Source organism: Hevea brasiliensis, chromosome 3 (genome assembly GCF_030052815.1).
Source record: "Hevea brasiliensis isolate MT/VB/25A 57/8 chromosome 3, ASM3005281v1, whole genome shotgun sequence".
NCBI classification, from domain to species: Eukaryota; Viridiplantae; Streptophyta; class Magnoliopsida; order Malpighiales; family Euphorbiaceae; genus Hevea; species Hevea brasiliensis.
This window is the reverse complement of record NC_079495.1, coordinates 98,733,907-98,805,995: the sequence shown is the minus strand read 5'-3', so window position 1 is coordinate 98,805,995 and position 72,089 is coordinate 98,733,907. Positions and strand designations below refer to the sequence as shown.

Below are 72,089 nucleotides of genomic sequence, written 5' to 3'. Positions count from 1 at the left end.
ATTTTTGTGATAAAGGTTAGTTGAGTTGAGTTTTAATTAGATTTTTCTTTATTACTGTTTAATAGTATTAGAGTCATTTTCAAGTTTCCAAGGTCTCGAATTTGAATCCCATTTAAATTAAGCTAATTATTTAAAAAAAAAAAAAACATTGTTGTTGCAGTTTATATTTTTATAATAAAATTTTATTTAAAAAATAATTACAGTAAATACATAAATTAATTCTTAAACAACTTAATAAATTTTTACCAATTATTTTGACATTTGATTATTATTTTTTTTTATTTTGTTGTACACTTCAATTTTTTGCAATATGATTACATAAAAAGAATGTTTTTCTTTTCATTTCCTTTTTTATAATAAAATTGTATTTAAAAAATTAGACTAAATTCTTAAATTAGTCCTCAAGTTATTTAATAAAATATAATCATTTTTTTTAGTTCATTGTACACTTCAATATAATTTTGTTTTTTAACTAATAAATCTAATTTTCTTAAAATTATAAAAAAATAATTAAATATATCATTCCATATATTATTTTTCACACTTCGTAATGAATTAAACGTGACGGCTTCTATCATTTTTTTATTGAACTGGATAAATTATTCTTATTAATAATAAAAGTAAAATTAAACATTAAAATAAATAAAAATAAAATTAATGTTATAATAAATAAAATAAAAGCTCACGTTGTACCGAATTTTTTTCCTAATAATTAAAGGGTTAACTTATACATTAACCCAAAATACTATTAATACGATACTAATGATCATTTATTCATTTAAGCTCTGTTTGTTTAATGGAAAATATTTTTTAAAAGAGATTTTTCATATTTTTTAATATTTAGATATTTAAAAAAATTAGTTAACAAAATATGTTTTTTAAATTAAAAGAAAAATTAAATAATTTTTTTAATTTTTAAATTTTAATAATTTTATTAAAACATAAAATATTTATACATATATGATATATAAACACATATTATTAGTTTAATATTATAATTAAATAATAAAAAATATTTTAATAAAAAATATATTTTAATTTTTTAAAAAAATATTTTTATATATAAATTATTTTCTACGAAACAAATGTAACCTAAATTTATTAATTTAATTTAATTTTCATTTTATAACAACTAGCTAGGCTAATAAGACGATTATATTAAAGTGATGATAATTTTAAAATTCAGGAAACAGAAATCAGAAAAAAAATCCTTTAATTCATAAGAAAATTTGTAATTTATTTTGTAATAAATTAATGTTATTAGGTGCAAAGAATAATAAAATCATAAACATTCACATTTTTCTAAAATTTTATAAAATTCATTTAATTTAATTAACTAATTAATTAAAATATTTTTTTTTTATAATTTGAATCACCATGTAACTTTTTATCTAAATCAAGAATTTATTAATTGATATATAAATTTCCCAAGACAGTAAAATTTTAAATCTAAAGTTTAGTTAGAATTTAATAAATAAAAAAAATAAAGCAATATAACCTTTAATCATTAAAATAACTTTTTGTTAAATTATAAGTTTATATTTAATATTATACTAAGGCTTTAATTATTTTACAAAAAATAATTTGCATATGAAAAGTATTTTTCATGAAAAATATTTTTTTAAAAAATATTTTCTATGAAAATATTTTTCGTTATTTAGTTACAATATTAAATTAATGATATGTATTTATTTCATGTATGTATAAGTGTGTTCACATTTTAATAAGATTAAAAATATTAAAAATAAAAAATGACTTTTTCTTTAAAAAAAAAGAAGTTATTTTCTTTAAAAATGACTTAATTTTTTCTTTGATCAAAAAAATATTTTCTATTGATCAATTTTTCTGAGTACTTCAAACGCCAAAAAAAGTGAAAAATGTTTTCTAGAAAATATTTTTAATAAAACAAATAAAGTCTAAATATGTAAATTAAAAATATACTGATATGTAATTCCAAAATCATTAACAAATTGAATAAAATGAAAATGAAATGATTGAGCAGAAAAGGGAAGCATTTTTACTGAATGAGAAAGGTGGGACAAAAGAAAAATATGGTGATTTATTTTCTAAGCTTATTAAGCTTTAGGATCCCGTACTAAGATACTAAATTTAGAATAGGGCAATTTGAAAAGAGCTAGAGGGATGTCACCAGCGAGGAATTATTAGGTGCACCCGGTGTATATACATCTTTTCTTACAATCATATGGGACCCACTTCATATATAATAGAAAATACCCATTTTCTGTGAAAGATGGAGCACTATTTTTTAGTGCACCAGGTGCACCTAATAATTAGCCGTCACCAGCTTATCTACCCATAATTACAGTATTATCTTGCTCTCTTTGCAAATCGGCTCAAGGGTTACTGTCTGTCTTTATTTGGCTTGTAGTGCAAGAAAATTTTATTAAAATTAATGAGATAAGATATGATAAATTTAGAATAAATCGCCTAAATAAGTCTCCAAAAAAATAATCTATAGTGGCCATGCTAAATAAGTTAAAAAAAAAAAAACGAGGAAAACATAACGACAAGAAGAGTTGTACACCAAGAGACCATAATCCAGCAACAATTAAAAACAATATACAAAACGAGAAATAAAGATCACAAAGGACCAAGATAAAAGTAGATATTCAAAAAATGAAAAAGCGGTTGCCAAATGGGATGCAATAACAAACAACCAATGGAGTAAAGGGCAGCAAAATAAAGATATTCCATATGAACGGATTTTTCATAGATTTATGTTGTTTATTTCTTCATCTAGTTAGAGATGACAACGGATCAGATTTTTACGGGTATTCGATCAGATTGAATCCTAATAGGACCGGTTTTGATATTATATAATCGAATTTAGGTCGGATTCGAGTTTGAAAAAAAATATCCATCACAAGTTTGAATTTTACATATTAGGTATTCATTATCCGAACTCATTTATATAAATATTTAATTAAATATAATATACATATATATTTTTTATAATAATATTTATAAATTTTTATATATTTTATTTTATATAAAATAAAATTTAAATATTTTATGAAATTATTAAAATTTTAAAATATAAATTATTAATCAAAATAATTTTTAATGCAGAATATTAATTAAAATATGTAAAATTGAACATGTTTAGGTTTGGAACGGGTTCGGATAGTTGAGAATAAATTTTAATCGGATTTGGGACATATTTAAATTTTAATAATATTAATCGAATTCAAATTTGGATATGGTGAATTTCTCAAGTATCCTATCCGTTGTCATTCCTACCTCTGGTAGGTCAAAAATTTTTGTTTCTGTCCTCTTAATGAAATTTATAAATATGAAAGAAGAGATATCTGCACATGTTTTGGAAGATCATTGCCTTAGTTTTACTTGATGGACAAGATGATTCAATAAATAAAAATTTGAATTAACAATTAAATCAATAGATTTATTCTATTGCTAATTAATAATGAATTAAAAATGAAAATATAACAAATTTATTCTATTACTAATTAACAATGAATTAAAAATGAAAATATGCTTATAAGGGCAATTAGCAATAGAAAAAATTTCGTTATAAATTTTTGTGCCAAAAAAATTGGTGCACAATTTAACAACAAAATATTAATGAAATAGCAATGGAATAAAGCAACGGATTTCAAATCCATTTTTAATTTCAGTAATAAAAAAATTAGCTCACAATTTAGCAATTGATTATTCTTTCCATTGCCAAATTTAGCAACGATTTTCAAATCCGTTGTTAAACTGTAGAGCTTATTTTTAACCCCCACATTTAGTAGTGGCATTGAAATCCATTATTAAATTTTAAAATCTTTTTTAAAAGCACTACTTTTAGTAGTGGAATGCAAAATCCATTGCTAAATTGTAGATTTTTTTTTAAAAAAAATAAAAAAACGCAACAATTTAACAACAAAATGAAAATCCATTGCTAAACTGTAGAGTTTATTTTTATTTTCTAAAGATATTACAATTTAACAATAGAATGAAAATATGTTGCTAAAATCAGATGCAAAAGAAACTAAATTTTTAAAAAACTGAAAGGATATCAGGTCTGTGAAATTAACAAGCTACTTTTAATTCTGTCTGAAAATGATTTTGAACAAAATTAAAATTAGCGAGTTACTTTCACAATTTATTGAATAAATTTTATTTACCTAATTCAGATCCTACTATGCATCATATATTTTGGGTCTATGATAGATCTGATCTAGGTAAGAAAAATCGTAACTTATATCCAATCTTGCAAAATTGCACTCGGAGCTTAAACCTGAAACCAGTAAGCTAATTTTAGAATGAGTAAAGCTATTTTCTCTTCTGCTAACAAAGGCATGAATTTTTAAAAAACTTTGTCAAAATTCTTTTTGACTCTTCAAAAACATAAAAATCATGACCCAGAAACATTCTAATTTTTTTGGAAAAGAGATAGGAATTGAATTCTTTTTTCTTTTAAAAGCAATTGCTTTCTATTTTTGTACATTAACCTTATAACTTAAGAAACATGCTTGAGACTTGAACTTCTTTAAGCATCTTCAAGCCTATCAATCTCAATTGAGTTATGGGACCAATAGTCCTCTTTTATAAAAGATTGTTTTTTTTTTTAAAGAAAAATTCATTGAAAAATATTGTTTATTTAAATTCTATAATTTAATATGATTTAAATTCTACTCAAAGAAACTATACTCACTTTTTATCTCATCAATACTCTTACTTATTAAGGTTAACTGTTAACTGTGAGTTTACCTCTTTAAAAGTTAAAAGATAACTTTTAATTTTTGATTTTTTTTAAAAATTTTTTATCAAACACACCCTTAAGTGTGTAAATTAAGAAAAAAAAATTTAGTGATTTATATGATTTGCAATTGATTGTATGCGTTTAAGGTTTTTTACAGTGCAATCTTGTATTAAATAACAAGGAATCCAGAGGCCAATTAAGTGTGTAAATGATTTGTCTTCAATTCTTCATGAATTGACCAGTAGTAATCTAGGCGTATAAATTACATCCATCAAGTTCACAGAATATAAGGTGTCCGTGTGTATAAGAGAGAGAGAAGCAATGAATGAGGATTGATTGATGTGTGTGTGTATATATATACATATATATGGGAGTGTGATGAGACCAGCCGCTGAGTCACGAGTATACTCAGCAGAGAAGTAAATAAGAAAAGTGCCGAGTACAATGAAGCAAAGATAGGTGATGATGTGTATGTCCACGTCATCATCCTCTTTCGGTTGGACATCACGGGGTCCCATATGAACAATCTCTTCCAAACTCACATGGGTTTTTAATCAAATGTGGTGGTGATGGTGGGATCATGGGAGGTTATAAAATTGAAGCCAAATGTGTACAACGAGACGTAAAGTCAACCTCTGTCTTGTATCTTTACTTCTTTATCTTTCTTTTCTCAAAATAATATATATATATATATATATATATATATATATAAAGGGTTTGAGAGTTTGTCTTTCTAGGGTTTTGGTTTTGTTTTCTTCATATATAATTATTATATATTTTTTTTGTATGCTAAAGTTTAAGTGGGGAAAGGAAAAAGATTTGGGACAAATATTCTTTCATTCCAAGTGGTGTGTGGCCCCATCACACACATTGGCTATTGAAAAATGATGTGTATTTGTGTTTTTCTTGCATAGTTGATGTTGATCCTATTATAGTCCAACATATATTTAGTCCCCACTAAAGTTATGTCCATCAAACAACATTACCGTAAATTATATTGTATGTCAATTATTCTATATAAGATAGCCTATATGAAATAATAAATCAATGATAAATATATATATATATATATAATGAGTCTCAAAATATTATAATCATCAAGTAGTTATTTATTTTTTAAATTTTAATAATGACGTTTTGTATATTTATTCATCTTTTATTATTCTGTCATTTCATATAAAGTATTAACGTGGTATCACTGCAACGTGATATTACTGTTTTATTATATAATTGATTATGACCATCACCCTCTCTCTCTCTCTCCAATCAACTTGACCACCTAAGTTATGCAATAACAATATGCATTGGCTGGCGTGTGTATATTGGATGATTGATGTATATGTGAAAGAAAGCATTAGTTTTAGGTTATTTTTTGCTGTATATATGTACGTATTGTGATATGTATAATTTCTGAAAGCTTGGGATGACATGGAAGGGAGCTGATTAGTACCGTTGAAGCATGCAAAGCAAAAGATTAGGATATCAACAATATAGATTTGAGGAGGCAATTTTTTTAAGCTTGTTTTCTGCTCTTTTGTGAACAACTGAGTAGTCAGATTACTAGTTTTGTCCCTCTTAAGCTTTATGCAGTGAGAATAAGCTTTCCTTCCTTTCTTTATTATTTTGTCATTTCTCCAAGAAAACAACAGGAGAAAATTTTAGCCTTTCAGTATTCAAATTAAACCTACCATTATATATTAAGTACAAAACCTTAATTAGTTTACACATTTTGTTAACAATAACACTGTGGGCCAATGCAACAACCTTCTTATCATGTTAATTATATATGTTAATCAAGCTTATTACTACTGTTATATCATTAAATAATTCATTATGGGCTGCTTTTGCTATTTATATATAATAATAATAATAAGAAAAAAGAATTTCTTGCAGAACTACATGAAGTCTTTAAAATCTTTGAGTTCATTTTGGAACAATAATTAATAAGATTATTTTATTGAGAGATGAACATGATGAATTTGAATTGTAGAAATTAATTATAGCCAATAAAGATATAAAAAAAAATAATTTTAGTTATCAAATTAATAATTCCTTTTAGAATCCACAAACGAAACATTCATATATTAAATCATTTTTTTAGTAAATTACATAGAAATGAAAGATTTTGAAGTAGTGAATAAGCTGACCTTTCATGAAGAAGAGAAGATGGAAATCAATTATAGTTTAGGCAGAGAGGATTACCAAATCTGTTGTGCTAAACAAATAATAATGGAAAGATAAACATGCTGCTCCCATAGATTCCACAAATTTGGCACAAGCCATTATATCCAATAATGTTGTCTTATTATAAGCCTAAACCATTATAGTCCATAATTGCATCAAACATATTGACAGCTAAAGTTATTCTTCTTCTTCTTCATTTTTGATATTAATACAGAAACATTTTCAGCTGTAAATATAAAAAAAGAGGGAAAATAAAAATCAAAGTAAACCCCCATGATTACAAAAGATTTATGAGTGCTAAAGGACAATCCAATTGAGAGTCCTTTACCCCACACAGACATACAGCACATATTACATAATCAGAGGCTTTTTATTTTTCCAATTCAAAAACGATGCATAAAATGATAGTCCACTTCAAACAAAGCCTCCATTTTGGACCCAGCATCAGCATGCCAATGCCATACTTCTTTCACATTTTGCCCCCAAGTTATTGTCAATCTTATATTAGTATTATAATTATTGTTATTATATTACTGTTTATTATCTTAATTATTTATTCAGGGGAAAGTCTAGGTGCATCAGTGGTCACTAAGGTAAATCTTTTTACAGAATGATAGAGATGCCTATACTCTTTCCTCATAGTAGCCAATATAGCTGTTTTGATAAATCTTTTTTGTGCTTTTGATCTTGAGGTGGTTTATCTACATATAATTTTTTTTACAGCAGTTTCTATCAGATGGGTTCTTGGTGAAACCTGAAAATAGTCATCATTAGTCTAATTTACTAGTGTATGAATTGGGTTGCATATGAGGTAGGTTTAGGTATAATGGGTCAGTTCTATTCCTTAAAATTTCCATGTTGTGATGGCTATAATAGCTTCCAAAAATCTATTGTAATTATTCTTGTAGCGTGAAGGAATCCCAAGAAAGGAGAATTTAGAGTTTGGCATGTTATTAAAGCAAAGACAAAGGCGTCGATCCATAGATGCATACATACAATACCAGAATTTTCAGGCATACCTTCTTAGAGATTTACAAAGATTCCAGCATATCTCTGTTATGTTTATCATAAGATTAAGCGCTAAGAGAGCTTCATCATTCACTGACATGCCTTGAAAATTACAGTAAAAAAGAAGCTTAGCTCTTAGGTTTGTAGTTTTTATATTAAAATTGCACGAAAAATCATAAGTAGGATTTGGATTTCAAAGGTGAAGAGGATGGGAAAAAGAAAAGACGGTCTCTCTGCTTTTTCCCTCTTTTTCTTTTTTATGTTAAAAGCAGATAGATAGATGAGGTCCATTTGTTATACTGAGAAAAAGATAGCGTGGAACATGAAATTACACTAGGAAAAGCCCAAAAATTTTCTCCTCCCTTTCTCGGAGTTTTCCTTTTAGATGGAGCCCGGCCTGTTGATTTCAGTGCTACAAAGTACAAGATAATGGCTGCTACTCATCTCATTTCCTCATAAAGAGATGAGCATTGCATTTCCGACTATCAATGGGCCGTAGAAGGCATTCACGAACTGGGCATCTCTTCAGCATGGACTTGGGTGATGTTTCTCTACTTTAGCCCATTTTCCCATTTGCTTCTTTTGGGCCAAACCTCACTTGGCAGTTGGCGCAATGTGGAAAGAAAATAGTAAAACAGATGTGGAGTGAGGGGGTTAGTGAACAATCAGCTAAGTTGAACTTTGCAGGAATATGGTTGGTTTTAAATCCATTTTGCATATGCTGACAAACCACATGATAATCAATGTCTTAGTGTTTCATCCTTTCATGGAAGACAGGATTCTCAGAAATGGATTGCAGCTTTATCATAACATTGCAAAGGAATAGGCAAAGAAATTGGAATGTGAAAATGAGCAAGTACGAAATCCACTGCGACTCCATTGTTGAAGCCATACTCCTATATTCTGCCTCTGCAGAGGAATGACTAATTATAGTTTTTTTTTTTTTTCAATTAAATGAGCGAGTCCCCATGAAATACACAGTAGCTTGTCAAGGACTTCCGTGCCATAGGGCAGGTTGTCCAATATGCATCACAAAAGGATCTAAGCTGCAGAACAATGTTAGATGGAAAAAATAATCCTTTACGAGGACACCCTTTAAGATAACGTAGGAGATGTAGGGCAGCATCCCAATGAGATTTGAGTGGTGTCCGAAGAAATTGGCTCCAGGTTGAACTACGTAGGTGATATCAAGCCGTGTCAAGTTGAGATAAAGGAGCCTACCAACAAGCCTGGGAAACTGATATGGTTCTGGAAGGCAAATCTCCAGTATTAGCTCTTCAATCCCTTGGACATAGGATATTCTGCTTGTTTGGCCTCAAGTAGACCTCCATCCTCAAGGATATCGAGTATGTATTTCCTTTGGTTTATAAATAAGCTAGCTTCTGAACTGGCAAGTTCCACACCTAGGAAGTAACAATTGCTTCTTCATTGCCCCCTATAATCCACAAGTCATCCGCATACACGAGCATTGCCAGAAAAGAATGATCAGCTCCTTTAGTAAATAAGCAGTCATCATGAATAGATTGTTGAAACCCATACTCCTGTAATTTTGAAGTGAGTTCCTTGTTCCGCTGGCGCCCAGCCTGCTTAAGTCCATAAGCAGACTTTATTAATTTAGTCACTTGATTAGGTCCTGCCTTGGTATACCACTCTGTAGGCTTCATATTCAACTCCTCATCTATATGCCCATGCAAATAGGCATTCTTGATGTCTATTTGATGAATAGACCAAGCCTTGGCAACTGCAATGGCAAGCAATAATCTCACAGTAACAGTTTTACCACAGGAGAAAAGCTAGCTGTGTAATTGTTAGAACTTAATTCAAACAGGATTGATTTAGTCTTCATAATATCCTTCAAGATTTTATGAATAATAGCTTTTAAGGTTGTTGCATTTCAATTTTTAAAATAATGATATAATCTTGACTAAGTGTTGAGATTTATGTGGGATTTTATTTTATTTAGTTAAACTTTTGCTATATAAATAGCACATTTAATAGTCTTTGAATCAAGAGAGTTGTATAGATTATTTCTTCCTATTCAATAAAAATGTTCTTTTATTTTTCTACATTTATTTTTGTTCTAAAAGTGGTATCAGAGTCTCAGTTATCCTATGGGCAAACCTCATTGATTTACCAATGGCCTCAACCAATTTCTCTTTGTCTTCACCTCCTATTTTTTCAGGAGAAAATTATCAAATATGGGCTATCAAAATGAAGTCCTATTTACAAGCTTTTGATTTATGGGATTCAGTAGAAAATAATACTAATCCTACCCCACTACCAGAAAATCCAACTCTTGCTCAAATAAAAATTCACAATGAGGAGAGAGCTAAGAAATACAAGGCAAAAACTTGTATAGAATCTTCAGTTTCTGAAACCATTTTCATAAAGATTATGGCTTGTGAAAATGCAAAAGAAGCTTGGGATTTGCTCAAGGAGGAGTATGAAGGCAATGATCAAACAAGGTTCATGCAAATTTTAAATCTCAAAAGAGAATTTGAGATTCAAAAAATGAAAGAGTCTGAAAATGTCAAAGACTATTGAACTAGGCTCGTGTCCCTAGCCAACAAAATTAGACTGCTTGGTGAAGAATTTCTTGACAAAAGAATTGTAGAAAAAATATTTGTTAGCCTCCCTGAGAAGTTTGAGCCAAAAATTTCTTCACTTGAGGTTCATGCAAATTTTTCACAAATAAGCTATTCTGAGTGTCGATGCTTTGCAGGCTATGGAGCAAAGAAGAGCAATCAGACAAGAAGGAACAATTGAGGGAGCCTTTCTAGCAGCAAAGTCATTCACAAAGAAAAAATTTCTACAATGTGGTATTTGCAAAAGGTTTAACCATGAGGAAAAGAATTGTTGGCATAAAGGCAAACCACAATGTTTTAATTGCAAAAAATTTGGGCATTTGTTAAAAGATTGCAGGTTTAAAAATGAAGAAGCAAATCTCTTTTTTGAAGTTTGGAGAGAAGTGCTCCAAGAAAATCAAAAGCAAAGGTTAGTGAGAAGTGCATCAACAAATGGTGAGAAGTGCACCAAAATTGACAATTGGAGAGAAGTGCTCCAACACACAAATTTGTCGACTGGAGAGAAGTGCTCCAAGACTCAAATTGCCAGATGGAGAGAAGTGCTTCATTCAAAAAAAAAAAATTGTTTTAAGTCCATGTTTGAATTAAGGGAGAGAATGTTAGAACTTAATTCAAATAGGATTGATTTAGTTTTCATAATATCCTTCAAGATTTTAGGAATAATAGCTTTTAAGGTTGTTGCATTTCAATTTTTAAAATAATGATCTAATCTTGACTAAGTGTTGAGATTTATGTGGGATTTTATTTTATTTAGTTAGACTTTTGCTATATAAATAGCACATTTAATAGTCTTTGAATCAAGAGAGTTGTATAGATTATTTCTTCCTATTCAATAAAAATGTTCTTTTATTTTTCTACATTTATTTTTGTTCTAACAGAAATCAAGTCCAAGGAGCTGATTGTACCTTTAGCCACTAACCGAGCTTTCTACCTCTCAACTGTTCCATCTGGTTTATATTTAACCTTGTAAACCTATTTTTAAATAATGGCCTTCTTGTGGGCAGAAAAAGTAGTAAGTTGCCAAGTACCATTTGCTTCTAGTGCCTCCAACTCCTTATTCATGGCCTCAATCCATTTTGGGTCATTCTTAGCATGATAATAAGATGTAGGCTTATGGATATTTGAAACATTTGCCAAAAATTGCAAGTAAGCTGTCATACAGGGTTATCAATAGTGTGGTGAGTAAGAGACATATCTGGTAAGGGGGCAGGACCTGTTGTATCTGCAGAAGTAGTTACAGCAGAAGAAACAAGAGTTCTGTTAGGTTGGACAGTGGCTTCAAAATCATCAAGCCAGTTAGATTTAGTGGTAGCTCTAGTACTTCTTCTTACTAGTGGTTGGTTTTGAACTAATGTAAGTCTAGGTGGCATAGGATGTGGAATTGGTATGGAGGGAGAAATATTTGTGGGAAGTTCAGAGTCATGAAGTTGTGCTGCTGGTAAAGTAGGGACAGAAGATGGTGAAACAATGTGTTGGTCATGAATGGGTTTTGGTAGTGACAAGGATGAAATATCATCATTAATGTCATGATCGTAAGGGAAAATATGCTCTTTGAACACGACATCTCTAGATATACACATTGATTTGGTATCTAAATTGTACAATTCGTATGCTTTATGCCCTATGGGATATCCTAAGAAGATACATCTATGGGACCTTTGATCAAATTTTGTCTTCTTAGGTGAAATATTTGTTGCTTAACACAAGCACCCAAACACTCTCATCTGTTCATGATCTACTGCTTTGCCATTCAATTTTTAATATCGTGTTTTCCATCCAAGAACTCTGGTTGGTAGTCTATTTATACTGTATATGGCAGTAAGCAATGCCTCTCCCCAAAATCTCTTCAGTAACCTGGAATGAAACATAAGTGCCCTAACAATCTGCAATAAGTGATTGTGTTTTATCTCAACTTCTCCATTTTGTTGGGGTGAATATGCACAAGATTTTTGGTGTTCAATTCCTTTGCTACTGAATAACTGTTGACATGCATCATTTATGAATTCTATACAATGATCACTTCTAATTGCCTGCACATTTGCACTATACTGTGTACTGATCATACTGATGAAATTAGCTATGACTGAAGAAGGTCGTGTCTTATCATTCAACAAATAAGTCCAAGTTGTTCTGCTGCAATCATCTCCTATAGTCAGCATGTAATTTGTTCCAGTAATTGAATCTTCCTTATAGGGTCCCCATAGATGAACATGTAACAATTGAAACAAATTTTCTGAATACTCACTGATTGGAAATGACAATCTCTGCTGTATTGACAACTGATATACATCACAATCCTCAATTTTTGACTTCAAATCAATTTGAAGGTATATGACCTATAGCTTCATGTGAAGCAAGTCCTAGTCTATAATGCCACATGTACAGCTTAGTAATGACATTATCATAGCTATTATTTATGACAAGAATTTGGGTTGAACAAGAAGAATAACAAGAAAAGGTGCTGTCCAACCTATACAAGCCCCCTTGCATCTTTCCCACTGCAACTATATCCTTAGTCAATAGGTCCTGCATGACACAGTGATCAGGGAAAAAGTTAATACTAATGTTTGAGGATGAGGTTAACTTGCTTACTGGCAAAAGGTTGTGTTGAAATAAAGGTATGTGTAAAACATTCGTTAATTTGAGAGTTGGACTGAGTGTTATGTCTCCTAAGGTCTTCACACAGGTATGATATGTTTTGATTTCCTTTGGTTTTCAAGCAAATTCAGGTCACAGGTCATATGGGAGGTTGCATTCTAGATTTCATCCCTGGTAGACTCTGTCTGTCCATTATCCTCCATTGCTCTGTTCATTCTTCGGTTTTCAATTTCTGCCATTCCAGATCTGGATCATGATGTAACTACAGAAAAATAGAAAATTGTAGAAGAAGATAAAATGATCTCATGCTATTGAACAGGTTCTGTTCTATTTATATACAACTGATGATCCTTTCTATCCTCTACAATTCTACCCGTGCCTATCAAATGATGCCAGCTAAGCTAAAGAATCTTGCCAGCTACAGCAAAACTAACTGCTCTTTCCCGCCAACAAATTAAACCATATTCCACAGCAATGCATAGAGAAGCGATTCTCTTTGATAATCCACTTATTATCCATTCTTTTTTATTAGCAGATATTGGAGACTATAGAAAGCCAGATGCAAGCTTTTGAAGAACCTGCAGAATTAAACGGAATGGAAATTGAGGAGAATGATAATAAGTTAGCAGATTTTGAAGGTTAAATACTGAAAGACAGGAATGAAGGAATGTTCTTTAAGAACTAGGCCAGAAAACACCTATGATAAAGCCAAAGCTAAGGTGGAAACACGGAGGATTAATGATATTACTAAAGCAAAAACTGGGTCCAACGCCAGAAAGAACATATACCTTGCTCCAATGGCAGTGGTAGTTATCGCTATTGCTGATTCTTTCATTTCTACTTCCCTTGAGTGGTGGAAAGTTGTGGTTCTTGGAGCAATTTTAGTGGGTTTGATCACTCAGTTCAGCTACGAGCAGAAACTGTCATCAGTGTTAGAAAGTATAGAGAAAGCAGACAAGGAAAAAGTATAGTTCTTTCTCCTCTAGTCTAATGAAGTTACTCTGCAAAATATTTAGCCATAACCCTTTTCAATGAATATAGCATAATACAATAGCCTCAAATTACCTCCTATATTTGATTTATCAAGCTATTTTCTTTTTGCATCATTCACTACATCGACCAATAACGTGTAACTGAGTTATCATATGCTTTATTAACTATTCCCTTCCGCTCTACTCAGTAACAAAAAAAGGCCGTAGGAATCTAGAATTCCTAATTTTTATAATTACAATTTAAATAAAAATATTTTCTAAATTGAATTATCCTTGATTTACTTGATTGCATCAATACCTCGGGATATTTACACTTCCTTCCGTAGGAGTGTGAGGAGGTAGGGTAAGGTTTTTTTTAAGTAATATAAGTTAAGTAATGGAAAGTAAAGTAAGGTTTTTTAATATTACGTTGTTTGGGAAAAAAGTAAGGTAAATGATAATTTATTAATCTTATGTTGTTTGAATCAAAAGTATGGGACGTAAGAAATGGTAATAACTAATATTTAATTTATAAAAAAACATTCTCAACACCTCTCACTTGATGAGTTGAAAAAATTAGGGTTTTGAAGGTTTTAAAACCTCCAAAATTCCTTAAAAATCTTATCTTCTCCACAAAACCTCTTTATCAAATAAGTCCACATGTCTTAATTATATTAAGGGCCCGTTTGGTTCGTACATTAGAATTAGAATTAGTATTGAAATCGGAATCAATATTGAAATCAAAATCGAGCGAAGTTGAAAACCAAATGGTAAACTTTCATTTATATTTGGTTCACTATGGAATCATAGTCAGATTCCTTTTCAAGATATTTGATTTGCATATACAAACCATGGAATTGAAATCAAACTTATTTTGTGCTTAACGAAAATCAACTTAAAATTATTTTTTTATATTTTTATATTTTTACTTTTTACTTTTAATTATTATAAGAGAATATAAAATGGTGTTTTTTATATTTTTAATTTGAATTAATTATAACTATAATAATAATTTTTAAATTTTATTTAATTATAAGTAAAAATAAAAATAATATATTTCATCCTTTTATTTTAAATAAATAAATTTAATTATGTTCAAAATTTTTATTTTAATCAGATTTTTAAAAAATACAAAAAATTATAGTTTTATGTTTTTAATAATTATTATAATTATTTTATTTTTATTTTAATTATTATTATAATTATTATAATTATAATTGAATATACTGTTTCATTCTAATTAGGTATAATTAATTATAATTATAATTATAATTTTAATTATTTATATGAAAATATAAAAATAATAGTTTTATATTTTAATTATTATTATAATTATTTTATTTTTATTTTAATTAATTAATTTAATAATTAAGATTATTTTAATTATTATAATTGTAATGATCATTTCCATTTTGGTGTTTTGATTCTCATGTTGAGAAGAGGAATAATGATTTCCTTAATTGTGAGAATCGGAATTCCTAGTTTGTGGGAATGAGAATGGAAATGAAATAAAAAGTATTCAAACACCCATAACAGGAATTATTCTCATTCTTGGATCAATTTTTGGTGAACCAAACTGCCCTAAAATACAGTAAGTTATCTCCAAAAACTGCTCCTAAACAAAATTTTAGAGCCAAACTTTGCATTTTCAATAAAACATCAATGGATTTTTATGGCAGAGAATAATAATCCATCTAATGTGGGAGGTCTATATATGCAATCGGTTGCATACTAGTTCACTAGTTTTCCAAGTAAATATTCCAAATACCTATATATCTATCATTCCAAATCTAAGAATCTTCCTATTTTTCATCCTAGACAAAATTTTAATATAAGCCTTTGGTGCAAGTAACCCTATATATCTTGCTACAACATTAGAAAATAAATTTTGCAATTGGAGGTTGCTTTGGTAACAAAAATAAATAGAATACTTTTGGGAAAACTCTTCTCAAATTAACATGTTTTTATTATCCATGACACTTTTATCACACTAGTGACATTTTCTTTTACCTAAATCCAGTTTCCTCATAAACCTTAGCATCTCCTTAAATTAGTAAAAAAAATACTAAATTCAAGATTAGAGAAATATTGTCAGAATAAAATTGCAAATGCTAAATATCCATCAGAACCAAAAGGTGTATCATAAAAAATTAGCTTATTTCTCAAAAAAACTTTACAAGTGAAGAAAAGAGATATATAATTCAACAAATAATATACTTAATTCCAACAGTGACACGCGCAACATCTAGTGTGACCAATTACGTATATAACATTTATAATTAAGTGTATTCTAAAAAAGACTATTCATTTTTTAATTAAGTTGGATCAATAAAAAAAATTAAAGATCTTTTAATTATTAGAATATTAGCCCATTAAAATTTTTGTTTAATTAAGTCAATAAAAAAATCAAAGACAAAAATAGCACATAGATATGGAAGGTCAATAATGAAGCTAACATTTACAACTAATGATGCGTTTGGTAGAAGGTTAATAAGAGTTAATAATTAACCTTGTAATTTTTAATGTTGTTTAGATGCTTTAAAGTGAATAGGTTAATTTTTAATCTCATTAACATTTAACCTCTTTCTAAGGGTTAAATGTTAACCTTAGGGTGGATAGATTAATAGAAGATAAACACACTATTTATATATCCCTTTCCTATTTCTTCTCAACTTGTTTTATTTTTTTGTTCCTTCATTTTCAAAAACTCTTCTTCTCCTACAACAACAAGAAAGTATGATTTTTTTTTTCAATCACATAAGCAAGACTATAAATTTTCTGGGTATGAAAAATATAGATTTATATCTTGTTTATTCCATTATGAGTTGCAAAAAGATTATATATATATATATATATATATATATATATAGAGAGAGAGAGATATATATTCAATTTTCTATTGCTTGCTACGACCTAATAAAATCTGTATATATAATCTACAAATTGATAGAATTTTTTAAATTAAATTATTTACAAATAAAAAATAACATTACCAAAAATAAAAATAAAAAAATAATTTTGTTATTAAAATATAAAAATAGATGTTTATATATTTTCATGTGAGTTCAAATTTTTAACCTTATATCAAACATCATTGATTGTTATACCATTAATTATCTTTTATCCCTTTAATAATTACTCCCTTAAAATTTACAAGATTAACACTTAACTCTCAATTTTTTAACCTTATACTAAACGCACCCTAAGTATTTTGTATAGTCATATACAATTTGATTGTTTTTCAAAAAAAATTTTTATCACTTAAAAGGAAATTTAAAAAATATGAGCATTAATTTTTCAATTTAGTTGGGCCAATAAATGAAAGCTTTTAAATTATTACAAAATGATCTCATTAATTTTTTTTTATTTAATTGAATCAATAAAGAAATTACCCTTTTAAAATTCTGTTATAAATTTTATAAGTGTAAATGTGAGAGTTTATGAAGGACATCCCCATATTTAAATTACTCTAAATTAAAATTTTAAATTTTAAAGGGGAGGCAGGCCTTTTTCAGTCCTGGATTTAATATTGGACGGATATAACATTTAAAATTAGATATTTTGCATATTTTACTTATAATTTTAAAAATTCTTTGTTTTATTACTTAAAAAGAATTTCAAAATATATGGACCACTAATTTTTTAGTTTAATTAGGCAAATAATTTTTTTTTAAATTTATGAGAATATGGGCTAATTATTTTTTTTAATTGGGTTGATAAAAAAAATTCAACCTTTTAAACTTTGTTAGAAATTTTTGGGACTAAATGTGAGAATCTATTAAATATATGTTCATATTTAAACTTTTTCAAATTAAAGCATAAAATTTTAAGGGGATGGTGGCTCTTGCCAACCCCTTGGGTCCATCTTTGGAAGGGTACATAAAGTTATTCAACCTTAATATATTTATCAATACCTATAGTTAAAAGAAAATTTCATTTTTGAAATTAATATAAAATGACTTCATTTTCCTCTTTATATAAAAATCAAGGTGCCATATGTACAAAATCAATAGGCTCCCATTAAGAAATAATGAGTTTTGTCTTTCTGCAATTTCTTTAGCAATGGTGAAATTAACACTAAAAGTTTACGTAAATCTTGAAAACATGACTTATTTACAACCTGCCGCTGGTATGATAATGGACTGCCATACCATTTTAAGGTTAATAAGTAAACTTTAACATGTTTTCTTCTCATTAATTCTAAGGTGGCTTTTTATTTATTTATTTATTTGTGTTTCACATTGTAACTTAATTGTATAAAATGTTGAAAGGCAAGCATTAAACATATTTGCTTACATGCGGATGGTCTATCATCCACCAAATACAAGTAATTAAAGCAATTCATAGGATTAATTATTTTGTGGATTTCATAAAATTATTAATCTTTATATAATAGAATTTGCTAATAAAATTTTCTAAAAAATTTGAGACTATCTTAAAACTTTATTAAGTTAAATTATTTGAACATGTAAAGTAAAATTTAAAGAATTAGTTAAATGTTTAGCACTTTTCTTTTAAACAAAAAAAAAAAAACTATATATCCCTACATTATTATAGTTGCTTTTGCTTATTTTACTAATAATTAGAATCTTTATGAAATTTCTTTTTTTATCACTTAAAAAGAAATTTTAGAAATATAGGTTACTAATTTTTCAATTTAATTCTGTAGATAATAAAATAATTTTCTAAATTACGAGAACACAAACTCATTAATTTTTTTATTAAATTAGGCCAACAAAAAAATTAAATATTTTAAATTTTGTTAGAAATTTTTAGGGCTAAACATGATAATCCATTAAATACATGTTCATATTTAAACTCTTATAAATTATTTTTAAGGACAATGGCTCCTGCCAACCCTTATTGGGTCTGCGTTGCTTCCAAGATCATTAGAACTCAAAATTCCAAAATTAACTAGAGCTCTCACAATATGTTCCATATAACAATAGTTGGGAGTATTGCACGGCTAAAAACATCATTCTAAAACCCAATAAATAGTAATATTATGGGAGATGATATATGGCTGTAGACATCTCTCAAAATACAATCCCAAATCTCTTATACTTTTTCACAATATCTGACTTTATAAAGACACTTCATGAGGATATTGTGCATCACAAGATAGGGAAGGCAATCTAATTGCTTTATATCTTAGCAAAACTAAAAAGCCTCTTCAACGTTAACTACCAAACAAAGCTTATGCATGAAAATGTTGTGCATAGTTACATCCCTTGACTAAGGCCAGCCATCAACAAAAGAATATCCCTCGCTAAATCTTTCTTCGTTGCATAGACCATTTATGAGCGTATTATAGAAGACCACTTAAAAATTGCTAATAAAGTTATTAAATTCGAAAATTGAAAAGCTTGTAATGTTTCCATGTGGACTTTTAAGGAAAATTATTAGCTGATCCCGGTTTAACATGTCATGATGTGGTGCACCCAACTAACAAAATCACAACACATCACTTGATGTGATGAGTTAGCAATTCATGAAATTTTGCTTCACATGAAATAATTCAAGCCTAATAAAACTAACAACATTTAATCAAACAAAACTGTAAAGGAGTTCTATTTCTTCTTTATCTTGATTTGGTTTTTCCTTATTTGTTATTAAAGGAAATTAAAACTTTTTATCTAGGTCAAACAAAACATTTGAATTTGGGGAAGAAGGAGGCTAAAACACTTTGGCAGAAGACAGAGCTATGAACAGCCTCCATGTTTTGCCCATCAGCGAGAAAAAGACTGTAACCCCTAGAAATATTGAAATGATTTCATTTCATGCAGAAGAAAATATACATTGCTTTTAAGGAATTCAATCAGAACTGTATAATACAAATAACTAGTTGCCCTTTTCTGTCCAATTTTGAACGGAATCAATCCATATCATTTTTTTGGATCTTTCTCTATTTTCTCATCAATTTGGTATGCTTCATTCTCCACGTTAAGTGTCTTATCTTTCAAATTTGAAATTTTTTCATTGATTGCAAATTTTTGGACTGATTCACAAGTTCTTATAATCTAATGTAGAGAAGACACTGATATCTAATTTTAGTTGTCATGTTTGTGCTTGATATGTATTAATCTTTCAACTACAGCTATTAATGAACTTCTATTCCTTTGTCTTACATTATTTACTTATCACAATACATTTTATTATAGTAAATATAAAGCCATGGGTCAAATGTAGGCACGGGTGCACAACAAAGAAGAATTGAACGCAAACAATATGAGTTGTACATTTCTCTCCTTTCTTTGTTATCAGCTAAAGGGAAAGAGAATGAAGGTGCCCTGCTGGATCTCTCTCAATTTACAGATTGCAACAGTTTAGAAATAGTATTCAAAGATTCTGAAATAGATTATAAAAAAAAAAAAGGCCTCCGATCATAATAGTAACAGATTGGTATGAGTTTTAATCAAAATTTATTAATTCTTACTAAATCATGTTGAGTATATTTAGTTTATTATTAAAAATTTAAGATATGATCATGATAATTTCACTTTCTCTTTAATGCAAAATTTCTAATTCATTGATTAGGTTATGTGTTGTGTTGGATAAATTTTAGAAGAAGGTGACATGCTAAATGAGGAAGCATAAAAGATAACTGCCAGTTCCACTTTGTTTTTTAATGAGCAAGTGAATTTTTAACTCATCGGTAGAGTTTTAATCTTAACGGTACGAATAAAAATATTAATTATATTAATTTTTATTAATATTCTATCAGATAATATATATATATATATATATATATATATATATATATATATAATGTGTTATATATTCATTGGTTTGGTGTACACGTCGCTTTGTGATATGGTACATACACTTGGACTACATAATAATTTCCTGGAGTTTAAAACTTAAACTTTTCCTCCTTATATTTATGCTAAATGCATAAATTAATCTTTAATTCTTGCTAAAAAAAGTTTAATAGTACTCTCAATTTTAAAAAGCACTCATCTCACTCCTAAAAATGCTACTAAATTATATGTTTTTTTTTTAATTCTTTAATTAGAGAACTCAAATGCATTCTTCAATTACAATTCTTTTCGATTTTTAACTTGGAAATTCGAGTTAAAGAAAGGAAAGTTTTCTTAAATTTTCTTTTTCTTATGACTGCAAAATCCATCTTCCTTAACGAACTGAATTATCTAACAAAACGACGCACAAAAAGTAGTGGCAAAGTGAGAATTTGAGATAAGGGGGCAATCTCTCAAAGAAAAAAAAAATCTTTTTTATATAAGTCTATTTAGTTTGAACTCTGAAATCAAAATTAGAATTAAAATAAAAATCAAGAAAATGATAATGAAATTAAGATTTTTTTATGAAGGTGTTTGGTTCAATAAAGAACCAAAATTCGATCCTTTCGAGTTGATTGTTTTCATTGAGTATTAGAATCAGAATTAATATTAAAATGTGAAATTCAATTGAGTTATATATCATTCATACTTGATAAAAATTTATATTTACAAATTCAATTATCGTTACTTCCTAAAATATTTCAACAGTAAAATAATAATGTCTTTTATTAAATTATTTGACTATCAAACAATTTATTTGATTGTCAAACTAAGGATTTGAGACTACAACATCTTTTGTTAAGTTGTTTGATCGCCAAACTATTAATTTAATTATCAAACTAAATGTTCGTTTTGATTCCACCATAAAATTAAAATTGATTAAATGAAGAATAAGGCAGAATTATAACTAATATAATTACTAATTGCAGTGTAACAAAGGAAAATCCTGCTAAAAACCTTAAATATAAGAATTATAATGTAACACCCCAAATTTTATTATTTATGAGTATTTTTGATATTTTAATTTTATTTAAATTTTAGGAATTTTTTTGAGATTTTTCGGATTTTAAAAATCGGGTTCGATTTTCCGAAAATATAAACTTTGATGATTTTTAAAAATTAATTTAAAGACCACGTGGCAAAACTAAAAATATATTTGGAGTCTACGTATTTTTCTGAGTTTTACGGAATTTTTTCGGAATTTTTGGACCTCGTTTTCGGTCCCGAGGCAGAGTAAAAATTCAAAATTTTATATTTCGAATCGAACCGGCCGAATCGAACCGGACCGGATCGGACCGGTCGAATCGAACCGGCTCCCTTTCCTTTTTCTTCTCCCGCGCGCGTCGTCCCTCTCTTTTCTCTTTCTTTTCTCTCCTCCCCTTCCCTGCGCGCGCCGCTTCGACTTCTCCGGCCAAATCCGGCCGATCCGGCCACCGATTGGACCGGGTCTTGTGTCTAAAATCATCTACTCGGCGAGAGCTTTCCATAGACACCAAGAACGCCGAAATCCATCGAGCGGTTTGTCCGATTTTTGCTCGGGAAGATTTTAGCCCATTTCGACTTTTGGGCTAGATTTCTCGAAAACCGTGAATCCCACGAGGAAACCGAGGCCACCAGCACGCTCCATTCGTCGAGAGCTTCGCAACGACATAAATTTCGAATTTTTCCGACACCGTTTTTCGGTGGGTCCCACGGAACTTCGCAGTGTAATTTCGAGCATTAAATGAGCTTAGAAAATTCTGAAAAATTTATGTGCTAACCCCCGTGTTATGGGCTTCGTGTAGGTATCCTCGATTCGCGGAAATTCGACAGTTGACCAGGTGCGCAAATTTGGGCCGATGCACGTGGCGGAAAAGTCTCCGAATTGGGCCGAGGTTTTGGCTAGCCCCCCATTGTCAGACGTCCCGAGCGCGTCCCCGAAGTCGGAATCGGCAAAGGTAAACCCGAACCTAGTTTTTACGTAATTTTCTAGTGCTTAAATAGGATTAAAAATCCATAAAATATTCGTGGTAGCTTAGAAAATTACGATTCTTTTTGCAATAGCTTAGTAATATTGCTAAGGACCGCGGGGCAAAGTTTTATAATTTTTAGAGCTTGTTTGGGCAGTTTTTGCAAAAATGATCAATAATAAGGACTAAATTGAAATTTTGCGTATTGTGATGGATGATTGATTTGATGGGCCCAGGAGGGGCTGTGTGATATGATTGAACTGTTGATGTATGGATTGTGAGTATAGAAGTGCGTTTTTAGCCCTTTTGCAGGTTGGGTAGGTCCTAGGTATAGGGGAGACTCTGCCGGATTTTCGGCACGACTTAGGACGTAATTGGTCTTTTTCTTTATTTGTATTGAGTCAGATTGTATTAAATAAATGTAATATGATTGTCAGGTGAGCCGGGACAGCCTTCTTCCTCCGTCCACCATACAATTTGTCGATAAGTCTGTCAGTAAAATATTAATTTTAATTGTAATTTCGATATTATTATATGTTCAGCATGCCCAGGCATCACTTATATGCATATATTTATTTAGTTAAACTCTAGGCTCGAATTATGTTGCATTCATAACTGTTTATGTGCCCATGAATGTTGTTGTGGTAATTTGGAGCAGTGTGCGTGCGTTGGCGTGCGTGTGATGTGGTGTGGACTATGGATAGGGCCAGGCGATCACGGTTTGAGTAATTCGCTGGGACCCGATCCTTCGAGTGGTAGTCACGGCTTGAGTAATTCGCTGGGACCCTCGATTTGGTTATTAAGTGGAAGTCCGAGCTTGAGTAATTCGCTGGCACCAGGTTGGATTTAAGAGAGCTGTATAGGGGATCAGCTCCCATATGTTATGATTGATACTACAGGGTGTGTGAGTGCTCCAAATTACCTTTTTGATGTTATGATGTGAAAATGTTGTGTATGTTGCATTTCACTCTAAAGGTTGCATTAGTTTTAGATAGATATAGAGATTATAGTTAAAATAGATATTTTACTCTCGAAGTGACGCTCACTCTGCTCAAAAATTTTTACAGGCCACAGGAGGATATTTTGTTCTGGGTTAACCTGCCTTTTTACCTCGCAGGTTGTTTATCAATATTGTGTAATTTTAATTACTCCTAGAATTTCCGCATGTGTTAGCAGTAATTATTTGAAATTGGTCTGTAATATTATATTCATGTTGGACCTGTAAACTTAATATTTTAAGTCTGTTTGATGGATTGGATGAGGGAGCTGAGCTCCCATTTATTATTATGTTGATGAGTATGTGGAGGGTGAGCTGAGCTCCCCAATGGATTGTTTATTGTGTTTACAGGTCGGGTAAGTCGAAAACTCCCCGTTGGAAAGTCCATTTTATGGCCGGACTCTGTCCGTTTGTTTTCTTGATATTGGGCCCAAATGGGCCTTAGAGTTGGGTTAATGAATAGTTAAGGCTTACTACGGGCCTCGGGGGCTTTAGGCTGGCCCAGGTCCTAGTGCCGGTCCGGCCCATAGGTTGGGTCGTGACATATAATGTCATGATTTTTAATAATAATTTACCTAATTTCAATAAAAATAAAATATAAGAAAACCTATCTATAAGAATCATAATAATATGATTTTAATAATATAGTCTTTAATAATTCTAAGAATCAATGAGAACTACAATAAATTACTTAATCATTAGAATTAATAAAACTCTGAAGTTAGGATATAAATTATCAATATTTATTTTTATATGTTGAGAGTAAAGAAAATTAAATTATAAATATATTTGAGTACTCACAAAAATATTTAAAATTATAAGAAAATAAAAAAAAAATTAAATATATGTGATTATAAAATACCCACATTACTTTCAAATCTATAAAGAGGACAAAAACTAAATTTTCCAGTTATTATTTTTCGAAGGCAATGCTTAAGGGGGCAAATATCAAATTTTAAGAGGGACAATTATCAAATTGCCCGCCTTCTAATACACAGCTTGGCCACTAACAATAGGGAAAATGGCGTCATTTTGCTTATTCTACGTGTAAAGAGGGAAAGGGAACCATGAAAGAGAAAATGAAAAGACTGCTTTGCCAGAGAAAACGACGCCGATTAAGGAGTGGAGGAAACTTTGGTTTGGCACAGAAAACGACATCGGCTTAGCAGTAGAGAAGAAAATTTTTTTCACAAAGGCAGAAATGCCCTTCTCTCTCCATACAATCACAAAATTACCTCCATATTAAAAAAATTACTAAATGCTAAAACGGTGCCAATTATATATATATATATATATATATTCTCCCAAGACCCTCTCACATTTTACTTTAAATTGGATTTGAAAAAAAAAGTGATAAAGAAGATGATGGTTTAAATTACACTTACACGCTTCTCTCCCTCGTTCTCTCTCTATTTTTTATCTAGTATAAGTTATATGCACAAAAAGGTTAATCAAATTCTCTAAATCTCTAAGTAATCAAGGCTATAATCCATAATTGTTTCCAATAGATAAAAAACAAAATAATACCTAATGAATTAAATAAAAATACTTGAACAATTTAAAAAGATACAAATACAGATTTAGTCTCCTCATAACAAAATATCCATTTTCATTTAAGAATATATTTTTCAAAATATAAAGACCAATTAATTAATTTTACTAAAATAAATGAACTATATAGTAATATTTTTCAAAATACAGGACTAATTAATTAGTTTTAATAAAATAGATGGACCAAATAGTAATTTAACTGACATTAAAATCATTTGACTAATAGAAAATTTGACAAAGAAACTAAAAAATTTAACAGAAGCAAAATACATGACTAAATAATATAATTTTTAAAATACAAAGATCAATTAGCTAATTTTTATTAAAATATAGAGATTAAATAGTAATTTTTCATTTTCTTTATTAGATAGAGTTCTAACATTTGGTAAAGACTTGGCTAGCTAATAATTTTGATATTTTATACATTTTCTCTACTATTTTAAGAGATAATGACACTCTAGACATTAGATTCCCTTGTTATATTAAGTCGGATAATTGATAAGATTTTAATTAATGATTTTCGCCTTTTCTTAGATTTTTTTACTATTTTAAGATGGCACTATATTTACTTATTATAAAAATTTGAATATTTGGTAGGAATTTAATTGATAATTTCATATTTTCCTAAATTTTTCTCGCCATTTGAAGAGAAAGACATTTTGTTTCTAATATGCAAAGATGAATCCATTGCATTAAAAGGCCTCTAAGACAATAAGTACATTCTAGACTCAGAAACACGTCAAGTGAAGATAACTAGTAGATGCAAAAATTAAGCTTAGCAAAAAGATAACCCGAAAACAAAGAACAACCCAATCCAACTCCAACCTAGGAACCCTTGGAAAATATATGGAAGACCATAGCCATCCATCCAACCAGCACTATCACCCTCAATCTACACCAAGCAAGTCAACCGACGGGGAAGAGATGCATTCCAACGACCCAAGCAAAGGCTCAAAAAAAGTAACTGAACTCAAGGATCATAGGCATTCAACTCTCACCAGCACTGGACCTCCAAGTCCTAACAGCAAAAAATCGAAAAAGGCTCTACGAGAGTAACGCGGTAGGGCTCTGTTAGTAGTATGCCTTAGAGCAATACCTTTGTATTGTGTATTATAAACAATCATTCCCATTTAATGGCAAATGATTTATTTTTCTTATATTTGAATGGTTTAAATATTATAGAGAAAAGTTCTTTACTGACTTGTTAGATGGGATATTCTTAAGTTGTTAAGAATATGATTAATAGAACAATCTAATACAAGTATTATAAATTCAGTTCATAATCTAAGATACTTAATTGAGCATGACTTATCCAGAAAGATTATCACTTATGTTTGTTTTCATGATTAGTATTGTCACGACCCAACCTATGGGCCGGACCGGCACTAGGACCTGGGCCAGCCTAAAGCCCCCGAGGCCCGTAGTAAGCCTAACTGTTCATTAACCCAATTCTAAGGCCCATTTGGGCCCCAATTTCAAGAAACCAAACGAACAGAGTCCGGCCATAAAATGGACTTTCCAACGGGGAGTTTTCGACTCACACGACCTGTAAACACAATAAATACTCAATTGGGGAGCTCAGCTCACCCTCCACATACTCATCAGCATAAAAATAAATGGGAGCTCAGCTCCCTCATCCAATCCATCCAACATGCATAGAATATTAAGTTTACAGGTCCAAAAATAATAATTTAGTTTACAGACCCAAATCAAATAAACATTTCTAACACATGCGGAAATTCTAAGATTTAACAAGTTTATACAAACAGTAGTAATCGACCTGCGAGGGAGAAAGCAGGTTAACCTCAAAAATATCCTCCTGTGGCCTGGAAAAATTTTTGAACAGGAGTGTGCGTTCGACTCAGAGAGTAAAAAATCAATTTTAACCATAATCTCTATAACTATCTAGTACTAATGCAACCTGTGGAGTGAAATGCAACAGCAACAACATTTTTACATCATAACATCAAAAAGGTAATTTTGAGCACTCACGCACCCTGTAACATCAATCATAATATATGGGAGCTGATCCCCTATACAGCTCTCTTAAATCCAACCTGGTGCCAGCGAAGAACTCAGCTCGGACTTCCACTTAATAACCAAATCGGGGGTCCCAGCGAAGAACTCAAGCCGTGACTACCCCCCGAAGGATCGGGTCCTAGCGAAGAACTCAAGCCGTGACTACCCGTCCTATCCATAGTCCACACCACATCACACGCACGCCAACGCACGCACACTGCTCCAAATTACCACAACAACACTCATGGCACGTTAACAGTTATGAATGCAACATAAATCGTGCCTAGAGTTTAACTACATAAATATATGCATATAAGTGATGCATGGGCATGTTGAACATATAATAATATCGAAATTACAATTAAAATTAATATTTTACTCACAGACTTGACGGTGGTCACTGAGGCGGCTGGGCGGAGGAAGAAGGCTGTCCCGGCTCACCTGCCAATTTTATTACAATCATTTAATACAATTGACTCAATACAAACAAAGAAAAAGACCAAATACGTCCTAAGTCGTGCCGAAAATCCGGCAGAGTCTCCCCTATACCTAGGACCTACCAAACCTGCAAAATGGCTCAAAACACACTTCTATATTTACAATCCATATATCCACAGCTCAATCATATCACACAGCCTCTCCTGGGCCCATCAAATCAATTATCCATCACAGTATGTAATATTTCAATTTAGTCCTTATAATTGACCATTTTTTGTAAAAAATGACCAAATAAGCTCTAAAAATTCTAAAACTTTGCCCGCATGTCCTTAGCAATATTACTAAGCTATTGCAAAAGAATCATAATTTTCTAAGCTACCACGAATATTTTATGGATTTTTAATCCTATTTAAGCACTAGAAAATTACAAAAAGCAAGGTTCGGTTTACCTTTGCCGATTCTCGACTTCGAACGCGCCGACGTCGACAATGGGGGCTAGCCAAAACCTCGGTCCAATTCGGAGACTTTTCCAGAATCTGTTCGCCGAAAATTCATGCATCGGCCAATCGTCCGAATTTCCACGAATTGAGGATACCTACACGAAGCCCATAACACGGGGGTTAGTACATAAATTTTTCAGAATTTTCTAAGCTCATTTAATGCTCGGAAAAACACTGCGAAGTTCCGTGGGACCCACCGAAAAACGGTGTCGGAAAATTTTGAAATTTATATCCCCGCGAAGCTCTCGACGTGTGGAGCGCTCTGGTACTCTCGGTTTTCTCGTGGGATTCACGGTTTTCGAGAAATCTAGCCCAAAAGTCGAAATGAGCTAAAAATTTCCCGAGCAAAAATCGGACAAACCGCTTGATGGATTTCAACGTTCTTGGTGTCTATGGAAAGCTCTCGTCGAGTAGATGATTTTAGACACAAGAGCCGGTCCAATTGGTGGCCGGATCGGCCGGATTTTGGTCGGGGAAGCCGAAACACCGCGCGCGCGAGGGAGGGAATTCGCGCGCGGTTTCCGGCCGCTTAGCGGCGCTACGGCCGGGTGGCGCGCTGGGTGGGGTGGCAGGTGGGAGGTATCGCCAGTGGGGAGGGAGGAGAGAGAAAAGAGAGAGAAAAGGGAGAGGGAACGACGCGCGCGGGGAAGGGAAGAAGAAAAAGGAAAAGGCCGGTCCGATTCGACCAGTCCGATCCGGTCCGGTTCGATTTGGCCGGTCCAATTCAAGATACAAAATTTTGAATTTTTACTCTGCCTCGGGACCGAAAACGAGGTCCAAAAATTTCGAAAAAATTTCAGAAAACTCAGAAAAATACGTAGACTCCAAATATATTTTTAGTTTTGCCACGTGATCTTTAAATTAATTTTTTAAAAATCATCAAAGTTTATATTTTCGGAAAATCGAACCCGATTTTTAAAATCCGAAAAATCTCAAATAATTTCTTAAAATTTAAATAAAAATTAAAATACCAAAAATACTCATAAATAATAAAATTTAAAATCTTGGCGTGTTACATTCTTCCCCCCTTACAGAAAATTCGTCCTCGAATTTTTACACAAGGCAGAATAAAAGCACTTGATTATATATTGAACAGATAAGGGTACTTGCTACGTATGTCCCGTTCTGACTCCCAGGTGCACTCTTCCACTGACTGGCTCCTCCACAAAACCTTAACCATAGGGATCTGTTTGGATCTCAGCTGTCTCACTTGGTAGTCCACTATGGCTATAGGTTGCTCCTCAAACGTCAAGTTCTCTTTTAGTTCTATTACATCCGGCTGTAGTACATGAGAAGGATCGGGAATGTATTTCCTGAGCATGGAGATGTGAAACACGGGATGAACGTGAGAAAGGTTGGGTGGTAGCTCTAACCGGTAGGCAACTGCTCCAACTCTATCAGTAACCTCAAAAGGTCCAATATACCGAGGTGCCAACTTGCCCTTCTTTCCAAATCTCATGACTCCCTTTATTGGAGAAACCTTCAGGAATACATAGTCGCCCACTGCAAACTCCACATCCCTCCGTCTGGGGTCTGCATAACTCTTCTGCCTACTCAAAGCTGTTTTCAGTTGTTCCCTGATTAAAGGAACTACCTCTGAAGTGTACTGCACTAGGTCTACATCATGCACCTTCGCTTCCCCCATTTCTGTCCAACACAGAGGAGACCTACACTTTCTTCCATATAGTGCCTCATAGGGTGCCATCCCTATCTTTGGAGTGATAATCGTTGTTGTAGGCAAACTCCACCAAAGCTATTGCTCATCCCATTGACCTCCAAAATCCAAGACACTCATGCGAAGCATGTCTTCCATGTTTGGATTGTCCTTTCGCATCACCGTCATGTCGAGGGTGGAAAGCCGTCTTGAAGTTCAAGCGTGTGCCAAGTGCCTCCTGCAACTTTCTCCAAAACCGAGAAGTGAATCGGGGCCCTCGCCGGATATTACGGGCCGGAACTCCATGCAATCGACTATTTCTCGAATGTAGAGTCGGGCGTCTTGTGCACGAATATGTAGTCTTCACAGGCAAGAAGTGAGCTGATTTGGTCAAGCGGTCTACAATTACCCATATCGAATCACATCCTCGCGTGGTACGAGGCAACCCAGTCACAAAATCCATAGTGATCATTTCCCACTTCCATTCTGGGATAGGGAGCTCTTGCAGCTTCCCTGAAGGTCTCTGGTGTTCAAACTTCACCTTCTGACAAGTCAAGCACTTGGACACAAAGTCTGCTATGTCTCTCTTCATGCCATTCCACCAATAGCTATCTTTCACATCATGGTACATCTTGGTGGAACCTGGGTGGACACTGTACAGTGTATAGTGTGCCTCTCGCATAATTTCATTCCTGAGGTTGTCCACATCGGGCACACATATCCTAGAACCTTGCACTAGGGCGCCATCATTGGCAAATCCAAACTAACCACCTTCACCTTGCTGTACTCTTTCTATGATCTTCATCAATTGTTGGTCTCTGTGCTGGGAAACTCTAACTCTGTCCCGCAAGTCTGGTCTCACTGAAAAATGAGCCAACAATACCCCCTCATCTGAAAGATCTAGGATTAAACCTTGATCCATCAACTCATGTACCTCCTGAATCAATGGTCTCTTCTCTGTTGAAATGTGCGCCAAACTGCCAGAAGACTTTCTGCTCAAAGCATCTGCTACAACATTGGCCTTCCCAGGGTGGTACTGGATGGTGCAATCATAGTCTTTCAGAAGCTCCATCCATCTCCTCTGTCTCAAGTTTAAATCCCTCTGTTGGAAGATGTACTTTAAACTCTTGTGGTCGGTGTATATCTCGCACACTTCACCATACAGGTAGTGTCTCTAGATTTTAAGTGCAAAGACTACAACCGCCATTTCCAAATCATGGGTGGGGTAGTTCTGCTCATGCCTCTTCAGCTGCCTTGAAGCATAAGCCACTACCTTTCCATTCTGCATCAAAACACACCCAAGGCCAACTCTGGAGGCGTCACAATACACGGTGTATCCTTCACCACTCATAGGTAGTGCCAACACAGGGGCAGTGGTTAGACACTCCTTAAGCTTTTGGAAACTCACCTCACAGTCATCTGTCCAAATGAATGGAACATTCTTCCTGGTCAACTTAGTTAGGGGAGCCGCTATCCTGGAGAAATCTTGCACAAAACGCCTGTAGTAGCCAGCTAAACCCAGAAAACTTCGCACCTCAGTGACTGTTGTAGGCCTAAGCCAATCGATTCTGACTTCAATTTTCTTGGGATCCACTTGAATACCGTCACTAGAAACCACATGTCCCAAGAATGAGATGCTTTCTAGCCAAAATTCACATTTTGAAAATTTGGCATATAGCTGGTGCTCCCTCAAGGTCTGCAACACCATCCTCAAGTGCCACACGTGTTCTTCCTCGGTCCGAGAGTATACCAGAATGTCATCTATGAATACGATGACAAAACGGTCCAAAAATGGCTTGAACACCCTGTTCATCAAGTCCATGAAGGCTGCTGGTGCATTAGTGAGTCCAAAAGACATCACCAAGAACTCATAATGACCATATCTTGTCCTGAAAGCCGTTTTGGACACGTCCTCATCCCTGATTCTCAACTGATGGTAGCCTGATCGCAGGTCTATCTTGGAAAAGAATCTAGCCCCTTGGAGCTGATCAAACAGGTCATCGATCCGAGGAAGTGGATACTTGTTCTTCACAGTCACCTTGTTCAGCTGTCTATAGTCAATACACAAACTCAATGACCCATCCTTCTTTCTCACGAATAGAACAGGAGCACCCTAGGGTGAAGTGCTCGGACGTATGAAACCCTTGTCCAAAAGCTCCTGTAGTTGCTCCTTCAGCTCTTTCAATTCTGCTGGTGCCATCCTGTAAGGTGACATGGATATGGGGTTTGTACCCGGCACAACATCAATACAAAACTCTATTTCCCTTCCTGGTGGCAACCCTGGAAGCTCCTCTGGGAAGACATCCATAAATTCTCTGACAACAGGAACATTTTCCATGCTGACACCTTCTACAAATGTATCTCTCACCAATGCCAAATACCCTTGGCATCCACGCCTCAACATTTTTCTAGCACTAATTGCTGACACCAAATTATATGAAGCCACGCTCCTGTCACCATCAAAGCTAAACTCTTCCACACCAGGTATGTGGAAATACACCTTTTTGTTCCTGTAGTCTAAAGTGGCATAGTGAGTTGACAACCAATCCATCCCCAGGATTACATCAAAATCCATTACTGGTAGAGGAACCAAGTCTGTTGGGAGGATCTTTCCATCCACTATCACTGGGCTACCCGGAAAAATCATATCTACCTCTATGTTGTCACTAAGTGGGGTAGCTACCGACAAAGGACATTCTAAGGTTGTAGGGTTTCTACCCAACCTCATGGCAAACACAGGGGAGACAAATGAGTGCGTAGCACCCGGATCTATCAAAACACGAGCTTCATAGGAACAGACCAGAAGAATACCTGCCACAACTGCATTTGAAGCTTGAGCATCCTGGTGGGTCAGGGTGAAAACCCGAGCTTGACCCCTACCCTGAGTGGCGTAACCACGATCGACTTCTACCTCCCGACCGCCTCCAAATCCACGTCCCCCTTGTCCTAGGCCCTGTTGTCCATCGAATCGCTCGCCATGTTGGAAGCACCGGATACAATCGCGAGGAACATTTGCATGAGAACCTGTGACCCCATCCGTGGCTCATCAAAGCAGGGCATTCTCTAGCAAAGTGACCGGTTGGCCACACACAAGCATACTCCTGATCCCATCAAACAAGGTCCTGAATGTCCTCTTCCACACTGTGCACAAGGTGCCAAGGAGGATCCTGAACCAGACCCAGAACTGCTGTACCCCGAACTGTGACCACTGCTGGATCCGTACCCTGGTCTGAATCCTCGTGGTTTGTGTCTAAAACCACTTCTCTTGTTCCTACTCTTTCCTCTGTAATTACTCTGGCCACCACTATCCGGAGTACCCATTTGGGGAACACCGGTAGAACCCTCTGCTCTGTTTTTCTTTGCTCTTCCGCTGTCATCCACAGCATAGCTAATCTCTATCTGTCTGGCTCGATCAACTACCACGTCAAAAGACTGATCAGACATCATGGCCAGGTTTGCATACCTCCTGTCAAGCCCCTTTAGGAACCTCTTCACTTTCATAGTTTCTGTAGCTACTGCTGTAGGGGCATATCTGCTCAATTCGAATTGCAGAGCATATTCATCTACAGACCTGCCATTCTGTCTTAAGGCCTCAAAGGCCCACTGTTTCTGATCTCTGAAGCTTTCTGGTACAAATCGATTAATGAACAGTTCCACAAACTGAGCCCACGACAAACCCTCCATCCGAGGTAACACGTAGTCATTCATCCATTGTCTAGGCATAGGCCCCATGACATGCTGCATACACTCTATCAGTATTCTATCACCAATCGTAATTGCATTCTGTCATCTGCGAGAATCCAAAAATCGATATGCATCGTCTGACACATCATAAGTTCCAGGCACCAACTTCTTGAAATTAATTATCTGTTTATAAGGTTCCCCTCTTGGTGCGGTGGACTGCTGCTGCTGTGGAGGGTGGACCATATACTGCGCCATCATGTCGATGGTTTTCTGCAGACCAGCTAGAGTAGCTGCCATGGGGTCCATGGGACCCTGTGCCATAAAGGACTGATCCTGTACTGGGGCTGGCTGCTCCTCTACTTGAGCAGCTCTAGGCCTCCTACCCCGCCTCCTCGGGGCAGGCGCCTCATCCTGTGCTGACACCTCGTCAGCACATCAGTTACAGTGCGATGGCAGCTCTCCTGCTTCTACGCATTTTCCTGAAATTCAGCAGCATTAGCCCACAAAATTCAAAACTGCACATTACACGGCTCTATAGACTCATATTTACACACAATATATGGAGCAGAAACTAGAAGCAAAGATGACAATGCAAGACGAATGTGAACCCTATTTTCCGCATGTGACTCCTAGTAGACTCTTCCCAACACTTTAGACAATTATTCCCTATGAATCTGGAGCCTAAGCTCTGATACCACATTTGTCAAGACCCAACCTATGGGCCGGACCGGCACTAGGACCTGGGCCAGCCTAAAGCCCCCGAGGCCCGTAGTAAGCCTAACTGTTCATTAACCCAATTCTAAGGCCCATTTGGGCCCCAATTTCAAGAAACCAAACGGACAGAGTCCGACCATAAAATGGACTTTCCAACGGGGAGTTTTCGACTCACCCGACCTGTAAACACAATAAATACTCAATTGGGGAGCTCAGCTCACCCTCCACATACTCATCAGCATAAAAATAAATGGGAGCTCAGCTCCCTCATCCAATCCATCCAACATGCATAGAATATTAAGTTTACAGGTCCAAAAATAATAATTTAGTTTACAGACCCAAATCAAATAAACATTTCTAACACATGCGGAAATTCTAAGATTTAACAAGTTTATACAAACAGTAGTAATCGACCTGCGAGGGAGAAAGCAGGTTAACCTCAAAAATATCCTCCTGTGGCCTGGAAAAAATTTTGAACAGGAGTGAGCGTTCGACTCAGAGAGTAAAATATCAATTTTAACCATAATCTCTATAACTATCTAGTACTAATGCAACCTGTGGAGTGAAATACAACAGCAACAACATTTTTACATCATAACATCAAAAAGGTAATTTGGAGCACTCACGCACCCTGTAACATCAATCATAATATATGGGAGCTGATCCCCTATACAGCTCTCTTAAATCCAACTTTGGTGCCGTGAAGAACTCAGCTCGGACTTCCACTTAATAACCAAATCGGGGGTCCCAGCGAAGAACTCAAGCCGTGACTACCCCTCGAAGGATCGGGTCCCAGCGAAGAACTCAAGCCGTGACTACCCGTCCTATCCATAGTCCACACCACATCACACGCACGCCAACTCACGCACACTGCTCCAAATTACCACAACAACACTCATGGCACGTTAACAGTTATGAATGCAACATAAATCGTGCCTAGAGTTTAACTACATAAATATATGCATATAAGTGATGCATGGGCATGTTGAACATATAATAATATCGAAATTACAATTAAAATTAATATTTTACTCACAGACTTGACGGTAGTCACTGAGGCGGCTGGGCGAAGAAGAAGGCTGTCCCGGCTCACCTGACAATTTTATTACAATCATTTAATACAATTGACTCAATACAAACAAAGAAAAAGACCAAATACGTCCTAAGTCGTGCCGAAAATCCGGCAGAGTCTCCCCTATACCTAGGACCTACCCAACCTGCAAAATGGCTCAAAACATACTTCTATATTTACAATCCATATATCCACAGCTCAATCATATCACACAGCCCCTCCTGGGCCCATCAAATCAATCATCCATCACAGTATGTAATATTTCAATTTAGTCCTTATAATTGACTATTTTTGCAAAAACTGCCCAAATAAGCTCTAAAAATTCTAAAACTTTGCCCCGCGGTCCTTAGCAATATTACTAAGCTATTGCAAAAAGAATCATAATTTTCTAAGCTACCACTAATATTTTATGAATTTTTAATCCTATTTAAGCACTAAAAAATTACAAAAAAGCAAGGTTCAGGTTTACCTTTGCCGATTCTGACTTCGGGAACGCGCTCAGGACGTCTGACAATGGGGGGCTAGCCAAAACCTCGGTCCAATTCGGAGACTTTTCCAGAATGCAGTTCAGTCGGAAATTCACGCACCGGTCAATTTCCGAATTGAGGGTGAGGATACCTACACAAAGCCCATAACACGGAGGTTAGTACATAAATTTTTCAGAATTTTCTAAGCTCATTTAATGCTCGGAAAAACACTGCGAAGTTCCGTGGGACCCACCGAAAAACGGTGTAGAAAAATTTTGAAATTTATATCCCCGCGAAGCTCTCGATGTGTGGAGCGCTCTGGTACTCTTGGTTTTCTCGTGGGATTCACGGTTTTCGAGAAATCTAGCCCAAAAGTCGAAATGGGCTAAAAACTTTCCGAGCAAAAATCGGACAAACCGCTCGATGGATTTCGGCGTTCTTGGTGTCTATGGAAAGCTCTCGCCGAGTAGATGATTTTAGACACAAGACCCGGTCCAATTGGTGGCCGGATCGGCCGGATTTTGGCCGGGGAAGCCGAAACGCCGTGCGCGCAAGGGAGGGAATTCGCGCGCGATTTCCGGCCGTTTAGGCGTGGCCAGGGGAGGTCGGTGGCGGCGCGGCCGGGTGGCAGGGGGAGGTGGCTGGCCGGCCGCAGGGGAGGGAGGAGAGAGAAAAGAGAGAGAAAATGGAGAGGGAACGACGCGCGCGGGGAAGGGAAGAAGAAAAAGGAAAAGGCCGGTCCGATTCGACCAGTCCGATCCGGTCCGGTTCGATTCGGCCAGTCCGATTCAAGATACAAAATTTTGAATTTTTACTCTGCCTCGGGACCGAAAACGAGGTCCAAAAATTCTGAAAAAATTCCAGAAAACTCAGAAAAATACGTAGACTCCAAATATATTTTTAGTTTTGCCACGTGGTCTTTAAATTAATTTTTTAAAAATCATCAAAGTTTATATTTTCGGAAAATCGAACCCGATTTTTAAAATCCGAAAAATCTCAAATAATTTCTTAAAATTTAAATAAAAATTAAAATACCAAAAATACTCATAAATAATAAAATTTAAAATCTTGGGGTGTTACAAGTATAAAATGCTAATGAGATGGAATGATAAGTCTCATGCCATAAGACAAACATATCGGACACTTATATGATAAGTAGGTCGAACTAATGACACAAAATGACCTATACATGGAGTTTACTCTTGTAAATACAAAGTCATCTAGATCATAATAATGTATGTAATCCATTGATCTGAGATAATACAGTTATCTTATATATAGGTGGTGTAAGTTTGATACTGCTTTCATACTTGTACTATGTATGGGTATGTGTTGACTCTGACTAATTATATATGCGGATAGGTGTTAGTCAAAATGGGATCCGTTATCTTAAATAAGTAGGGATAAAATCCTATATCCATTTAATTATTCTTGATAAATTCAATTTCTTGGCAAAAACAAATAGACTTAGTCAAAAAAGAGTTTTTGATGGGAAAATCTTATTAATCAAGAATTGAAATTAAAAGGATATATGATTTTAAGCATAAGAGTTTGACATGAAACAATGACTCTAGTTGGAATCGGGACTTTGTAACGGAGAGATTTTAGTGCATAGTATGTATGATCAAAGTTTATGAATTGGAGAATTAATTCAAAACTAATTGGGTAGTCATAATATATTATGCTAGATGTCAACTATGACTTATTAGAACTTTGATGAAAAAAGAATTTTATTTGAGTTTGGAATGGTTCCAATAATATTAAGGAATTAATATTATTTTCATTGCCAATTAGTAATGAACCTAATAAGTCATACACATTAGAACAACTTGATCAAAGCAAGTTTAGTTTAAGTAATTAATTAAATAGTTTAATTAATTAATTAAATTAATCAATTTAGTTTGCAATAATATTGTAAAGTCTCTAGCATGACTTGAAACTAAATTTATTTGTAGAAGTATTCAAATTAATATTTAGAGTGTTAAATACAATCTTGATTAAATTTGGCATAAAGGAAGAAATCAAATTTTGACAAGTTTGACTTTTCAAATTTTGAATCTTTGACTTGGTCAAATGCTTATATGGGTTGTATTTGACTTGGCCAAAAATGGAGGCTTATGGTTAATTAATTAGTATTAAGAATACTAATTAATCAAGGTTACTTTTCTTAATCAAGATTAAGGTTAGACAAATAGACCAATAAGAAATTGAAAGCTCATTTGGTCTTTAAATCAAAAGTTGACATTTGTCATCTTAATTTTAATTAAGAAAATAAAATGGATAAAAGAAGAAAGGTGGTATTCTTCTTCCACTAAGCCTTGGCCGAACTACATCCACCATTGAAGAAAAATTCTTCTTCTTCCTTTCTTGATTCAAGGAGTTTAAGTGTTAAACACTTGAATTAAAAGCTAGAGAAAAAGTTTCTCACCACTTCTATACACTTGCAACCAAAGAAAAACTCAAGGATACTTCTTCCATACTCGGCCTTACCACTTGGAAAGAGAATAACAAATTTTTTATACTTCTTCCATACTCGGCCTTACCACTTGGAAAGAGAATAACAAATTTTTTGCTTAGAGCAAAGGTTTTGATAAAGGGGCTTGTGTGGATAAGCTAGAGAGCCAACATTTGAGGGCTTCACTACTTGGATTAGGTAATTAGAATGTGATTCTGTGCCTATTGGGTAAGTTTTCTCCATGAAACCCTAACTTGACAAGTTTGGAAATTACGTTTTCTAATAGCCAATTGGATATGTTAGCAATTGATTGGGACCTAAACTAAGTATTTTGCAATAGTATAAATGATTTATATATTGCATGAAACTTAGGGTTAAAAAAATTTTTCAAATTGCTAATCTTGCACCTGTTAGTGAATCGTTCCAAAATTTGGTGCAAATTTCCTTCAGGCTCATCGGCCTCTCAATCTCTCATAGGCTTTAGGGATAGCTTTTGTCAGAGCAGAAGAAGCTTAGAGTCCCCAGAGGTACCATCATCACAACAAGCCTCCCTTTGAGCAGAGAAAGATATTTTGAACCCAAAAAATAGAACACCTACAATGGAGCTCCAAACATAGCTCTCTTAAAATCAAACCTTTTGCAAGTCTCCCTCACCATGAAGAACCAAGATCTGCAATCCAAGATCAAACCTAAAATTGTAGACAACTGAACCCAAGGTGGGGAGGAAAATCCGTAGTCAAGCCAGACAAGACGCTTTCCCCTACTCGGAGGGGCATAGGAAGCCCATCGGAAAGAAATGCACTTGGTGAAGACTTGAGAGAATCGAAACTGCTAAGCAAAGCTAAAGAAGAAATTCTCTCTCTAGAAGTCTAGAGAGAGGTCATGTAAATAGAGACGGGCGCCTATAGATAATAGATTCCCTTATTATAAAAAATTTGAATAATGAGTAAAGATAGTTAATTATTTTCACTTTTTTCTACATTTTTTATGCTTTTTAAGAGGGAATGATATATATATATATATATATATATATATATATATATATATATATATATATATATATATATATATTTTTTTTTTTTTTTTTTTTTTTTTTAATTGCAAAACAAAATGCATTAGAAAAGTCCCTTGGGCATCAAAATTACTAATTTTCCAAAATAGAATCTGGTATGGCAATCAACCAATTACAAGGAAGCTTCTTGGAAATAAAGTTGACACAAAATTCCCTTAATAATTTTCACATTTTCTATGATTTTCTCTGGCATTTTAAGAAAAATGATACTTGTAGACACCAATTTCTCTTATTGTATAAAATTCAAACATTTAGTAAGGTCCTATTTAATGATTTTGACTTTTTTTATATATTCTTTATGTAATTTTAAAATAAAAAGACACATGTGAACACATTTTTTTTATTACATAAAGTTTTACATTTGACAAAAATTTAGTTAATAATTTTTTACATTTTATTAGACTGTCTATTATTTTAAGGGAGAATAACATCTATGAACACTTAATTAGGTTATTATATGATTCAAACATTTATTAATCTAAATTTCTAAAGATGATTCTTGTATTCTTTTCAAATTGTTGTAGAACAATAAGCTTTGACATGATTGGGAGAATTTTTAAAATTTAAATTATTTTAATGAAAGTGACCTAATATTAGAAGATTTTTTAAATTATTTCAAAATGAAATCATGGTCCATATCCCTTGCATTAAAGAGAAAAAAAAAAAAAAAAAAAAGAAGATAGGCAGGTTGTATAAACATTTGACAAATAAGAAAGGCAATTATCATAAGCAAAACTATTATACCATCCACTTTTCACTAGAATGACATTGGATGTGGTCTTTTAGATTAATTAGTTAAATAATGTGTTTTTTAAAATATTTTATTAAAATAGTGTGAATTTAAAACTATTTGCAAATGTAGTGTTTGCTTGTGAAAACGTTAATTGAAAAAAAAAAAATTCATTGGTTAACTAATAACTACAAAATCACCAATTTGAGAAGCAATTTCATTAGCATCAGCGTATGTCAGTGTCAGCGTATCAGAGTTAGTGTGTCAACGTGTGTTAGGTACACATAAAACTATCAGTCAAATTGACATTTTCAGAGCATGTCAAATTGCTTATAAAAATGTCAATTGAAATGATGTTTTCTTAAGCATGTGTCAGAATGTATCAGAACTTTGGAAAGCATGAAATGCAAAGAATTTATTTACCAGTGGCATCTGAATCATCAATGCAAATTTAAGTTTCTTCTCCTCTGCTCAAAATACAAATTTTAGAAGCATAAAGAGAAGATTGTGAAGTTTTTTAGAACTCTTTTATTGCTTCCATGCAAAGTTTTTATTACCTTCTCTCTTCCCCCTTATACAATAATTTCTTTAGTTTTTCATATACTTAGTTTGATTAATGCAGATAGGTTTCTTTTCCTATAAAACTTTTTATGTCATATTTATTAATTTTATATTTATTTATTGTAATAAATAAACATATAAATATTTATTTTGAAATTATTCCTTAAAATGAAAATTAATGAATAGTTTCAAATAAATTAAGAGTATTGAAATTATTTTTTATTTACATTTTTATTATGAGTGTATTTTTTTTTGTGATTTTAATTGTGCTTTAAATTGATTTATAATATTATAACTCTAATTTTATAAAATATGATAATTTTATCATGGTATGAATTCTTGCTCTGCTTTAAATTAATGGGACTTCTCACCTGCCAAAAAAATCCACTCATCTTGCTTTGATTTCTTTTTCAATGCACTGTTGTAGCTTTTCAATTTGCTTTTAAAACTGCCAAATAGAATGAAGAATTTAGTATCAAAAGTTGGGAGCTTCTATTGATGTAACAATACATAAAATCGCTAGTTTGATTAGCGATTTTGTGAGTAATATTACTCTACTGTACTGACACAAAAGCACAAAACCATATTTCAATTAGCGATTTCTTATTTAAATACTTAAATATGAAATCACTTCTTCAATTGACGGTTTCGATGACACTATATTATTTTGGTAAATAATTTAAATTTGACATCATTTTGATAAAATGTTTTTAAAATCATATTATTTAAATAATTAATCTTGGTCTTTTTGGGTACTTAGTTTAATCAAATGCTATTGGGATGAAGTTAGATTTATAAAATAATATTTGTATTGAGTTTGTTTTTATGTGTTATTTATATAAATAGTTAATTAAATTTAAATATATTTTAATAATTAATTATAATAATATTTATATATATCATATTTTAAATAAATATAATTTAAATATTTTATAGAATTATTAAATTTTGAAATATAAATTATTAATAAAAATATATTTTTTTATAAATTACTAATTACAATATATAAAGTTAAGCGGGTTTAGGTATTATTCAAATAATAATAAATGAGTTTACTATTAATTTGGGTTATTTAAAAAGAATTTTAATTGAGTTTGGGACATGTTTAGGTATTGAAAATGTTAATCAGAGTCAAATTCAAGTATAATGATTTTACAACTACTCTATTCATTGCCATCAAGTTCAGACGAGGTATTTGAACTTAGGGTATCATAACATCAAGAAACCTTAGCATTAATTTGTAAAACAAAATCCCTCCAACTTTAATTTAGTGAATAGAAAAGCCTTAAGATTTACTATTTCTTTTAACATGCTTTGCACATATTTTATACTCTATGTTTGTACCCGTCATTAATTTTCCTAACATACAATTTTAGAAAATTTTTTATGTTAATCAACTAATAACTTTAAAACTAATAGAAAATTTCCATTGGAGCAAATATAATAATACAAAAAACTAAAAAAAAAAAAAAGGGCCTAAATCAAAACTGTAAAAACACCAAAAAGACACATTTATTATGTTCTAACTGTATGTATATAATTAAATAAAATTTGATATAATTTTTTTATATAATGGATCAATGAATAATTCGAATATGATCTAAAATCCTGAATGACTCGATTTGAATTCAACAAAAATAAAACGATCCAAAACTATTCCAACTTTAACTCATATAACCTGAAACATTTGTAATAGAATATTTTAGTTATCATTATCACGTGGATCTCTATACATGAGCACGTTAAAGTCCTGTTTTATTCAAATTTTGTTATCCTTCTTAAATTATAATAATTTTTCAATTTTTTCAAAAAAAAATTTCAAGAATCATTCTTATTGGGAAGTTTTACTGAATATCAATTCCAGCCTAAGCATGAATCAGTCTCATCCGTATGTATAAGTAGGAATACCAAAATTTCAATAGCAATTAGTTAAACAAAAAATATTGTCAATAATTGTAATAAAAAAATTAGTGGCTTTATTAAAATAATTCGTAAATCTGGATGCAGAGGGAGGTCACGCAAAATAATTAATAAAAAAGTCATCATTTATGCCTCTTTCATGAATTTCATCAGCTAACAAATGGCTCACACCAGTCAAATCTAGATCTTGAACCTTTGGTTAACATCAAAATATATAAAAAGTAAGATCTTTGGAATGTTTAAAAATATAAAAGCTCGTGTGCAGGCTACAAATAGAAATAATCAAGAAAGCAGAAAGCTCAATAATTAGGGCATCCTTGGTATTCTGATTCAAGAAATCTATAAGCATATATAAATATGCTTAAGATTTTGGACAATTTCCAATTCTAGAAATGTTAAGAGCTAATCATGGATACAAACACCTAGGAATAATTAAGCAATACATAGTTGATGCATCAAAAGAAGTGGAAGATGCACAAGTAACAATTACCAACAGCCGGAGTAATGTAGAACACCAGTGGTGCAAGATAGGAGTTGTGTTTAAGCAGAATGCTTTGCCTCCAAGCGAGTCTGATTACCAATAGCTTCACCAAGATTCTCTCCCCATTCATATGATATTGGAGCTGCAACATATTTGGCAGATATATGACAGGGTTGCGTGCATATTATGATACAATCAGCACCATAAACTATTGCTATTTCCTCTTCCAATATATGGTAAGGTAGCTGTGTTGTTTTACCACAATTTCTCTCTCCTGGAATTACTAAAACTTGCAATTTCAAACATAGATAATGAGAATCTACTAAGCATTATTTTCAAAAGATTAATAAAATTTTTTATATTATTAAATAACGTAATTAAATATATAATGTATAATTACATTATAACTTTAATTAAGTTTGATATGACAGTAATCATAAGACTATATACATACACAACTCATCCTCTTCATGAGATCAAAAAACTAGGCATACTATATACAGAATAAATAAATTTCAATTCAAATAATTAATTGAAATAAAATAAATCAACTTATATTAAGTCTTTGATACTTGTTAAAGGACAATTAAATACATTATTAAACAGTATTATTTTATAAACATAGTTTTATTATCTAATGTATAATGTACAAATAATTTTTTTATAAAAAAAAAAAAAACTTAAGCACTATTTATTCTAAACGGCACTCGAAGATCGCATACTTACTTCTTTAATTAAAATTTAAATTAAAATTTTATGACCACATCAAGAATTAAATAAATTCTAAACATGTTAATTGATAGCATGGATGTTACAATATGCTAATCATATCATGCAGGACAAATTAACATTTGTTTTCTTTTATTTCTTTTAGAGGGAAAACTAAAAGGATTTCTTTCTTTTTCAACTTTTTTTTTATGAAGTTGGACAAGTGGTTGATATTTGTCATATACTTGGTTTGATGATTTGATCTGTTTTTTATTTAAAAGAGTAAAAGGAGGGAAGGCAAAATTGAAACAAATGGTTAGAAAATGAGAAAGGAAATGAAAATTCTAGTATTGGTGAGGCAAAAAAATCAATGGCAAAAGAAGCAAATCTAAAGCTCTTGGAATGCCAACAGATGTGGGCTATGATGTCATTTAAATTTCCTCCACTAATCACAATTTATTAAACTCATTAAAAGGGACAAAGAAGATCAAAACTTGACAAAATAATTCTGCTTCTTCCTCACCAAACCAGACGTCTCCCTCACCCAAACCCATTCCTCCATTAAAAAGCTTCCCAAGCTTCACACCCCACTTAATCTCACCATAAAACCACTCAAGCTCTTCACTAAATTTGATCCTCACACCATAGATCATCACTAGGCAGCAAAAAGAAGAAGCAAAAATGAAGTTTTGGAGACTTGGAAGAGTTAGCAATTGAGGTTAGTGCCTATACTCACTTTCATATCTTTTAATTTTTGTTAGGAAGACAAATTAAATGAGAATTTATTGTAAAATTTAACAAAACAATTATATTGAAGTGTGTATGAAAATTTACAACCATGGGAGAAGGATGAGATTTGTTGATTTGTATGACTTGAATTGTTTAGAAGTGGTTTGTGATGAGATAACTTGAGTTAGATGTTAAACTATGTGTGTTGGATGTGTTAGATAACATAAAAAGCATGAAATGGACACTTGGGAATTAGGGTTTGTGAAAAAAATTGGAGTTTTGCTTATGAAATGGTATATTAACCTTGTAATGGTCAATTAGTGACCATTTGAATATGTGTGAGGAGGAATTGAAGTGAGTAAGGATGTTAGAGTTGAACTTAGGCATGCTGCCCTTGGTAACCTGCAAGATTGGTTGTGAGTCTAGCAAGTTTAGGCAGCCATAAATGGAGTTGTATAGATTCAATTGGTGCAAGACTAATTGAACATGAAACTAGATACATAATGGCACAACTTTTGTGAAGAAACACTGCTCAGAAAACCAAACTAAGTTGACCTAAAAATTACCCTAATCCGGGTAACTAACATGTTGTCCCTGGAAAATGACTAAATAAACAGTGTTTGTTCAAATAGTCATAACTCAGTGTAGAAAAGTTCAATTGATCTGAAATTTTAGCAGCAGAAAGCTGAGACATAGCCCTACAACTTTCATGGAGAACACAAATCCAAATTCTGACCATAACCTAGTAAAATTACCAACCAAACTTAGGTCATCAAATCTGGCAGAACCAAATTGCTCAGAAATTCTGGGTACAGGTCAATCTAGCCAGTTATGGTCAAAATTCAAATTGAGTGACTATAACTTGAGCTAAAAAAACTCCAAATTGAGTGATTCAAAAAAAGAAATGTAACTAGACACAATAAGGAACAACTTTCATGGAGACAATTTTGTCAAATTCCTACTGTATAAATGACCAATGGAACAGTAAACTTAGGGTATGAAATCTGAAAATTTTGAATAACATAAGATAAGCTTTGAAATGGTATTGAAAATCAATACCAACAAAAATAAAATACAAAATATAGTATCTTGGATAACTTAGGTTTAATAAATTTATTATGTATTAAAAAGTCAATAATTTAAATGTAAATAGTAATACAAAGACACAAAATGTAAAAAGTAAAAAGATTCTTATCATCCATCAAAAGTTTTAATACAATGTTGGAGAAGAACCGTGGGGGCTCGAGAGCAGAAAGAGAGAAAGAAAATATAAAAAATCTCCAATTGGATGGTAAGATGATTATAAGTGTGAAAAAGATACCTCTGGATGGTTATGCTTCATTTTATACATTGAAGCATGTAGGTAAATTTGATACAATCTATGGCAAAAATATTTCTCTGTTGTCTTCCCCTAAAATTGAAGGTTATTTTCTTCATGCCTGAATGAATATTTATTAAAATCTCAAGAGCATGAATCATATGTTTACCATCTTTCAAACAAAACCTCTTATGTAGGAAAATCATATTACTTTAATAAAATGGGTAGGAATTAAGTTGACAACGCCCTAGGATAGGAACTTATTATTATTATTATTATTATTATTATTATTATTTTGGCATCTGTATTATAATTATATTAGAATTAAAATTATAATAATATGAATTCTAAAGGAACACAATATGCACTTCTTTATCAATACATGATTGGTCCTTAACACCCATGATAATTTAGTCTAATTAAAAATTCTAAATTTAAGCATTATTAATTTTTAAGGCAGCATTTAGAGTCAAAACACTATCTCTCTTATTTATACTATTTGGCAGCATAGTATTTATATTAGTATTTAGAGGTTGAGAGAATGATTTATGAAAAGTTATCTCTCTTACTTTTTAGATACTGAGGGAGCATATTGACTAAGGTCAATAAGATGATACTATTATTTTTATATTTAATAGCTATTTTTATCGAACTTTAAATCACTATATAAATAACTGAACACTAACAGTAATAATTAGTAAAACAGTTAACAGCTACTAAAATAATTAATAATTATTATAATAACTAATATTACTGAACAAGGCCTTATTAGAAGTTTATTCGTATGACTAAAGAAGCCCAAGCATCAAACACAAGCCCTTAATAAATTTGTCTCATAAATAAATTGGGAACACAGCAAACAAGGAAGAGACGTCATTTGAGATTCCTAATTCATCAACATCTCGATTGGAAATAGTTGGCTTTTCTTAAGGTGATGATAATGAAGAGATAACACGACCATCATCATCTACTATACATTCACTCCTAAGCATAAATAGATCAAGAATAAAATTGTGATGAGGCTCCCGTGTGGGCGAACGGACTTATCATCTAGCTTAGGTTTGAGGAGTTTATAGGTGATGCGTCCCAACCGCAAGTGCACGGGTCGTACAAGTAGTATAGAAAAATATCGATCCCACGAGGAGTTGTGTTAATGATTGAATTTTCGATATAAAAGTTGACTAATTTGAAGTATTTATGAAATTAAAATAATGACTTAATGGGTAATGGAGTATGAAATCTAAATGTGCAAATTTAATAATCTATTCAACTATGTAATGATTTAACTAAATTTGCATCAAATTAAAATAAAGCAAATTCAAATATGGCAATATTCAAAATGGCAAGTAATTAAATTCGATTAGAAATTAACAATGATAAAAAGGCGATTCCGGAGTTCGGGATTTCATATTCAAGCTATTTTGGGATTTTCCCTAGCTAGCCCAATCCATGAAATTTATGGGTTTAAAGGAGATTAATTCTAAAATCCTTTGAAAACTCTTTCGAGTGAGACAAAGAGTGCCTTAATTAACTTAATCCTACTTTCGTGGAGTTAAAATTAACCAAGACCCATTAGGTTCTTTAATCAATCTATTAAAACCCTCTTAACCCTTAGTCTATTTCTAGATCTAAGTTAATTAAGTCCAATTTCTTGATTAACTATCACTTGGTTTTCTCCTCTCGGTGCTTCAACCAAGGATTAAGAACATAACTTAATGGGGCCCTTCATTAAGCATGTGAATAAGCACACAAGAAATGGATTAAACCTCATAAATTCATTAAATTGGGACTAACCCAGTTCAAATCCACAAAAATAACTAAAATATTACATCCCTTACTCCAGAATCAAAAGTAAACTACTCACTATCCATAATGCTTACAAGATATGATGAGTTTAAATGGAAATAAAGCTTTAATCTAAGCTAAGAAGTAAGAAATTAAACACTAGAAATGTAGAAAAATGTAAAAGAAGGAAGAAATCTGCAAATCTTGGTTAAAAATGGTGTGGAAGGTGAAAATGACTCCTCAAATTCTGCCTCTCTTCTCCTCTTCTTCTTTTCTCCTTGCCTCCCTTTTAAAATGGGAAAATGAGACTATATATAGCATTTTTCTGACATGGAGCCCTAAAATAGTATGTTCTAGGAGGAATACATTAAGGGAATCTTCTGACTCATTAATGAACTCTTTATGGATTGCATAAGTGGGTGCATAAGTTATGCGATCCCTTATGCGATTTTAGTTCTGAACAGTGATCTTCCTCCTTATGCAGATCTGCATAGCTTATGCGGCAAGTTATGCACAGTTTGGTCAATGCATATTTCAGCTTGAAAACTTGTTTTTTTGACCTCTTTTTGCTGTAGAAGACACTCCTCAATGACAAAATTCTCTTTAGTCCTTCAAAAACACCATTTTCCCTACAAAACAAAGTAAAAATTACAAATTAGTGCAAAATTGACAACTATGAAAAACTAACTAATTAACTAATGAAATTAGCTAAAAATGACTAATAACCAAATAAAATGATTGTGAAATTAGACCTAAATGACTATGCAAAATGTGTGCATCAAATACCCCCAAACTCAGGCTTTTGCTTGTCCTCAAGCAAACTTTAAAATGTGATGCAAAGTTTTTAGGGGTGCCTTATCCAAGGAGTTATGAAAATTACCAATTAAAGTAACTTAATACACCTTTAGCCATACCAACAACCCGTATACCCATCCCTAAAAATGCAAAGAATCTAATGCTTATCCAAACTTTCACCACTTAGCCATCAAGTCAATTATCATTCAAAATCCCCAAACCAACCAATCAAAAGAGAGAGTCATGCTCAAAAGGAATTCTAGAACAATCAATAGTCAAAGTGTCTCCATATGGAATGATGGAATTGAATGAATGAATGAATAATTTTCCAATCCCATAGGCAAATTCCCTACTCCTATCTCCACTAATGTAGCTAGTACTATCAAGAGATCAAAGGTCTTTTTAGGGATGTAATGGGGCCATGGGGTTCAAAATGAGGCTAAGAAGAAAGATGGGTAAAAAGGATTCAAAGCATGAGAATATTTTCAATTTTGAAACATAAGGTACACTTTATTATATATTTTTTCTTTTTCTCTTTTTTTTATATATATGGGAGAGAGAAATACACAATGAGGATTGTCAAGTGCTAGCATAGTTTACAAAACAGATAAAAATGGAGGGACATTTTGATACTTTAACTTGTATTTTGCATTTTCTTTTGATGATTGTCCCTAAAATTGCCACCCCCAAACTCATTTCTTTTAATACTTTGGGTGGATTTCTTTCATTTTGAATGGCAATAGTGAAAAGCACATATACTAGCACTTTTACAAGGTGACAAGTATTTCTTCTCCCTTTTATTGTATTTTTTTTCTTTTCTTTTCTTTTTCTCTCTTTTTTTTTTTTTATGTACCTAATATTGTAAATAATTATTCTCATGAAAAGGGTTGGAGTGTTTGGTTCATTGGCTAGGTAACAATAAGGATTTCAAGAAAAATTAGGGGTAAAAAGGCTCAAAGGGGTTTGCAAGGGTCAATTTTAATTAGGAAAAGGGCCAAAGGTTTAAAATGAGAAGGTTTAAATCAAAGAATGCCTAATCATCTCTCTTTTCAAGTACAAGCTGGTATTTCGCCTTGAAAGGTTTAGAAAATTTGTTCTAGGATTGGTGAGACATCATTTGACTACCTTATATCCAATAATTCCCTCTAAACACTTCCATCTCCAAATGACTAGTTGGGTGGCTTTTTGGCTAAGAAGATATGGGCAAGGGATAGACACTTCAAAACCTTGCACCTCTTAGGAAACTTTCAATCCACAAACCCAGCCAAAGGGTGAGTCAAATCACTCTCATAGGTACATTTTCAATACTCAAGGGATTTGGCAAAAGATTTTAATGCATGGTGTATGATTCCTAAGATGAGTAATGTATTAACTAAATGGAGGAAGTCTATTTGTATGTTTGTGTGCAATGTAATGTATAATGTGTGTGTAAATGTGTAATGTGTGTGTGTGTATGGATGTATATGTAAAATATTTACAATATATGTAAATGGAATGGAATGAGATGCTCCTATACTCAAAATGTGAAAAGTAAAGCCAAAAATCAAAATGTGCACCCCCAAACTCAAAATTGGACATTGTCCTCAATGTCTCAAGCAGCAGATAACCAAAACTCAAAGCAAATAATATTGACCAGGAATTGTAAAAAATGAAGAGCAAAAAGAAAGAGTTACCTGGTGTGAGAATTCAAGATAAAGGAATGCATAAGAAGCTGCACAGGTTATGCAGAGTTAAGTGCTGTCCAGAGCATGTGCATAGGTAAGGTGCATAAGCCATGCGGTGCTGCATAAGTGGCAATAAGGGTTGCATAGGCTATGTAAAATATTTGCAAATTTTTTTTTTTTTTTTTTTTTTTTTGTGCATAAGTAGGGTGCATAAGCCATGCGGTGCTGCATAAGTGGCAATAAGGGTTGCATAGGCTATGTAAAATATTTACAAATTTTTTTTTTTTTTTTTGTGCATAAGTAGGGTGCATAAGCCATGCGGTGCTGCATAAGTGGCAATAAGGGTTGCATAGGCTATGTAAAATATTTGCAAAAATTTTTTTTTTTTTTTTTTTTTTTGGTCATGCGGAAGTGCATAAGTTATGCACTCTCCTTATGCAAGTTTCGGTGACCCTTGAAATTTTGAGGAGCGAAGTCATGCGGGAGTGCATAAGTTATGCACTCCCCTTATGCATCTCTCGGCAGAAGTGGTTGTTCAGAAAATCGGGTCATGCAGAAGTGCATAAGTTATGCACTCTGCTCATGCACTGTTCGGCAATTTTTGGAATTTTGGGTTGGTGGTCATGCAGATGTGCATAGGTTATGCACTCTGCTTATGCACCCCTCGGCAAGTTTGAATTTTTGGAGTTCTTGGTTATGCGGAAGTGCATAACTTATGCACCCCTCGGCAAGTTTGATTTTGCTGGGTTTCTGGTCATGCAGAAGTGCATAGGTTATGCACTCTGCTTATGCACCCCTCGGCAGAATTGGAAATTCAGAGTTTTTGGTTATGCAGAAGTGCATAGGTTATGCACTCTGCTTATGCATTTCAGCAGAGAGAAAATGCAGAATTTGAAGTTGTGCAAATGTGCATAAGTCATGCACTCACCTTATGCAAGTTTTGCAGATATGAAATTTGACAAAATGAGGTTATGCAGAATTGCATAGGCTATGCACTCTCCTTATGCACTTGCAATAAAGGTGAAAAATGGCAAGAATTGTGGTTATGCAGGATTGCATAAGCTATGCAGTTGCTTATGCACAATTCAACAAGATTAAGATTGCAATGGAACATGATTTGCAAGTGTGAAAAATACCCTAGAATGAAGAAATATAATTCCATGAAGCATAAACCATGAGAAATTTTCACCAAAAACACATCAATATATACAAAGTTCATCAAAAATGCATCACACAATCTTGTAGAAGATGGATCCTGCATAAAAGGCATTTGTGACCCATGCCATTTTGACTCAAAATCTGCAAATCAACATTTAGCACATTAAAACTCAATAAAATCTGCATAAAGTTGTATCTATTCACAAATGATGAACTACCTAAGTCCTGCCAAGAAAAATGCAGCATTTCCACCTTAAATCCCACAACCCAAATAAGCTCATAACTGCAAAAATGGCTCACTTACCACCATATTAACATTAAAAGCACATTTACTTAAAAGTTACACACCCAACCTCACCAAAAACACAAGCCATCTGCTGCAGACACCCTTCTTGCTGCAGAATGTCATTTTTGCTCTGCATAAACCAGTGTGACTCCTTCCTCCATTGAAATACATCTACAAGGGACAAAATTCAACAATGTCAAAAATTGAATTTGGGAGATTCAAGATAAAAACAAAAGCAATGAAAGTAAAAGTAAATCAAAGAAAAGTAAAATAAAAGGACTTGGGATGCCTCCCAAGAGCGCTAATTTATAGTCCTTAGTGGACTCTTTTCATGTTTCATGGTGGCTGAAATTGGAATTTATTGCCTCTGTTTCCAATAGGTGCTTCAATGAATCTATACTTCATTTTCTTTCCATCACATGAGAAGATCCTTGTTGCTTTGTCTAAAAATCCCACCATTTCTTTCTTGACAACCTTTGGTGCATCTTTTTCTTTGAGAGATGGTTGTTTTACTTCACTTTTCTCCACTTGCTCAACTTGAAAGATTGGTGCCATAGGACAAGATGGATTACCCTTTAAATGTTGTGCAAATGCAGCCTCTTTTGGATTTTCATCATTGATACTCCCTTCATGGATAAGACAACTTTCAAGAGAAGCCTTCGGATAACTCTTTCTAAAGTGGTCTTTTACTAACTCATCAACTATATCAATTCTCAAACAAGAGTCTACATCTTCATGTTGCTTCTTCTTATCATTGCCAATGTTGAAGACTAAATGATCCTCTCCGACTCTGAGAGTAAGCTTTTCACCTTTCACGTCAATCAAAGCACCAGCTGTAGCTAGGAAAGGCCTCCCCAAAATGATTGGGATATTAGAATCCTCTTCCATGTCCAAGATGACAAAGTCAACAGGTATATAGAATTTTCCAACCTTCAGAGGCACATTCTCTAAAATCCCTTCAGGATACTTAATTGATCTATCAGCTAACTGAAGAGAAATGTGGGTTGGCTTAAGATCTCCCATGTTGAGCTTCTCATAGATGGAGAGGGGCATAAGGCTTACACTAGCCCCTAAATCACATAAAGCTTTTATAGAACATGATTCCCCAATGTGGCATGGAATTGAAAAACTCCCTGGATCCTTGAGCTTTGGAGGAAGTTTCCTTTGGAGGATAGCCGCATTCCTCGATTAAGGCTCTGATCTCATCATCTTTAAGTCTCCTCTTATTTGAGAGAATTTCTTTTAGAAACTTAGCATAAGAAGGCATTTGGGAAAGAGCATCAATAAAAGGCACATTTATATATAGCTTCTTCAAAACCTCTAAGAACTTCCCAAATTGCTTATCAAGCTTGGCTTTTTGTTTTCTCTGTGGAAAGGGATGCTGTGTGTTGTTAGGATATGGTGGTATATATTTCTCTTCTTTCTCTCCAACCTCCTCTTTACCTTTTCTTGCACTCCCTTTTTCACTCTTTTGTTTTTCATCTCCCTCAAAATCTTCCTCATTTTCTCTCTTTTCAACTTTTTCACTCTTCTCATTATGCACTATTTTACCACTCCTCAGTGTGATGGCATGACATTGCTCCCTTGGATTTTCTGTTTGACTAGGAAGTTTCCCCATAGAATTGGTACTTGATGAGCATGCTTGTTGTGCAATCTGATTTTCCAGCATCCTATTGTGTGTTTGCATTTGTTCCAGCCTTGCTTTCATCTCTCTCAACTCTTCATCACGCTTAATTTGATTAGCAAGAATTTGTTGTAATAAAGCCTCTGTGGTGGAACTTTGTTCTTGCTGTCTTGGTAAAGGTGCAGTATTTGCATTCTTTTGCTGAAAACTAGGTGGTGGTTGCCTAGGTTGTTGGCATTGATGCTCTTGTTGTTGTGATGGAAAGTTTTGAGTTGAAGCTTGATTTTGCTGATTCTCCCATGAAAAATTGGGATGATTCCTCCAAGCATATGAAGGATAATCTACTCCACAGCTCATTGTTCCTTCTGCATAAGTAACTTGTTGAGAACTTCCAGAGCATGATGATGAACTGACTAGCATACTTAAATCCTCCATTTTCTTAGCAAGGACATTAGTGAGTGCATCAAATTTGGCATTGATCATGTTGAATGGATCAAGCTCATACATTCCAGCAACTTGCCTTTTTTGAGTTGGAGTTGACCCTCTTGGACTACTCCAAAGATTAGTATTCTTTGCTATTTTCTCTAATAACTCATAAGCTTCATCTTCATGCTTAATGATGAATTCCCCTCCAGTTTGAGCATCAATGATTCCTCTGATAGCAGGAGTGACATTTGAGTAAAAATTCTGGTTTATCATCCATTTAGGAATGGCATGATGTGGACATTGTCTCTCCAACTCCTTCCATCTCATCCATGACTCATAAAGAGTCTCATCTTCTCTTGGTCTAAAAGCAATCATTTGATTCCTCAACTCTTGAGTTTTTCCAGGTGGAAAATATTGTGCAAGAAATGCATCAGTGAGTTGCTCCCAATTTGTAATGGAGTTGTGAGGTAAAGAATCAAGCCAATCCAATGCTCTATCTTTCAAAGAGAATGGGAATAGCTTCAATCTTGCTGCATCATCAGACACTCCAGGTTGTTTTTGCATGTCGCAAATCATAGCAAATTTCTTCAAATGTGTGTGTGGATTTTCAGAAGGATGTCCTCCAAATTGAGAGTTTTGGATCATTTGAAGAACTCCAAAATCCATCTTGTAACTATTTGCATCAATTCTTGGTCTTGCTATACTCTCTCTCAAGTCATCAAAACGAGGAAAAGCATGATCCATCATACTTCCCCTAGGCACGTTTGCATTAACAACTTCTTCCCCTTGGGCTTCATTTTCATTGTTTTGACCATTTCCAGCATTACCAACACCAATTCTAACTCTTTCATCAGCCATGTCTGCTTCAATTTCAATCTCTCTCACAGCTTCCTTCCTTTTTCTGGTCTCTTTCTTATTGGCCTTACAAAATTTCTCTATTTCAGGATTGAACAATAAGGTTGTGTCAGTTGTGCTTCTAGCTCTTCTCATAAAAAAAATTAAAGTACCTGAAAAAGAACAAACAAACACAAAATGAAAAGATAACAAAGATAAAACTAAAAACAACTAAAATGATCAAAAACTCAATCTTAAACAATCAACTCCGACAGCGGCGCCAAAACTTGATGCGTCCCAACCGCAAGTGCACTGTCGCATAAGTAGTATAGAAAAATATCGATCCCACGAGGAGTTGTGTTAATGATTGAATTTTCGATATAAAAGTTGACTAAATTGAAGTATTTATGAAATTAAAATAATGACTTAATGGGTAATGGAGTATGAAATCTAAATGTGCAAATTTAATAATCTATTCAACTATGTAATGATTTAACTAAATTTGCATCAAATTAAAATAAAGCAAATTCAAATATGGCAATATTCAAAATGGCAAGTAATTAAATTCGATTAGAAATTAACAATGATAAAAAGGCGATTCCGGAGTTCGGGATTTCATATTCAAGCTATTTTGGGATTTTCCCTAGCTAGCCCAATCCATGAAATTTATGGGTTTAAAGGAGATTAATTCTAAAATCCTTTGAAAACTCTTTCGAGTGAGACAAAGAGTGCCTTAATTAACTTAATCCTACTTTCGTGGAGTTAAAATTAACCAAGACCCATTAGGTTCTTTAATCAATCTATTAAAACCCTCTTAACCCTTAGTCTATTTCTAGATCTAAGTTAATTAAGTCCAATTTCTTGATTAACTATCATTTGGTTTTCTCCTCTCGGTGCTTCAACCAAGGATTAAGAACATAACTTAATGGGGCCCTTCATTAAGCATGTGAATAAGCACACAAGAAATGGATTAAACCTCATAAATTCATTAAATTGGGACTAACCCAGTTCAAATCCACAAAAATAACTAAAATATTACATCCCTTACTCCAGAATCAAAAGTAAACTACTCACTATCCATAATGCTTACAAGATATGATGAGTTTAAATGGAAATAAAGCTTTAATCTAAGCTAAGAAGTAAGAAATTAAACACTAGAAATGTAGAAAAATGTAAAAGAAGGAAGAAATCTGCAAATCTTGGTTAAAAATGGTGTGGAAGGTGAAAATGACTCCTCAAATTCTGCCTCTCTTCTCCTCTTCTTCTTTTCTCCTTGCCTCCCTTTTAAAATGGGAAAATGAGACTATATATAGCATTTTTCTGACATGGAGCCCTAAAATAGTATGTTCTAGGAGGAATACATTAAGGGAATCTTCCTTGACTCATTAATGAACTCTTTATGGGATCAGCATAAGTGGATCGCATAAGTTATGCAATCCCTTATGCGATTTTACTGGTTCGAACAGTGATCTTCCTCCTTATGCAGATCTGCATAGCTTATGCGGCAAGTTATGCACAGTTTGGTCAATGCATATTTCAGCTTGAAAACTTGTTTTTTTGACCTCTTTTTGCTGTAGAAGACACTCCTCAATGACAAAATTCTCTTTAGTCTTTCAAAAACACCATTTTCCCTACAAAACAAAGTAAAAATTACAAATTAGTGCAAAATTGACAACTATGAAAAACTAACTAATTAACTAATGAAATTAGCTAAAAATGACTAATAACCAAATAAAATGATTGTGAAATTAGACCTAAATGACTATGCAAAATGTGTGCATCAATAGGAGAGAAGGGAATCGAGGAAAGAGTGACAACTAGCTTTGGGGGTGGGGGAGGAGTGTGTACACCTAGCAATCATCAATTGCCATTTTAATTAAAATTATGAAGGGTCCCATATAAAACTTCTATTGTTCAGGTGTTATACACCTTGGTGTAGGTAAGAAATTTCTTTTAAGAAGGGCATTGGGAAAGTAGATGGAGGTAAAGTCGGTGCCGGTGCAAGTGGAGGATTTAAGAGGCATTGGCAAGGGAGCTAGAAGATTTGTGGGTGGTGGAGTTGGTGGTGGGTTCAGAGGGATGAAGGTATTTGTAGTTGAGGAGGCAGGGAAGGAGGATTAGGAGGAGAATGTGGAAGAAAGGGTCAGATGGGTGTAGGAGGTAAGGTGGGTCGTGGGTTTGGGTGGGGGTGGGGGGGTTGTGCGGCGGCGGTGAATGGGATAGAAATGTATTTAAGTTATTTTATATATATAAACTTTTTAATAAAAAAAAAAATGATTATTATATTTACTACAATAAAATTAAAAAAAATATATATTACAAGTTAAAGTTTATTCACGTTAGTTTTAAAATCGAAGTAACTCGTATAAAATTTATCCCATTGCTATCTCATCTCTATTTTTCATTGAAGGATAATGGAAGCAACTGGGAATTTATTGGACTTCGAGCTTCTTTTTTTTTCCTCTTTTTCTTTCCCCTTTTTTCTTTATCTCCAAGAAGGAGCATGTTGGGATGTTTTGCTAGTCACCTTTTGACTTTAGAGGCAAATTTCGTTGATCATGGAGCTTTTGCACATATAGTGAAAAGCAGAAAGCATCATCTCCAACTCATTATATTGGAATGTTGATTAGTTAGATTCATTTGATATGCAAGAAGCTCATTTAATATCTAATTTCATATGAAGTCATCATTACTTTGTTTGATTTCTGCTTTGCTAATGGAATTTGAGCCCTACTAGCGTTCAAACCAACCATTTTCTGGGTTAGTCAACATTTTGGCTGGATTTGCTATTATTTCACACAATATTTGTCTTAAACTTTTCTTTTTGTCTTGATTTTGCAAGCTTTCTGGGCTTTAACTTCACAATACACAGCCACGAGATGTAGATAACGGTGATTAAGTTGCATAATGTCTTCTGATGTTAATTATATCAAATGGAAATGGAAACAAAAAAATGCAGATATCAGTGTACTAATGAGAAATTACTTTAATAGGCCTTTCAAGAAATAACTGTTCCAATCAATCCAACCCAAATGATTTTTGAAACATAGAAAGGGAAGCCCAATAAAGTGTAAAATCCCCCTCCTTTCCAATGGCATTTGGGAGGCACATATCCATATACTTTGCTAGTAAGTCAATTCTGGAAATGGTAACAGGGCAGATCAGGAGCTAATTCAAAAAAAAAATTGATTGGTATTGATACGGATCATATTGGGGTCAGAATAATTGGCATCCCTAGTCAATTCAAATTTGAAGAATTTCTCTTTCTAAAGATACAGAGCGAAGGTTGCTATTACACGAGATCATATCAAGCTACACTAGAACAAAGAAGATATTAATCATTCTGAAATACGATTCTGCACAAAAGCATTTCATCTTCACATCAGTAGCTTATGGAGCTATTATTTCTTTGTTTGTTCAGCTAATATCAGACACCAAAAGTATATGTCTAAGCCTGATGTATTTCACTGCAGTCTGCAGGTCTCTGGCTCTACCATATTCCTGTTCTGCACCTGCAGGTACAGGGATTGCTTCCTTCCTCTTAACCTGATTAATCAGGCTCCTACTTTAATTACTAAAGCCACTGAAATTTGATCTCCAATTCTTGAAAGCTAAAGAATAAGCAATTGGAGGAAATGAACATCAAATAAGGTACAACAGGATGAAATAATATTCTGACTCCATTATTAACCTATTATTCCGTAGTCACACAATAATAGATGCATTTGGTCTTCCGTAGCAAACCAACCTCATGGTCTGGCAAGAGAATCAGACCGATCATTGAAGCTCCAAGAAGGAAAACCTCTAGTTACAACATAACAAGGGTTTTGATCAGTTGATTCTTGAAAGTAACTAGTCTCCTGTGCCCATTAATTTGGGACCAATAACAAAGGGGGCATAAGCTCACATGAACCCTCCTTTTTGTCCCAAAGGATATGCAACATGACAAACGTTTGGGCTGAATTACTCTGATAGAACCTTGCTGCCGTGACCTATAGGCTGTCAGGAAATTCTGCGGAGGACAAGAACAAAAATAGAAACAATCCTCCCCCCACCCAACACCCCCCCAACCTTCCAAAGCATAATAACAATAAAGGCAAAAATCCAGCTACTAAACAACAGTATAGTTAAGAGTGACAAAATGAAAAAGAACACAGAAAAATCTCGTTATTTGAATAATTGATTGAGAAGAAGAAATGCAACTCACAAGAAAGGCAACAAATTCAGGGGTGATTTTTTTTTCTATCCAACCAACCAACTCATGAAGAATACATTAAGCATGTGTGCTTACACAACAAATGCATCAAAATTAACAACATTAAACCAAAGAAACACCTTTATGGACCTCCCACCCAATTCAATTCAGTACAATCGCAATACGCTCCTTGCAATAGACTGTGCATGAGTGGACTTGTTCTTCCCCCACCCACCTCTCCGGCTACTCCTCATCGGTGTCAAGTAGAACCTTAACAGTCCATTATCAATGTTGTTTGGTGAATACCTTGCACTTCTATTCCTCTCCAACACAAACTCATCTCTCTTCTTTCTTCCATGCCCATTAGTCTCAACACTGCTCTTTCTCGCACTACCAAATGATCCACCACCCAGACCATTGGAATTCCTCCAACTAACACTGCTATTGCTCCTCCAAATCTTTGGATTAAAAGCTCCTCTCACTTCTCCATTCCGTTCCTCTCTCAATTCTTGCCAAGATTCTGAAAATGACCTCTCAACCCCATTTGCTCTGCTATACATATCCTCGTCCTCATCTTTGTTGACACTTCGCCGGTGTATAAACCCCCAAATATTCCAGGCCTTACTCCATCTTCGGGACTTCTTGGCCCCCTTCCTTTCACCATTCCCCACTATTGATGCGTGGTCCCTGAATCCCATTTCAAAAGTCTCAGAGCAGTCGTCCCTTAAAGAATTGGAGTTTGAATCCCTGTCAGGAACCACCAACTTGGGTGCAAGGAAGTAATCCACAGTTGCCGGTGACACTTTAGCATTGGCAGCGGAAGCAGCAGCAGAAGCAGAAGCAGAAGCATGCTCATGCTTCAATTCGTCAATCTCAGCCACCACAGCCGCAGCAGTTTTCCTAATAGAATTAGACCTGTCGAAGCTCCTCCTCCTCCTAGACGAAGAATCAGAATAATAGTCCCTGGTTTGAGCAGAGCCACCAGGAACAATCCCATCCTCGTGGATGGAATTCATGGGAATTGGCTGTGGTTCTTCAACTGGGATTTGAGTATCTGACCTTAAAACAACATTAACAGGAGCATCCTCAACCACAGAAACCATGGTGGGCATTCTCGGAAACGTTCTTCCAATCAAATATCCATCCCACGATGCACGGGGCTCATCGAAGGAGTAGCGAGGATCATCGAACGAAATCCTGCCTGCATCGAGCGAGAATCTCGGATCCGTGTCGCAAGATCTTCTGCCAAACCCGTAATCCGCAATTTCCGACTGGGTCTCCCTGTACTGCCGGCCAATCGGCTTCTCCACTGGCAATGTGGCCGACCCTGGCCCACCATTCCTCCGCTTTTTGAGCTTCTGCTTTTGCCTCCATTTCTGCAATTTCTTGCTGAAAACTGAAGCAGCAGACCAGAAACTGCCTGCAATCTCTTTAAAATCCCTCCCAGAAGGCTTCTTGGTTTGTGAATCGAGATCTATGTGGTCCTTCATCGGCTTGAGCTCCTCCTCTTTTACTTTCTCTGGCTCTATAACAATAGCTTCCTCTTCCTGTATAATCTCTTCAATTGGGTTGGCGTTGGAATTTCTTGCAGTTAAAATGGGCTCGTCTAAAACTCCACTCTCATTATCGGTGTCGGTTTCGATTTCGTCCTCTTCTTTAGACTCAAAAACGGGACCTCGAACACTAGAGGAAGAAATTCTGGACTCAAACTCGATTTCAGGACCTTTGAAGGAGTCCCTTTTAGAAGTATTTCGCTCGTCGTCTTGATAAAAGAGGGAAGAGAGAGTGCTCCGAACCCTAACGTCGCAGGATTTTCTCTGGGGCTCAAACACTCCAGAGAAGCCCTCGTTTTTGGAGGCAGAGAAAGACTTGGTGCGGCGGAGCTCAGGAAAAAAAGAAGGCTTAGAGCTACCAGTCCCACCAGAAGGCTTAAAAATGGCTTTAAGGGCAGCGGTGGCGGTGCTGGTGGTAGGAATGGGTGGTTTGCGGGAAGAGGAAGCCGAGGATGAAGAAGGCTCGAGCACGGCGAGGCGCTCGCAGAGGCATGAGGGGCAAAAGCCGGTGAAATGCTCGTCCGGATGACGGTTGCAGGAGGTAGAAGGACGGTGGGGCTGTGGTGGCTGTGGCGGCTGAAGTTGTGATGGTTCGGTGGTGGGATTCATAACCGGTGGTGAAATGCAAAACGCACTCTGCTCATATTATTTCAGTGAGTGAGTGTGAGAGAGAAGCAAGTGCGCGAGTGTTTAGAGATAGAAAGGGTAAAAGCGGAGAGAGCGAAAAACTGTTTGGTACCAGAGAACAGGCCAGTGGGAAAGCGAGAGAAAACGAGAGAAAGAGAAAGAAAAAAAAATATATTAATATTAATATTATGATGGAAGCAACGGCAAAATTTAAAAGAAAGGAAACAAAAAGGAATGAAAACTCACCACTCCCTCTGGCTTGCTGGACTTTACCTTTATCTTTGTTTTTCTCTTCCCTCCTCTTCCTCTCGGGGCACTCGCTCCCTCAGACAACCATTTTGGCCCCACTACTCACTGCTACTGAATAAATAAACTTTTTTAAAATATAAAATTAAATTAAAATTAATTTAATGAAAAATAAATCAAATTAGTTTAGTTTACATTTGTATTTAAATATAAGATTAAACTAAAATTAATTTAATAAAAATAAATCAAATTAAATTAGTTTAATTTCATTTGGTAATTTGATTTTAAAGGAGATTTTAAAGGAAATTAACTCAATCACATTATATAAGAGTAATTAGATTAAGAAAAATTTTCTTCTTCTCTCCAAATTCAATGCTAATTCTCAAAATTAAAAGGGTAAATAATTAAAAAAAAATTCAAATCTTTATAAGTTTTTCAATTTTAATAATTTAGTCTTAAATTTTCATATTAATTTCAACTTTAACAATTAGTTTAATTAAATAACTTAATTAATAAAAATAATTCAAATATATACCAACATTATTTATATTATTCAATCATTTTAATTTTTTCTAATTATTTTAGTAATTATTCTCAAATAAACAAATAAAAATGTTATCTTACTAAATTAAATATTTATTATTTTGAAAGTTATAATCAGATTTATTTTGATTATATTATTTATTAATATTATATATTTAAACTTTTAAAATTTTTTATTTATTAAATCTTAAATTTGAAATAAAATGATGAGAAAAATATAAATTATAATTATAATAAGAAGGAAGAGAAAAAAATTAAAATTAATATAACATTATTAAATTTATTATTTAATTATTATATTTCCTATCGACAACAAGTTTTTTAAAATTACTAAAAATATTAAAATTATTTAAAAGATTAATAAAATTAAATAGATTAACTAAAACTAATAATATATAAATAAAAATATTTGAATAACATACTAATTAATTAGTTTAATTATTCTTAATTAAATTTATTATTAAATTTGAAAACAATATAAAAGTTTATAATTAAATTAATAAAATTAAAAAGTTTAATTAAAACTGATAATTGACATAAAAATTTTAATTTTTTTAATCATTTAGCCTATAAATTTATTTGGATAACACATTGAAAAGAAAAGAATTAAAATAAATTCTCACACAGTGATATTTGAATTTTATTTTTTTTAAATTAAAAGGAATTAAAATTTTTTATTTTAAATAAGAAAATTGACCAATGGCGAAACTAAAAATAAATTCTTAAGGGGTCAAAAATAAAAACTAAAAAGAAATTACATGAATCTTACTAAAATATAGATAGTACAATAAAAATATAAAATATTAAGATATTAAAATTAAATAATATAAAAAATATAAATGAAATTTATATAGAAACGTAGAGGTTGAAATAAAAATAAAAATAAAAATATTGAAGAGTAAATAGTAATTTAAAAAAAAATATATTAAAATTTATAGATAAATTTTTTAATTTTAAAAGTTTTAAGGGGTAAACAGTAATTTTTAAAATATATATATATAAAATTTTAGAATTTAAATTTAAATTTTCAGAATTTGGGGGGGGGGGGGGGGCAAGGCACCCGAAGCCTAGAGTAATTCCACCCCTAAAATTAATTAAATTAAATTTTGAAAAAATTCTAAAATCCAAAATGAAAAAAATAAGAAATTAGAACAGAGTTTAACATCTAAAAATCAACAATTTCAAAGCTTTATTGCTGTTACTAGCTGCAAATTTATGGCATTCACGATTTACAGCTTTAATTTTCACTGTATTTTATAGCTGATGCCTTTTTTTTTTTTTTAATTGAAATTAGGATCACTCATAATTCTGAAAGAATAAAGGCTCAAGTTGACCATTTTCTTTCTAAATAGAGTAAAGAACAAATTATCAAATAACCCAAGCTCGCGTTCACATCTTTGATTACCTAAAACGAAAGGAAAAAACCAAAATCAAGGCTATTATATTTAAATTTGAATTTGATTAATATTTTTAATACTTAAATTTATTTCAAATTTTATTAAAATTTATTATAAATTATTTAATATTTTGAAAATTTATTATAAAATTTAAAATTTATTTCAAATTTATTATAAATTATTTAATATTTAATAAATGATTTAAATTTGAATTTATTATAAATTATTAAAATTTGATTAATATTTTGAAAATTTTCTTTTTCGATTGAACTATTTAAAAAAAAATTAAAATCAACCCAAAATAAATTATCTAATAAATTAAACTTATTTTTTTTTTATTTCCATTCAATTCAATCAATTATTTCAATTCGTCCCTAATCCTAAGCCCATCCTGTTTGTCATTTTTTTTTTTAATGGGGATCAGATTAACTCCGGAGTATTCTTTAGCTCTTAATTTTTTGTTGTTTTCATTATTGCATTTGGACATGATAAAACTGAAATTGAAAATTTTCATTGAATTAAAATAATAAAATTTTTCAATATTATTGAATATCATAATTAAGTTGTAAACCTCAATCAGTAATTTAGCCAAACAGACACTCGGCAAAACAAAGGGTAAAACATAGTAGGATGGGGTGCCCCAATTCTTCGCCTTTGCATTATTTTTTTATTAGGATATTTCTGGGGTAATTTTTTTTTTTTTTTAATTTTTAGAGGGATGATTTCGATTTTCAAAGATTCCTGTCAAAAGAATAAAGCAAAAAGCAAACCACGCCATCAATAGAGGGAGGTGGTGAAGATGGACAGAGCAAAGGTTTCCTCTTTCACTCTCACATTTCGCTTTCTTCTCTTGCTTTATTTTTTTGCCTCTTCCCTTTTTCTTTTTCCTGTTTGGGTCTGTTTTTGTTTTCCCGGATTTATTTACTCTCTATCAAAACAGGCTGATTTTTTTTCCATTGATAAATGGATTGAAAACAGGGCCATAGGCCAAATTACAAGGAAAGATTCATTCCATACAAAACCAGCCCCCAATACCCGATAGAATATATTAAATGCCCATAACTCGGATCACTTAAAAACCTTGGTAAGCAGTTGGTATTCGACCCGAAATTCCCCTTGACCTGGCAAGCACATGATGTGCAACCTAATAACAGCGCCGCTCACCATGCCAAAGAGCCATCGGTCGCCGGGGATGACATCATGCAACCATGAGCACAAAAACTGAGGGTCCCTGATTTTATGGTCCCCATGCATGGCCTATTTCTAACTGAAGTCCGTAGGGAGCCATTCATTTAGTCTTCGTCTGCAACTCTTCAAGGCTGTCGACAAGGCAACAAATACAATGATCTCTTTCTACTCTCAAAGCAATAGCTCCACAAACTCAACAAACTGAGCTATAAAAGCTCTAGGTAGACGAGCCAGGGATTAACGAGACTCCCGTGAATGAATCAAATTGGCACCTATTAAGAGTAGAGGATAAGAGGCGATACCCATTTGCACCTTCTGAGTTAATCATATAGCCAAAACCCCACAAACAACCACTATAGCTTCTGCTCACAACATGCATCACAAAAGCTCTAGACTAGCAAGACAAAATAGACTAGGAGAAGGAAAGAAATCGAAAAACAAGGTAGCCCAAAGAGACCCTTAGCACATTCAAACCGGTTGCAAAATAATCAAACCCAAAATGGTTATCTACATCCCAATCCAGCAAAGGAGAGGAAATCCACGGACGGGTCAAAGGGAGGATGGCCTTCTCCTGCCTGCTGGGATAAGGAAGGTCGACAAGTGGCAGCAGAAGGGACTAGACAAAAATCCAAAAACTCAAAAGAGAGAACTTTCTCGCTCTACCGAATAAATACAAAGGAAAACAATTTTTTTTTTTCATTTTCAATTTTTAAAAGCCTTAATTTTTATTTCTCATAAAAATAAAAAGAAAACGTAAAAAATATGCTTACCTATAAATAAAAAGAAATTTTCTAATTAAAAAATAAAAAAATATTTATATATTTTTTAATTAAAAATTATTATAAAATATTTTTAATATTTTATTTTATTTTTTTAAACTTTTTTAATATGTATAATTTATTTATTTATTTTATAATAATATAATTAATTTTTTATCATTATAAATAAATATTTCTTAAATTATTATTAATTTCAATTATAAAAAAAAGTTAAAGTATAATTTTGATTATCAAAAAGTCATTATTTTTTATTTAAAAAATAGCTGATAAATAAAATTTTTATTATAAAAAATAGTGAAAAACAATTTAAAATTATTTTTTAAATTTTACTTAAATATTGATTTTTCAATTTTCCATTTAAGAAACTGATATATATATATATATATATATATATATATATATATATATATATATATATATATATATATATATATATATAATTTTCAAGTTTCTTAGATAATTATTATTAAAAAATTACTCTAATTTTCCACAAGTGAACAATTCCTTATTGTCACGCCAAAACAGGCAGAATATGCTGTATAGTTTTCCCATTCATCTCACTGAGTTACCCCCAATTTGCGTGTTTTTCTTAATCCAAAGCTTGTGCTACGTACTGCAGAGAGAGAGAGCGAGAGGAAAAATAGATTAAAAATGGTGTCCTTTTGCGAAATGCTTCCTTTATTTTGGTGGAAATTTTTTCACTTTAATATTTGGTTAAAAGGGAACATGAAATCGGGAATGATGTACTTAAATTAAGAGGTGTTTAAATCCACTGATGAAAGCTGTGAGTCCCTGTATCTCTCTTTAAAAGAAAAACATTAAAAAAATATATATCTTTTTAGTTATAGAAAATTCACCTTTTAAAACAATGTTCCTTCACTGATGTGCTTTAATCTAATAGTATAGAGCAGAGTTGTCTTTAAAATTATCTCAAATTCAAATCTCAAGCCAATTATAAAAAGAAAAATTGTTTATTTCCCTTCTATCAAAAATAAAAATTTCATATGATTCATATGTATGAATTTTTATTTGATAAAATTATTATGTATATAATAATTTAGTTATAACTATTAATAGTGTGACTTACATGAGATTTACCATAATCAATAATTATAATAAAATTATTATTGTAAAATATGAAAACCCATATATAATTATTATTTATTATTATTTTATTTTAATTAGCTAACAATAATTTAATATATTAAAATATATATATATATATATATATTATTGGATGATTTACTTATTTATTTTTAGATATATATATTATTTTTGAAATTAAATATATATCTGCAATCTGAACAACCCAGTTCAATAATAACTCTTATCCCATTCTACACCTAATGGAACTCTTGAAATATATATATATATATCCTAATCATCTCTTCTGCTAAACTTTGCTCTCAAAACCTGTTTGTCACCTCCTTTTTCCATCAAATACTCTCAACAGGTATTTTCATTATTTTTAAATTATTATTATTATTATTATTATTATTATTATTATTATTATTAAAAATTTACTATTTATAATCTGATATGCGCAAAGAATCTCTAAATTTTTACTTCTCTATTCATCACCTTCGATTCTGTTTTCAAGGTAAAAAAAATTCTCATTCTTTATTCAATAATGGGTGAATTTGATTTTATTTTCTTTCCTCGATTTGTTACAACTACTCTAGAAAATTTTTTTTCTCTGACCATTGGTATTGAATTGGATTGATCATGATTACTGTGAGATAGTAACCTTCAATTTAGATTATATACATATATAAATTAAAATTATTTTATTTTATTATTATTTAATATTTTTCTTTTATATTTTGGGTATGTAGGAGATTCAAATATTCATTCTGTCAGCTGAAATTATCTCTCTTTTATTGAATCTAGCTATTATTTTGGAAGTTCTAGGTGAGTGATAATTATAGTACATGGCACTGTTTTAGTCCCTTTTAAAATTTCTTAACATTAAGTTTGTTATTAAATGAAATTTTAAATTAATATTTTAACAATTATTTTATATGTGATTTTCTAGAGTTTTATTTTATTATTGAAATTTATTTCGATTTTGATTAAATAATTGATTTTGTCAACTATCTCTGCATTAGACCCATTAGGATTCCTGGAACAGGCCTTTAATGTATTTATATTGATTGATATTTGACTATAAAATTTATCGATGTGTTACTGAATTGATTTGATTTTATTGACTCTCTGAAACTATTAAAATACACTATTAGAATTGCACTATCAGTTATTATTTGCTATCTAAAATTTTTTATTAATTTTGATTGATTTGTACAAATTGATTTTCTATTTTGAATTGGTACCTGTGCCCAGTATCTGTTTCTGTTATCTGGCCCCGCCGTGTGGACTATCACGGTATTAGGTTGCATTGTCGAGACATGCATCATTGCAGTTTATGGTTTGCATTAGTATCATATGCATTGATATCTGTAAAGGAGGAGGAAGGTATCTGATATCTGGTAGCGCGCTTACCATCTGGCCTTTGGTGATGTGGGGTATCATCACCCTGGTGTACTGTACCATAAAATTTTTATTGAATTAATTTCTTTTATATATATGTTTTATGAAGTTATTTTATTAATGATTTTGACAGCATGAGCATGATTTTATTGAATAAAAAATTTATTGTGAAATTAATCAAGCGTTTGCATGTTCCTATTCCGTTGTGTGCTATAATTATCATTCACTGAGCATCTAGCTCAAACCACATTTTCTCTGTCTGTTTTGATCAAGAGAATTCGCGGTGATCCAAATATTCAGTCCATTTTCTGGAGAGGGACAACTTTGATTTGTTCTCATGGTATGCCCGAATTCATGTTTTCTCGGGCTAAAAATTAGTTTAGTTTATTGAACAGTTTAAGTTTTTATTTGAAATCTGTAGAGACTCTGCAGTTTACTTATGGGATATTTATGATGTTTATTCAACATTTTATTTATTTGGATTTTGTCTATTTTTGGGATTAGTAAGTGACAATATATTCATTCAAGATACTCTGATAAGGCTTGCATGATTTAAGAATACTTAAATTATGTGCCGGTCACGGTTCATAATTTTAGGTCGTGACAAAGTTGGTATCAGAGCCCGGTTGAGGTCTAGTAAACTTGCGGAGCATAGGATCCTTAATGTCTTTTCAGTTTATCATTGCTTTAGATATCTGCGTCCTTCGTACTTTTTCACCTGTTTTAATTTGGCTCACATTTTCAAATTTAATACTTGTTTATTAAAGTGAATAGGTGCCTGAGTCTATTAAACGTAAGAGGAGAGCTAGGGCCAAGGGTCTTAATGGTGCAAACCTTTATCCAACAAGGGAGGTACCACCTCAAACTATTAATCAGACATCTGAACAAACGCCTATGGCTAAGACTGAGGCACAACCATTCATTTGTTTCTCCATACTTTTCCATGATATTTAGTACACCACCTACTTTGTTAGAATATCCTTTTTCTATATCAACACCTATGAGGAACGCAATAGACACTGATATGGTGTATAGGGGATGTATAGTTCACATTGGAGATAGGAAATTAGCTACAGATCTTGTTTCTTTAGATATATTTGAGTTTGATGTGATTTTAGGCATGGATTGGTTAGCCACTTATCACGTTTCATTAGATTGTCATAATAAAGTTTTACTCTTTAAAATTCCTGGGGAGGCAGAATTTCAATTTCAGAGAGATCGCAGTATAGCCTCTAGTAATCTTATCTCAGTGTTGAGTGCTAGCCGATTATTGCGAAAGAGGTGTAAGGAGTATCTAGCTTATGTTAGAGACATTCAGGTAGAAGGCGCAGGTCTAGAGAATATTGCAGTGGTTAAGGAGTTTCCTGATGTGTTTCCAGAAGATTTATTAGGTTTACCCCCGGAGCGAGAGGTAGAGTTTGGTATGGACTTAGTTCCTGGAACTGAGCCCATATCTATGCCACCTTATTGTATGGCAATCGCAAAACTTAAGGAGTTGAAGGAGCAGCTACAGGACCTACTAGATAAGGGGTTTATTCACCCTAGTGTTTCTCCACGGGGTGCTCCTGTGTTATTCATACGGAAGAAGGATGGGTCTTTGAGAATGTGCATTGATTATAGGCAATTGAATAAGGTAACTGTGCGTAATAAGTATCCTCTTCCACGCATAGATGACTTGTTTGACCAACTTCAAGGTGCAAAGTATTTTTCCAAGATTGATCTTCGATCTAGGTATCATCAATTGAGGGTCAAGAAAGAAGACATACTCAAGACGGCCTTTAGGACTAGGTATGGACACTATGAATTTCTTGTAATGTCTTTTGGTCTTACCAATGCTCTGGTTGCTTTTATGGATCTCATGAATAGAGTTTTTAAGCCTTTCTTAGATCAATTTGTTATAGTGTTCATCGATGACAATCTAGTGTACTCAAAGAGTAAGGAGGAGCATGAGCAGCATTTGAGAATTGTCTTTCAGACCTTACAAGAACACAAGCTATATGCCAAGTTCTCAAAATATGAGTTCTGGTTAGATAGTGTGGCTTTCCTAGGCCATACAGTATCTAAGGATGGGGTGTGCGTTGATAAGAAGAAAATTAAGGCAGTGCTTCATTGGCCTAGACCCACAATTGTGTCAGAGATTCGTAGTTTCTTGGGTTTAGCAGGGTATTATAGACGGTTTGTTCAAGACTTCTCTCGTATTGCAGCACCTTTAACTAAGTTGACATAGAAGAATGTAAAATTTCAGTGGTCTGAGGCTTGTGAAAAAGGTTTTCAGGAGCTTAAGACTTGTTTAACTACAGCATCAGTGTTAGCCCTTCCATCCGGATCAGGGGTTATGTAGTATATTGTGATGCTTCTAGGATTGGTTTAGGATGTGTTTTGATGCAACATGGATGGGTTATTGCATATGCTTCTCGTCAATTGAAAAGGAACGAGCAGAATTATCCAACTCATGATTTGGAAATGGCTGCAGTAATTTTTGATTGAAAAATCTGAAGGCATTATCTGTATGGTGAGACTTGTGAAATCTTCACTGACCACAAAAGTCTCAAATACATTTTTGACCAACATGATCTTAATCTTAGGCAAAGGAGATGGGTAGAATTGTTGAAAGATTATGTTTGCACCATACAGTATCACCCTGAAAAAGCTAATGTAGTGGCTGATGCTCTAAGCAGGAAGTCTTCTGGTAGTTTAGCCCATATATCTACCAAGATGAGGCCTCTGATTGGTGAATTACATGAGTTGCTAGATCAGGGAGTAGAGTTTGAAATCATAGCTAGATCATTCTTAGCACATTTTCGAGTTAGGCCTATCTTGATTGATAGAATTAAGGCTACTCAAAAGAGGGACTCTCAGCTATGTGTGATTATAGATAGTATTCATCAAGGCTAAGCTCAAGGGTTCATGTTAAATGATGATGGAGTTCTTCGTTATGGCACTAGACTTTGTGTCCCCAATGTTGATGAGTTGAGAAGAGAAATCATGGAGGAGGCACACCATTCTGCTTACACAGTCCACCCAGGTTCAACTAAGATGTACAGTGATTTAAGGGAGAATTATTGGTGGGGTGGCATGAAAAGGGATTTTGCAGACTTTGTTGCTAAATGTTTGACTTGTCAGCAGGTTAAGGCTGAACATTAGAGACCATCTGGGTTACTTCAGCCATTGCCTATTCCCGAGTGGAAGTGGGAGCATATTGCCATGGACTTTGTTGTGGGTTTACCTAGTACACAAGTTGGTTACAATGCAATATGGGTGATAGTGGACAGATTTACAAAATCTGCTCATTTCCTTCATGTGAAGACTACATATGACTTTGTTAAACTTGCACAGTTGTATATAAACAAGATTGTTAGTCTTTATGGAGTTCCAGTTTCCATTGTCTCTGATAGTGGTACTGAGTTTACTTCTCGATTTTGGAAGAAATTCCAAGAAGCTTTAGGAACACGAGTAGACTTTAGTACTGCTTTTCACCCTCAGATGGATGGACAGTCAGAAAGGACCATACAGACATTAGAGGACATGCTTCGTGCATGCGTTATGGATTTTGGTGGCTATTGGGATCATCATTTGCCTTTAGTGGAGTTTGCTTATAATAACAGTTATTAGGCAAGTATAGAGATGGCTCCATATGAGGCATTATATGGTCGAAAGTGTAGGTCACCGGTTTGTTGGGATGAAGTTGGAGAAAGAAGGCTTACTAGACCAGAGTTGATACAATTAACTTCAGAGAAGGTTCGACTAATTCGTGATTGACTTTTGACTGCTCAAAGTCGACAGAGAAGTTATGCTGACCCTAAGCATAAAGATGTAAAATTTATGATTGGTGATCATGTATTTCTGAGAGTTTCCCCTATGAAAGGAATCATGAGGTTTGGAAAGAAAGGGAAGCTTAGCCCTCGTTTTGTTGGTCCATTTAAAATTTTGGAGAGAATTAGAGCAGTTGCTTACCGTTTAGCCCTTCCACCTGGTTTTGCACATGTACATCCAGTTTTCCATATTTCTATGCTTAGGAAGCATGTACCAGATCCATCTCATGTTTTACAACCTCAAACCATGCAATTTAGGGATGATATGTCATATGAGGAGCAACCAATAAAGATTTTAGATCGACAAATTAGGAAACTCCGGTCTAAGGAAGTGGCTTTGATCAAAGTCTTGTGGCATAATCACTCAAGTAGTGAGGCCACATGGGAGGCAGAATCTGAAATACGAGCCAAATATCCTCACTTATTTGATTCTTCAGGTTAGAATTTTGTCTATTCAAATTTGGGAACCGAATTTTTTTTTAAGGGGGGAAGTATGTGGAAACCCATATATAATTATTATTTATTATTATTTTATTTTAATTAGCTAACAATAATTTAATATATTAAAATATATATATATATATATATATATATATATATATATATATATATATTTTATTGGATGGTTTGCTTATTTATTTTTAGATATATATATTATTTTTGAAATTAAATATATATCTGCAATCTGAACAACCCAGTTCAGTAATAACTCTTCTCCCATTCTACACCTAATAGAACTCTTGAAATATATATATACCCTAATCATCTCTTCTGCTAAACTTTACTCTCAAAACAT

General features: G+C 33.1%; 1 protein-coding gene and 1 non-coding gene across 2 annotated transcripts; one reads left to right on the top strand and one right to left on the bottom strand.

Moving 5' to 3' along the window:
• Positions 1-53,915: 53,915 nt before the first annotated feature.
• On the top strand, positions 53,916-54,023 carry LOC131178933 (small nucleolar RNA R71). The gene has a single exon (XR_009147940.1). It is a non-coding gene; the product is annotated as a small nucleolar RNA R71 (small nucleolar RNA).
• Positions 54,024-58,615: 4,592 nt separating this feature from the next.
• LOC110647637 (protein OCTOPUS) lies at positions 58,616-61,128 on the bottom strand. Its single transcript, XM_021801568.2, has one exon. The coding sequence runs from the start codon at positions 60,821-60,823 to the stop codon at positions 58,829-58,831; it is 1,995 nt and encodes a 664-aa protein (XP_021657260.2). The 5' UTR covers positions 60,824-61,128; the 3' UTR covers positions 58,616-58,828.
• Between the last annotated feature and the right edge of the window lie 10,961 nt (positions 61,129-72,089).

Bases quoted from the DNA above. Each gene is read 5' to 3' on its own strand.
- LOC110647637 (XM_021801568.2), bottom strand. From the start codon at position 60,823: ATGAATCCCACCACCGAACCATCACAACTTCAGCCGCCACAGCCACCA.